The sequence below is a fragment of the Haemaphysalis longicornis genome, unplaced genomic scaffold, assembly GCF_048455015.1.
Source record: "Haemaphysalis longicornis isolate Haplotype H1 unplaced genomic scaffold, Haemaphysalis longicornis Haplotype H1 scaffold_4, whole genome shotgun sequence".
Taxonomy (NCBI): Eukaryota; Metazoa; Arthropoda; class Arachnida; order Ixodida; family Ixodidae; genus Haemaphysalis; species Haemaphysalis longicornis.
Window position 1 is genome coordinate 74273909 of NW_027526361.1, and position 72089 is coordinate 74345997.

At 47.4% G+C, this 72089-nt stretch overlaps 1 protein-coding gene across 2 annotated transcripts; it reads left to right on the top strand.

Moving 5' to 3' along the window:
* The first annotated feature begins 17948 nt into the window (after positions 1–17948).
* On the top strand, positions 17949–51116 carry LOC144178926 (membrane metallo-endopeptidase-like 1). 2 transcript variants are annotated; one of them, XM_077707074.1, is made up of 5 exons: positions 17949–18075; positions 40467–40703; positions 42018–42346; positions 49061–49394; positions 50739–51116. In XM_077707074.1, the coding sequence occupies exons 1-5, from the start codon at positions 17959–17961 to the stop codon at positions 50970–50972; spliced, it is 1251 nt and encodes a 416-aa protein (XP_077563200.1). In that variant the 5' UTR covers positions 17949–17958; the 3' UTR covers positions 50973–51116. The 2 variants fall into 2 exon arrangements, with proteins under 2 accessions (XP_077563200.1, XP_077563199.1); XM_077707073.1 differs by lacking the exon at positions 17949–18075 and adding an exon at positions 34275–34691.
* Positions 51117–72089: the final 20973 nt, after the last annotated feature.

Sequence of the window (72089 nt, forward strand, 5' to 3'; positions counted from 1 at the left end):
GCTTTGTCCTGATAAAAATGATACCGATTTCATCGCAAACTTCGAAAAAATAACGGAGATATTAAAGAAAACGTGTGGAGCTGTGGCGACTCGCTAGCCATTTTCAAGCAACTTTTCTATGACGTCACAGAATCTTGTTTGGGCGATTGACGGCGGCCGAAGTAATCAATCGCCAGGGCACATGACTGGACGATTGTAGTGGGGCAGCTAGTTCCGTTTGAACGAATCACTTGAAGGCTAACATGCACCTAACCCACTGAAAATTGTGTTTTTAGTGCTGGCCCATATGACGTCACTCACACCGATAACACGTCATTGTGGCGCGAAATTTGAAAGTTTTAAGTATTTCTTGCGTTTTTGTCGGTTAAAAAACGTCTTTCGTGGCCGGAATGGAGCTGAGTGAGGTACTGAAGCCTAACTCTTTCAAGTTAAACAAAGTTGTATTTTCTCTTTATGGACCCTTTAAGGCATTGCTTTACGTGGCGGGCGGGAGCACCGTCACCTGGTATTTTTCATATTTCGCGGGTTTCTTTATTAGACAAAATAAATGAATGTGCAATTAGTTCGTCGCTGAACATACTGCAGTTAGATGTTTCTCGTGGGTACCTACAAGTTCCTCATGGACACTTTAGTGATTAAGACTGTGCTTCTAGAGTTAATTAATTAAAATTAATTAGGTAAATGTTATCACCCAAAAAATACTGGCCGCAATTCTATTGTAATAAAAACATAAACATTATGAACTAGGTTTTCTTTCAGAAACATCATTACTTTTTTTAAAAACCTTGGTGCATGATGGTTGGGACACCCTGTATATAGGCTACATATTTTTGCACTATTAAAACTGGCGGAATACCTCATACTAAAATTGTGGCGGACCTCATAGCTTAGGAAAATAGAACAGCATTACACACATCTCAGGCCAGGAATAAGGGCGCAAGTGACAGTAGGACGGTATTTATTTTAATAGAAGTAGATCTGGCAGTGGATTTTGCGTTTAAGACACCGCTAAATGCACCAAAGCAGACGAAGGACGTAGGAGACAAAGACGAGCGCCCGTCCTCCTCTTCTAACGCAATACACACTAGGGCGTACCCATACGTTGGATTTTGCGGTAGCAAAACTAAAACGAAACGCATTAAAACGCTGTCAAAGAGAGGCGGGATAAAAATAAACCCTAAAGAAAGGATATCTCCTCTGACCGTTGTGAAAACAATGAAAACAAAACGTCCTCACAGATGCCGTGCACACTGTCAATGCGGGCCAATCGAATCGAATGGGTAAAAGTTCACTTGCATCCATCATGGGTGGAAGAAGAGCGGGAAGAAACAGCGTGAGAGCTGGCAGGAGCGCCAGAAACATTTTGTCTTTCAGCGACATTTGGGGCAAAGCAAGGAGATTCGCAGCCAGTTCTCGCTCCTCCTCATTCATACCCGTCCCGGAAATGACGTCGCTAGAAAAAGACCCATTGACGCGGCGGCGCCCGGAATCAAGCACCGAACTCTGTCCCCGCAACGGGAGGTACACAGCGCTCTGCCCACTGCGCCACGAATTCAAGGGCCTGTACCTCTACAAACGCGCCTTATAACTTCCCCACTACTTTCGTCATTGAGATAGGAGGAGCTGCCGTCTAGGAGAAGTGAAGCGAAGTAGTTCGTCATGACACCAATGAGCGCCGACAGTTGGCGCCTTGATGTGAGCGTCTTCGTGTACGCGGGACGCGGGTGAATTCAGGTACTCTCCGCCACGTATTGCTTTCGGTTTCGGTTTCGGTTCCGTTTAGTTGGCACGGTTTTCAAGGGGTTGTGGTTTCAGTCGGATTTACTCAATGTTCCGGCGCGTGCAATCCAGTGTCTCATGTTGATGCGCTTAACGGTGTCATACCGACGTAATATAAATAGCGATGTGCAAGTTCATATGGATGCACAATAAATGCTCCTGTGAGGGCACATTTCACTTTCGTGTTTTACCGATTCCTATGAAGGAGGCATCAACCACATTTTTTCCTTTATACTGTTACACTGAGTTTTGTGAAACGCTGGAATCAACGAATTGCTCAACAGCTTCGGGGTTATTATGACTTTTGTTGACCTAGGTGGCTCAGCATGCCTATCACTCAAGCGATACCTCCATTGAATGCACAAACCAATTAAAACAAAGATTTCATTCGGTGGCTTACCAGGATAGCGGGATGGCAAAAGACGCATTGAGCAAGGCGTGATATCCATGTCTTGCCTGAGTGTTCGGCACAAAATATCCCAGAAATATACAGCATCCCTGTAACCTACATAGCAGCGATCAATTATCTCTTGCCGTGAAAAGAGGCGGCAGTCTGTCAACCAAGCTAGAAGACCCCGGTCGTTCATCCAAGTTTTAAAACGGAGCGTACGAGAGTGTAATTTAAATAAAAAGGTCCTAACACCTGGTGGAACATATATTTTACCCACTCTATTGAGGCCATCCTGGTATGGAGAATGGAGATATGGGTCACAATATAGAGGCATGGGGAAAAGCCCAGAATCCAGGGCATCGTAAATAGACTCGCGCGAAGCATTAATATTTACGCAAGGTTAAACCAAGCCTGTAAGAAGCGGGACGTGTCAACCACTCTTTTGAGAAAACCACGCGGACTTCGGACTGCTTCCACAGACATTGAAGACACAACATTATCAGGGAAAAAAATCTGCAAGACGTGTTGGCAGTACAACTTCAAAAAACGGTTGTTGAGCATTTCGAAAGTAGAATAAACGAGAAACAAGTGGCCAAACAAAAAGATGGACAAGCCCAAGTTCGTGTCGAACAACCGGAAGGAAAATGTTATCGGGTCACGTAAGCTTACCCCGCCAACACCAAATAAAAGTTGCGAAAACCTAGTGAAACATCTGTATCCTGAGGCGAGACCAATATAACACCTGTAGGACATAGTGAAGACGCATCACAAGAAACGTGTTGCACTCTCGAGCACAAGAAAAGATGAACATCTGCCCTCCACACCAATCATTCACTTGGCACTGTACTATAAGCCTCTCTGACCAGTGCGAGTACGTATTGCGAAACTGTGAGAGGGGAACTCCTAAATACGTCAAGCCACTATTCCCATTGATTCCCGCAAAACAATAGGGTGTCGTTCCCCATTCCCCAACCAGAAGCCACATCTTTTCTTGAAGTTCAGGGCCGCACCTGAAACCTCGAAAAATTCTTGTGTAGTGACAAAAGCATCCTTGGCCCTTGCCTTGTCAGTAAAAAAGAAAGCTACATCATCGGCGTACACTAATATTCTCACCTCAAACGACGAAAGCGTGAACCCTCAAACACTATTGTTCTGTATTATGCGCATATATAATGGTTCCATGTACATGTATAAGCAAAACAGGAGTGTTGATGAAGGGCGCCCTTCCCGAACCGATGAAAGAATGTGGATTGGTTGGGTTAGTCGATTGTTGACTATCAACCTTGCAGAGCTACTGGAATAAGATATTCAAGTACCATTGGTAAGCCACGATCCTGCGTTCAGGTGTTGCAGAGCACGAAACCGGAATCGGCGACTGACACGATCGAGAGTGTTTGCCAAATGTAGTTTTACTAAAGCTTCTTAGGCTGAAGTACTGGAAACACACTCAAGTAAAGGGACCATGCAACCAGACTGCTGCGCCGTCTCGTGTGTGCTTCCCAAACTACGCAGTGGGCAGCCAAGCAGTCAACGCTGGTGTAGTTCTGTTGTGACGGTGACTTCGTGCGTGCGCAAGAAGCTTTATGTTGCGAAATGTCGAACTACTTACTCTAAATAGCCTCTACAAAGTTATGTAGATTTTTAGCACGTTTATTCCTTCCTGACCGGCGAACATGAGGGATATGCAGTTGGTGTCGCGTAGAGGAAGTGCTTGTTTACATTTCGTTCTTTGTCCGTGCGTGGAAGACGGGTGTAAATTGTTCTTTTTTTCACTTGAGGCCGGCGGAACCGAATGGTAGCCGGCGAAGAGGATAAGAATACAGAGTGCACGTTTTGTTGGTGGTAGAAAAACTACGGATCCGAGATCTCCGTCATACGTGCCAGCGGTTTTCCCACCAACCTAACGCAAAACGCCTGGGATAGCTGAAGTCATGTGATCCCGTTATAAACTCCCAGTGTCTTTCCTGCGCTTGGTATTCTAAAGGCGATAGTCTTTCTTTGGCTATTAAACGCAGAAATTTCGGTCTGCTTGTCTGTCTGTCTGTGACTAGATTCGGCCACCCGGCCAAAGCGAAACGATTGATTGATTGATTGATTAATTGATTGATTGATTGATTGATTGATTGATTGATTGATTGATTGATTGTGGGGTTTAACGCGCCGACGCAACGCAGGCGATGAGGCGCGCCGTAGTGGAGGGCTCCGGATTAATTTTGACCACCTGGGGATCTTTATCGTGCGCCGAAATCTCGTACACACGGGCGTTTTTGCTTTTCGCCTCCATCAGAAAAGCGGCCGCCGCGGCCGGGGATCGAACCCGCGACCTCGTGCTCAGCATCGCAACGCCTTAGCCACTGAGCCACCGCGGCGGGTCAAAGTGAAACGAAAGCAGCGCAATAGTCTTATGTACTCACCGCCAAACCTAAGTTCATACTTGTCAACACTGTTCCACAAGAACAAGAAATTACGCAAATATAGGTCAGCAAATCAATACATCAGTGGTATTTGCAGTGTAACTTTATTAAATAATTCATGGATGCTTGGTTTTTGTGATACAAATGAAATACTACATCAACGGCAGAAAACCGTTGCCGGCTGTTGCCAGCGTTACCTCATGACGGCATTGAACAAATGGAATGGCATAGCAGCGAAAGGTTCCACGAGATGGGATCCACGTTTCGCTTGGAACGCTCGTGAAGTAGGGCACCGTGGTTCTATAAACGGTGTAGTAGGGTGCCTCGATTCACGCCCTTCTCCGCCGTACGACAGCGCTGGCATCGAGGGGCCCGACCTGGAGCAGAAGAACGCGGTAAATTTAAATTGACTTGAGCAAATCTTTAGCGTGTTATCTTGAAAGGAACGAGATGGGAGAGGAATAGCTTGAGAGGTGAGCGGGAAAGAGAAGGGAGGCCTTTACTCGGCAGGGGCGTTAGTCCAGTAACGTCTTTCGACGACATTTGAAACAAAAGGAGCAGATACGCGGCCATTTTTTCAGGTGATACTTTTCGTGTATCTTGTTACCCATTCCGGGCAGTAAATGGAAACAGTATTTTGTTGACGGCTACGAATAATAATGCGGCCTTCTTTTCTTGTGCACTGCATGAGTATTTTTTTTTACCCATCGCAGCGCTCTGTCACTTTCTGCAGCTGACAATTTTATGATAAACACCTATACCTGTTGATGTGGGCGTATTTTGTCGAGTATTGGGAACTGCTGCCTCACCTGTTTCCTTTTTTGTAGTTGTGTAGCGCAAGCTACACAACGCTACCTCGGGCAGTCTTCCCGGAGTGACCAGTTTTGTCCTTTAGCACTCGAGATCAAACCACCCCTCTTCCGCAAGCACCCGGCACAGAGCAGTGGTCTGATAACGGGGAGAGCTAGACGATGAGGGAAAGGAGACGTGCGCGGTACCCATTGCGTTGGACGTGGCGGAGGGAGGCCAGGAGGCCGTCGCTGCAGCGATAAGTACGCGCCAACGAGGAAAGCCATGTGCGGCGCAGAACCGCGTGCGATAGAGGAAGACGAACATCCAACTGAGGTCCCTCGTACAGCAGCGATGCTTAAACAACGCCGTGAGGCGAAAAAGAGTAAAAACGCTACTATTGCGTACAGCTTCGCTAACTTCAGGTCTTACGGGTTATTGTGAGCTTCCTTCATTTTGTGCTCTGATATAACTGCGCTGAGTCAGCCGCACGGAGATTTTTTGGATATTTCGCGTTTTTTGTCACTCGCTGAAGCTACGAAATAGTACAATGAGAATTATTTGTTGATCTACAATATGGGCAGCCTAGTTCAACGAACTCACCGCTGAAAGTGATTCACGTAAAACAGAAAGTCACAGCGCTTCTCACCGGTCCTGCTGTTTATCGCATCTTGTTTTGCCCAAGGGCAATGCGCTATGCAGAACACCAAGCACAGCTTGTGTGCACACACCTCACTAAATACACGGACAATCGTAAAGAAGCGTTCATTTCATTTTTATTGCAAAGTGCACGCGGCGGGCGTAGCACGAGGAATACAGGAGCCACATCTTTCAGGATTACTTCCGCGCGCAGTTAACATCTTTCTCGCTGAGAACGCCATTTGTATCAACCAGACAATTTGTTAATGGGACAGACAACCTATTTTCGTTGAGTGTACGTTCTCTAGCTCATATGAAAGCCAGCGTTTCCAGAAGCAATTTGTCAACAAAGTGGCGGAAATAATTTTGGTTTGGCACTAAACTTTCCGCGATCGGAAGGGTGGCGCTTCGTAGTTTAGAAACTTGACACTACAATATGTGTCCCGGTCACGTGACCTGCAAACCGTGCAGCTACTTAAACAGCTGAAACGTTTATTCACTTATTCAAAACCTTTTAACACAAGTATTTCAATAAGTTTAAATAGTATGCGTATTTTTAAACATTCTTTGAAAAATTTAAAGACACGCCACCCACCGCCGCCGCTGCGTTGCTCTCAATGGGATAACTGAACCTCCATGCCAAGTCCAGAGTTAACGGCAGCGTTCAGTAAACAGACCGAGTGAGGGATCTTCCCGCTTGTGTTGTACGCTGTTTGGCAATTCTGCCGGAGTCAGGGGCGTTTATTCTGCCTAAATATTCGTTTTTATTTTCCAAGAACGGCAGTGGCAGCTTTAAAAAAAGGGACACACCCAGGTAGAATCGAACTGCCGACCTCCACAACGTGAAGCCAGCATTCTACCTATCGTTCATTCCGACAGATGGCGCCTTCGTGCAAAAGAGACTAGTGAATAAGAAAACACACAAAGTAATACGAAAGCCTGCTGTTAAGTATTTTTTAGCTGGGGACAAGTTTTTAAATACCGGTTTTCCTCTCGAATACACACAAAAGTATGCCGCCGCGCTACTATGTGTCATGGTTCCCAGCATTATTTTTGGGAGTACACATACGGCTCGTAGTTCTAAAAATTACGATGTAAAACGTTCTAGGCCGTTATCAGCAAAACCCTGTTTTTATTTTCGACTTACAGAATTGCACACTATTATTTGCGTTTTTGGGGCACTTTTGTAATTTGCGGTCACTAAAACGTTTCAATCCAAGCCAATGATGAAACTAAGGCCAGCGCGATGTATAATTACAGTGCCTAGAATATACTCGCATATTCTAGGCACTGTAGTATAATGGCGGTCCATGACGACACAGACGGCCTTGATGTGAACCGCATAGACGCTAGCGCCAGATTCCTCTCTAGTGTATATTGTAAGAAACTCTATGCTCAAAAAGATCCCAGGGTTTATGATCACTTCTATCAGTGCCTTCCCTCTCACTTCCTCTCCTTCATGAACCTCGCATCTTGTTTTATTTCTTAAAATATTTTTCGCTTATTTCATCCGGTATAATTTTTCTACCTTTTGATTTTATGTTGCAGTTTATTTTTTCAGATTACATTTTCCCCTAAACCCCTCGTTTAATTTAATTCGTTATATATAAGCTAAAGCTCGTTAATTCGAACCTTAATTGGGTCATAAAATTGTTCGAATTAGGGGGCCGGCGCTAGGATGAATAGAATTCGCGCCACACCGCGCAGGTAGAACACAAAGAACCTACCTGTGGACTCGTTATCGCGAATTAGGCGCTACTACATGTTTGTGGCAGGTGATTTCGTAAACAATGTTTCATAAATAATAATGGCTTGAGCGGGAGCACTGGCGCCGGTGGCGTGGCGCCCTCTGTAGAAGGGAAATAAGCTGTTGCAGCAGCGTAGCGCGCGCGCCACGTCGCTGTTTTTCGGTTTCATTGTTTTGCATCTCTAGAAAGTTTGGTTTGGTTTGGATCTGCAACACATTGTAATCACTCTGGGCCGACTTCTTCTGCGAGAAGCGATGGAAACCAGGGGATCCCATTTCGAATTAAGCGTTCTGGATATTGAAGCGTTCGAATTATCGGGAGCTCAATTCAAGTCAATTCAACCTTTATTTCCAACAAGAAGTTGCGGGTCCCCCAGGCGAGAAGTGGCCGTAAAGACCACTTGAAAGGTGCCTGAGGCCCCGAACTCGCAATGTAGACAGTTGCAGTGTTCTGTTTCCCTTTTTGTCTCCATTATACACAGTTGCTCGACTTCAAGAGTAGGCTAGGAACAATATACACTGTCATGCGCAGATGAACAATGAAGCATACCGATTGCAGTGACACAGGAGCATAGCGACACAGGAGCAAAAAAAAAGAAAAAAACAGTCGTAAAAATCCAAATATTTTTATACAGACTCCATAGACACGAAAAGGCAAAAATCAAAAAAAAGAAAGAAAAGAAAAAGAGAAAACAAACGACAGTTTTGATCAACATATATAAAAAAGAACGGTTTGTGTTAACAACTTTTTAAAAACAATTCCCTCATTTTCTTTCGAGTGTAGCCACTTAAATTTGTGTTTACAATATCCAATTTGTTTAGCAGGGAAGGGACAGTACATCTTAAGGACTGCAGAGGGTAGTCAGTTCGTCGAAGCGGAACTAGCCACTTGTCACAACCTCGAGTGCGCGAATCACTATGTTGCATTTTTAAATCACCCACGCGTTCCAAAAAAAACTCCGTACCTTTCAATTGAAAAGAAAAGCGAATAAAATAGACGAAATTCTATTGTATTTCCCCTATTGAAATATATAGGGCTGTGCCGGGACCAGGACTTCCGGTTAGTTCTAACTAACCGGAATTTTGAATTAACCGAGTTCGAGTTAACGAGCTTTTACTGTATTTCTTTAATTACTGAGTATATTGTTTCTCTCGGTAAGTGCCCCTTTCCTGGACAATCCCCCTTAGTGGATATGACCATATATAGTCTTCCACCACCACCACCACCACGGGCTCCCAGTTCCGCGAGACGGTCAAAGCGACCACACCAGCGATTCTTCCTCCTCAGCGGCCGCGACCAGCAGAAATTGCGTCATGCAGCCACGCAAGCTAGTTTCGAAGGCCAAGAAATTGGAGCGTGGCAGCTCCGTGTCTACTTCCAGCTCCCGCTCGAGTAAGCATTCGTCGAAATCGGGATCCAACATTCCTTCTCGAGCTTCGAGATCAAGCGAAGGAGGGTCGGTGGCCATAACGCCCGCGCCATCGGGTGCTCCCGGCTCCAAGCCACTGAGGCCGACGGACGAAGCTGCCGCCAAAGGCAGCCACGCGGGCACCTCGGCGGCCCTAACGGCCACACCGTCGGGTGCTCCCGGCACCAACCCACTGAGCCCGATGGACGAAGCTGCTGCCAAAGACAGCCACGCGGGTACATCGGAAGCCCCAACGCCCGCGACGCCGTTTACTCCCGTCGCCATGCCACGGAGGTCAACTGTCGGTGGCGACACTAAACCAGAAATGGCCGGTAGGTCACAATACGCCGCCATAATTCTTGCAAGCTTCTTGTGTGGCCAGAGCACCCTGGCACGGCCTCAAATCCACAGTTAACTCTAATTTTAGAACATTAGACCCTACTCGGATAGATAGTAGCACACGTTTTCTGCCGCAGATGCTCCGTCACCGATTCGCCAAGCGTCAGAGGCAGCGGGGTAATTTGTTTATTCAACCTGTCGAGCGCTACGGTGCAAAGCCCCCGCTGGCCGCTATGTCAAAAAGATTGCGCATTGCACGCACCGGATTGGTCTCGCAGTTATGTAAAGCTGCGCATATTCGTATTAATATTGGCGGTGAGCGCGACCACAGGCGGCGCTGCGAAGCGCGCCTCCGTGATGTCGGCTTAGGGATTCTCGAATTTGTCGTATGCTTCAGTCGTTCTCACTCTCTCTGCTGTTTGTTTGCGCTCGGTTGACTTTTTATGCTTGTCCTCACCAGATTTCGCGTATGCGCAATTTTTTATCACAACAAAGGGCTTTAAGCCGCATACATTAACTTAAGGCGGGATTTAAGCTATAGTTTTTGATACCTCTCTGGAAGAAACATTACCGGTGTCGCCCCATACCTGCGAAGGCGGTCCTGTGCGGAGCGGGAAGAGCCGGAGCTATGCGTCAGCTTTTGTATTCAGCACTCTTTCTAACAAAGGAAACAGCCAGAGTCTAATAACCGGAGACAGCAAAAATGCAGCACCAAAAAAATTCCGTGCCTTCGGGGCTGTCGGCTTTGGCAGAAAGAATTACAATTGGCGGTAATCGCATGTAAGGGAAAACAGTTTCTGCAACCTTGCCGAATGCTACAAAGTATTGTATCGCATCATTTTACATTGTCATACCATGCAAATATGCCGAAATGCATAATGCGGTGCAAAAATTGTAGTTGTAGGTATAGGAAAACCGCATTCAAAAGGAGGATGAGGCAGAGTGGGAGAAGAAAACTTTATTTAACAGTAAAATCGAGGTGGTTAGTGGGGGAGAGGCTGAGTCAGTTCAAAGGAGCATGAGTAATTTTCTTCAATTCTGCGAATGCCGTTCCAAGAAGTCCAGTGTTTGTTCTTTACGCCTGAAGTGGTTGCAAAACAATAAGCAGCTACTGATTACATATATTCATTGGTTTTGATTCTTGTTGTATTGGAAACTGCCACGTATACTATTTATTGCGTTCGTTAGCGAGTATATCAATCCTTCAACGCCGTAATCATGTCATTGCCGCTCGGGTTGAGATTCAGTTCGTTACGATAACGAAGGTGATGACAGCAATTCGGGGCACAAAAGCCGCTTCGAGTACTCTGGAATACGTTGTCCGCACCGTTTCGCGGTGGCGTAGCACAAACCTTCTCATTGCATTTGCATAAGTGTAAACAACGCACGCTGCAGATGTGCACCTTCTTGTACGCAGCTACAACAAAAGCAAATTTCCGAAGAAGGTACTGTATGCCTTACAGCCTGAAGGAAATATCCACACGAACTTTGCGAGCATCCCAAACTTACCCATCCCTCACAATAAGACGTTTTTGACGGTGTAGAAAAATTAATGCGTTTGACACAGAAAAAATATTCATCTGATACAAGTCAATATCTACGAAAGAAATAGAAAACAGCAGTTTTATTTCCTCCTGTGTGATGCGCCTGTAGGGACACGCTGCTCACTGAGTAGCATTAGTCGGTTGAGTCTCCATAAGAGGAACTAAAAAATACTTTATGGAAGCTTATTAATTTTGAATGCTCACTGGGAGAGCTCTGAGCACTGAACCACGCAAATAAGCTAGAAAGAACGGGTTACACAGGATCATATGGCAAATTATTTGATGAAATGTCCTCGTGTACTGCAATAGAGAAAGAGAGACAGAGAGACAGAGAGAGAGAGAGAGAGAGGGGGGGGGACATTTGTAAGAACGTTTACGGGGTTTTTGTAGGAGTGGTTCCCTCTTCACAGGAATCTATGAGCTGTCTTAGCACCGGCTGTCCTCGGTGAACAGGAGGTGGTCCGAAAAGCGGGAGCTGGACAGCACTGTCTCGCACTGCTCTTGAGGATTTCGGATGCGGGGAAGTGGTGGTTGGTTCTTGTTTTTTCTACACTCTAGGATATGTTTTAGTGTACGAGGTTCTCGGCAGTATTTGCATTCTGCTAGATATTGGGTGGGGGACATCCGGTGTAGCCTAATTGGATGGTGGAAGGTGTTGGTTTGTAGGAGTATAAGTGTTGTTTCTTGAGATTTCGTGAGGTTTGCGTGACGTAGCGGGAAAGTCCGTCGAATAAGCTTGTAATGTATTATTTCGTGGTATGTTACAAGAGGTATAGGTTTCTCCACATCCTCCGAGGCCTGGTCGGCAAGTTCTCGGGCCTTTTGGCGGGCAAATTCGTTGCCCTCCATGGAAGCATTAGTAGGCATCCACACAATCCTTACTTTTCTGTCGGGGAATTTGGTTGAGAGCATGCGGTGCGTTGCTGGTGCCACCCAACCCGACCTGAAGCTCCTTCACGCTTCCTGGGAGTCTGTTTCGACCACCGCGGCTCCCGTCTGCGTAAGGACAAGCGTCACAGCTATCTCCTCCGCTTCTTTGGTTGATGCGGTTATTACGGTGGAATTGACAAGGAACTCTGTCTTTGTGGTGACTACCACTGCAAATTTGAGAGGGTATACATACTTGAGATTATTCAAAGGTGTCAGAATCTGTCAAAATAACTGAATTACTGGAAGTACGCTTTTTAATGCACTAAAGCATCAAAACGGGCGATTCTTAGCGCAGGAACTGCTGCCTCTCACAAGCAGACGACAGCGGCGCGAGTGTAGCAGACGACCGCGGCGCGGGTCCCTAAGCCGACGTCAGAGCCAGGGGGCGCCACTCAAACATCTCACCGCCAATATTTTGCGACGTCCAGCCGACAGATGTCTATTGGAAGTACTACTTCTGTTTTAATGTTTTCGGCTTTCTTTGAGAGGATCCTGTTTCGGCTGTTCCTCAGAAGACGAGTTATATTGCCGAATTTGCTCCCCCTAGCGAAGAATGCGCATCGAAAGCTACAAAATTGCGGGACATTACCCACCAAAAATACACGACGTTGATGTATTTTTTTTTGGCGGAGCCGTAACTGTTTTAAGTGACACTTGTGTTTTGATTAGACACCCATTTTGTACGCGCCTGCATTGTCAGAAACTGGAACGGCACTCAACATCTCTCGCAAATGGAATGAGCTCTGCGTGCAGCATTCCCCGTTTATACGTTATATTGATTAAGCTTGGAAGTTTCCTCTATTATAATTCGCGCTGGTGAACAAGAAACACATTTAAGGTATGACCATAAAGGGCTGCTGCGACATACAGCTCGTAATGGTGGCTATTATGGGTTAAGTGAAATCAATGTAATACGCGCTGTGATCACCCGTCATGGGAAGTGCTGCAATACACTGCGTATTTTTCTGCCAACAGCAGGCAACCACCTATCTATCTGGTTTATATCAACTGCGCCCTTCATCACAAAGACGCAATTCCAAGCCTTAACTGATCGTTCGAAATAACTAATCGGGAATCTATAAACCATACCTAACATGACTGGTGTTCGTTTAGATCACTCGCTGCTTGTGTCTGCTGTAGAGACAGCAAGGGACATGAACACTGCGACACGCGTAGCCGTTGGATGTGGTTCCTAGCAAACATCTCCAGATACTGCGACGCCAAATTTCCTCACGAAATCGAATGTTCAAACTACTAGTATGTTCAACTAGTATCAAACTACTGTGTTCTAGGAATTTGAACGAAGCTTTTATGCATCGTATGCCGCCGGTGACATAGAGTTTACCTTTATACGTATAGTTGTAAAAATAATGGTACAAGTGTAAATAAATAAGGGATTCCTTGGATAATGCGAGTTGCTTTGTAGGCCTGTGGTTTTTGTGCCCTCGCTGAAAGAAACCTAAAGCTTACCAGCTCATTTCATGTCCAAAAAACAATTCGTTGAAGCATAAATTAAGCAAGCAATTGCTTAAAGGGGCCATGCAAGCATTGTACAAGTTTGTTTTATTCGTAACATTTGGTGTTTTATAGTAGCTCCAGCGCTTGTATGGCAGCAAACAATGCTTTACTCACTAAGAATTAATCAATTGAAGTTAAAATTTTGATTATCCCGCCAAAACGTGTGTTCCTGAAGATCGCTTGCGATGATGTCATAAAAAGAGGTCTTCAAGCGAGCCCGAATGCGGCACTAGGATTTCAGAGGACTACAAAGCCTTGTTTACCGTCAATCCTCCCAGATGGCGCCACCACACCGCAACTGGCCTTTGCCCGTCTTTGTTTTGTTTTTTACTGTATTTGCACCTGGCTTGTTTTTTTATGGTTGAAAGTACTCGTTTTGTGAAACATGCGGCATACTCGACCAACAGGATCGCATTAGACGATGTCGCTTACGCCAATCGGCCGCTGTCGTTTCAGACAACCCAAAAGCGCCATACTGCTGTGCAGCGATAACAAGCCTAGTGTGCGCAGTACCAACAACAGGTCACTCTGGTACTTGTATCTTTACGTGTACTTTCATAACTCCTATGTTTACCCCACCATTCTTACTTCTTTAAAATGAATATATGCATTGCATTTAAGGGAAAATAGCTCGTGCAGCAAGATTATAAGCCCTGCCTAACTTGCGTTTGCTTTTGCCGGTCTCCGCCAATTGCAGAAGTGGCTGGTATGGCATCATAAGTTCTGTTGGGGGAAATGAGCTAGCGGGTCGCATGGACATTCCCTTTTTTCCCAATTATGCAGCTTATTTGAGCGAAATGTGCGTAAAAAGTAGTGTCAGTATGATTCTAACTAGGCAATCCATCGAATGAACCAAACGTGTTTTGTCTGCATGGCCCCTTTAAAGGTAACCACGAAATGAGAAGTAGGAAGTGCCTTGATTTGAGCCTATAGAGACACCTAATGGCATATTCAGTATTTAACCACTGCAGAAAGCGGTTTTGATAACTATTCTAATTGCTAGTTTATAATCTACTTTGGATCCTCAGAAAAATAAAACTTATTGTTGGTCATACAAATTAGAGCTCGAAAGTTTTATTTTCTTCGTGCTCCGCGAGTTATTTTTGCTGCCGTGAGCATTTCTTCGGGCCTTTCACCGTTACGAGTGGCTGCACTACCCGGGAGAACATACCAGTATCTACGTTTGCATGATAACAGAGCCGTATGGCGAACCGACATGAAAATGAACTACCACTGAGGCGGAGCCAATGTAACTCACCAGTAAATGTTTACGACCCTCACTTTTCAGGCGTGAAAAAGAGCGATGAAAATCAGAAAGATATAAATTGGTCTTGTCATGTATCTGTCTAAAGTTCGGAACTTTAAAAGGCAGGAAGTCGTAAGTAATAAGTGCGAGTGCATATTAATAGTGTCTTCTTACGTGCCACGGCTGTTGTTTTTACTGGTTAACCCGCGAGCGTTCCAGCTACTTCCCACTCGAACAGCCACATCCAACAAAAGTTGGGAAGCCAACTAGCCACTGCTCATATTGAAGGGAATTCGAAAGTATTAGTACCTAGTTGGGAATGTCGACATATTACCATCACCTTTTAACTTTGCGTCACCTGCCGCGGTGGCTCAGTGGCTATACCGTTGTGCTGCTGAGAACGAGAACGCGGGTTCAATTCCCGGCAGCGGCTGCCGCTTGTCTGATGGAGGCGAAAAGCAAAAACGCCGGTGTGTTCGATATTTCGGCGCGCGTTAATGTTCGGCACACAGGTGTTCAAAATTAATCCGGAGCCCTCCACTACGGCGCGCCTCATCGCCTTTGTAGCGTCGGCATGTTAGACCCTACAATCAATCAATCAATCAATCAATCAATCAATCAATCAATCAATCAATCAATCAATCAATCAATCAATCAATCAATCAATCAATCAATCAATCAATAGCGTGGTTTGCTCCCTCCATTACTATGACTGATACTCTTGACCGATTGCCTTCTCTGCCCTACATCTAGGCATAGCCTTAAGTAGCTGTAGCACTCACCCTTACGACGGGCCGAGTGATGTCTAACTTGCTGTACGTCAAATCGCGAGTACCGGTTGACGATGCCAGAATTCCAAACGCAGTGCTGTAAACCAAATGGTACCACGGGGATTACCGCACACTCACTCTTGCGCGCCATTTATTGGGGAAGCGCCACACAATTGCGCAAACCGTAGGGCCGCCCCACGATGGCGGTACTCACGTAAGGCCAACGCATGCCCGCGTTTACGTAGCCAAACAAAGAGCGCATTTAGCGGTAACCTTCTTTGCTACTGCTTCAATTGCTACATCTGTGATTCGCCTGCTCAACATTCGAATGCTTCAGTAGATGTCCCCAGCCCACGTTTCTCAGTCGAATGCTGTAACAAGCTTAATACGTTGACACTTAGAAGGTGAAGACATCAAGCTGATGAGGTATTTGGATACGTGTTCGTATCGTATTCCGAGGCCCTGATTTAAGTCCAATCCACACTCAAATTTACTCGGTCTTTTCTAACTAAAGTAAGTTTTTATTCTCTCTCCGCCATGTGCCATATCGGCTACCATTTCTTGTGTATGACGAAATACGCCCCCTGTTTTTGAACCTTTGCCCAAGCCAACGCATTCGCACTAATGTTAACTTCTATGCGCATGAGTACGCCGGATGACGTAATACCCATGATGGGCGCCGGCCGGAGGCTTTCAACTAGGGTTGCTTCCTCTGCTTACACTTCGTCTTTTTTGGCGCCGCTATGAATAGTTTATATGTCCAAATATGTTAAATGTAAGCTTGAAATTCAGCCGTTACCACTTTATCAGATCTTCAAGAATGCGCAATGCTTAAACATGGAAAGAACCCGCCGTGGTGGCTCAGTGGCTATGGCGTTGCGCTGCTGAGCACGAGGTCGCGGGTTCGATTCCCGGCCACGGCGGTCGCTTTTATGATGGAGGCGAAAAGCAAAAACGCCCGTGTGTACGAGATTTCGGCGCACGATAAAGATCCCCAGGTGGTCAAAATTAATCCGGAGCCCTCCACTACGGCGCGCCTCATCGCCTGCGTTGCGTCGGCGCGTTAAACCCTACAATCAATCAAATCAATAAACATGGAAAGAAAACAACTGTGGACAGCGTTCTCGATTCATGTTTTCTCTGACGGGCTCTTTGGTTATAGCGAAAGTGGCGATCCATTGGCTATAGGGGGCACAGCCACGTGTATTCATCGCCGTTGGTCCATGGGTGTGTGCGCATGCATTGATGGGCACAGATGTAACAAAAATGTTTTTGTAGCGTGAGCTACATTGGCCGAGATTGAGCAGTTTCGCGGGGCTCATGGAGAGCCGGGCTGCGCATGCGCGAGGAGCAGTCACGTCATACTGCGCACAGAACGTTGCTCGCTGCCCGGCGTCTCTCACACACCGCACGCGCCCAGCGTCTTTGCAGACCTCAGTTCCGCACGTGGCAACCCGGTCCACTTGATGATCATGCGAGGGGTGGCCTGGTGTAGAACCGATGGCTCGTGCGTCGCGGCTCGTGCGCTGTGGGACCGGCTTTGCTCTGTGGCGATTGGTGACGCTGCACCGGATCCGCGTGACAAATATACATGTGTCACATAATGCGTACACCGTGTGTGTGTCATTGAAGCAGCAGTAAGCATGATAACAAAGCGAATCCTAGACAATCAGGAAAGCTAAGAATAACCAGCGGAACCTTAGATCACGCTACGTTTATCCTGGCATAGCCGAGCTAAGCCACTGCTAATTTCTTTCCACTTGGATAGTTATGGGAATCTAGATGAAGTCCCCGTGTTATTTTGGAGGGAAACATAACCACGCTAGGAATCATTCCCCCTCCTCTACGAAACCCTAATAATAAATTTTGTTGTGGTGTTCGCAATCGAGTTTCGTTGCCTGTTTGAAAACCGAGGAGTGAAAACGAGAATTCAGAATGTCTTGTACATTCTTGTCCCAACAGAAATGCGGACAACACGAATGCATGCCGTCGCTTCTCCGTGGGTAAATGCCCACGCCCGCATGACATACCTGCGCCAAAAAATGACCCCAAGTGATAGGAATAATACCATACCAGTACAGGTGTGGGTCATCTGGTTTAGGCAAGTATACCTACATACGGACAAAGGACACACGCCAAGCTGTGCTTTCGGTTCATTCTCCAGCTACAATAATCGTACGGGAGCTGATGTTTTCAGCTTGTAGCACGTTGGAATTACAGTGAGTAGTTTTTTGGCGGTTGCATTATTTCTAAAGTAACAATCAACAGATTTCAAAAGCAGATGTTTGTCCGACAGCTCGTAAAAGTTGACGCACTATCGTGGTTGTTTCTTTCTTATGCAACTGATTTAAGCTTGGGATTTGCCTTTTGGGTGAAAGACAGTAGCGAAATGGAAAAAAAAAATTATGAGTTGTAACCTTGTCTTCCAGCGGCTGGAAGGCGGATGACTCGAGACCCAACCGATATCTGGGACAGGAATAAAACGGCGCCCACCCTCCCACTGGGTGGCGAAAAAAATCGCACAGAAAGATCACGAAAGTTTGAAGACCACACGACACAGGTAGGTTTGGGTGTCCCTACAGGATACATACTGATGAAAAACCAGATTTTGAAGCCATTTTTGTAGTGGTGTTTTATGTCGCTAGGGATCGCGGGGAAGGTATGCAAAAAATGTACCGCGGTTGTCCGGAGAATTGAGATCAGGTGCTCAAATACTCCTTATGACCAAAACAAAATTGAGCTTTATCCGGAAGGAAAGGTAACACTATTTGTAGGTTCGACAAATCGTCTCACCGACTGAAACAACTGACGCGGTATTGTCTCGCTCGTCCTCCGCGCCGTTGCGGCGAAAGCCAGCAAGGAGTTATCAATCCCGTTTTCGCCCGCTGTTCTTGATGGTGTAACTTCCGTGCTAGAGCGCGTCTAGGTGCCGGTGGCGGTGGTTAGGATGGTAGAAGATAGCCGATCGACGCGCCGACTTGAAACCCCTCGTAAACGCCGTTACGAGATGTCGCGAGTTGTGTCCAGCCGGACGTTCACCACTTCAGAGGCCAGAGCAATAGACTTATCGGACGGGGTTTATTCGGCCCGGATGAAAGGAAGAAATGACGCTGAGGATGATTGCGCCAGGTTGGGGATTGTGGATTGAGGTTAGAAGTTGTGGCTGGGATGTGATGGTGACTAGCCGTGCAAATGACCGCACCAAAACTTGGTAATTCGACAGTAGTGTAGTGCAAGGTGTGGTCCTGGTGTGGTCTGGATCCGGGCGAGCTTTACTCAACGCAGTATGTAGCTACGCCAACCAAGACTTGCCTCTCCTGGTCTTCGTGTCTGCGCTGGGCTTTGTGTCTTCGTTCAGTCCTCGTTTTTTGTGCGCTCAAGTTACAGCTATGAATTGTCACCAACTAGCCCACCTTTCAGTGTTATTGCCTCGCCTGCCAGAAGTGGCATGGGGTGCATATCCACACGAGGATTTCTTCGTTATTACAAGTGCGCATCTTCTGCACGCAAATCACTCTATATCTGCGCTACATCTAAGAACAAAAGGATGCCTAGACGTATAATCAGAACATATGCTTCATGTGTCGCGCTCAGCCTAAGCGCGAACAGTCAAGGGAAGCGTCACCAAGGATCCTTTCTGGACAGACGGGTTCCCGTCAAACTGTTGATTTCATTTCGCACAATATGCTCGGTGCGCTACACCCGGATGGCAAAGGAGCCATCCCGGTGATTTAAAAGCAACACGAGAAGAGGCCGTCATTGTACGGTTTTAGTCGCTGCACATGAACAGCTTCGGACCCACGACGTCGGCGTCTCGTATGGATGTACACGTATGCCAACATCATAAAAACTGGGATTAGCGCTTTAAAGAACAGGACACACGTAAGAGAAAAAATAGACAGGACTGGCGCTATTTTTTCTCTTACGTGTGTCCTGTTCTTTAAAGCGCTAATCCCAGTTTTTATGATCATGAACCAACTAGCCCAGCAACATGTTTTAGTATGCCAACATAGTTCCCAGTTGATACTTGTTGCAGAAATCGGTAAGGGTTGTGGTATCTTGAGAGAAATTTTGACGAAAGTTCGGTGTGGGGCACGGTACCAAAAGCAAAGCGGGTGACCCTTTTTCGGAAAGTTAGAGATGCGATGAAAGCAGGCAAAGGACGGTCGTGACCAGCGTCTCCCGTAAGGTTACACCAGATGACGCTGGCCTCCCCACACCACCCCCGAGGGGCCGACAGAGGAATTCACTCACAGATACCGCAGAAGCCCCAGTCACGGTGGTTATACGTTCTCTGCGCTTGGAGCTGGTGGCGTCTTCATTATGGAGATTGAGACATTGTACGATTCTCGTTGCGTTAAGTATTACTCTACTTACTCTCCACTGCTCACCGTTTTTAAAAGAGAGCAACTACGCAAGCCCTGTAACACTCTCAAAAAATGATACACGCTAGTTTATTTCAACCAAGCTGTGCCCAGTGATGAAAGCTTCGCGGTACATCGGTCCCCACCTCTACGTGGGACCCTCTAATTTTCTGTTCCGAGCTTAAGACCGTCTCGTGGTCAAAGGTGTGCCTTGACGTAATCTCCCAGAAGCGAGTTGGGCCTAGGGAGCTTTTGCGTATAGCGAGAGATATTCGGTAGCGGGTGCAACGGCCACTGCATCAACTCTTGCTTATTGCCTGTTGCCGTCACCGGTAGGCGTTAACGGTGACGTCAATAGAGCTGTGCTTTTAATGTGCTAAAAATTGTTAATAGCCATGGAGTCGCGTATTATTACCCTTTCTTCCCTGTATGCTGCGGTTAGTCCTAGATCCAGCCCCTGCACAGTTACTATCGTTGGCGGGAGAGGTCTCAGTGCGGCTTTACTCGTATTAGACATGCGTTGCGGTAAAGACTAACTCACTCGCCCGAGAAAAGAGGTCGGAGTTTCGTCGAAAGCTCATTTGCCATTCCTATGTCGTCCCAGCAGCTCCACTACATCCCCGGATCCAGTGTGAAAAATTAAATTGGGATAACGTCCGATCGTTCACTCACTAGGTTAGAAAACTGCAGAGCCCACACGGTTTGCTACCGCTCGCTTCAGTAGGACGTGTCGTCCAACGTACCGTCCCCATATCGACGTAATCCAACAGCCTTACCTGAAGCATGCCAAAACTTTCTGTGAAAAAATTGGCTAGAGCGTGTCAGTTGAATTTTGCTTGGCGTAGATTAAAAATATTCGGCCACCTTCACAACTTAGATGCCAAGGCGAAGGAAACAGCGAAGCTGGTTGCCTGCGTTGAACACCGCGACGCGCACTCCCCACACATGCTCGTCGGCTCCTTGCCTACTCGCCACTTCCCCACGGACTTCTTGGTCTAGCGTTTCCTCCTCTCCAGTTTGCTGCGCCGAGTTTTGTGTGACTCAAGGCACGGCTGGAATTAAATCTTACGCCATGTTCAGAATACCGATGTAACAGCCATATTGTGCGCTATGTACGTAAAAAGCGGCGTTTTAAGCAGTTCGGTTGGCTGAGACGTCAAATGACGTCATTATTCAAATATATTACGACAGTTGCGACAACAGTCGGAACCCGGCCTTAGACACCTGTGCTTTTAAAAGTCTTATGGCCTTCATATATTTAAAGAACACTGCTTATATTGCCCACAAAAGTAGTTTTCCAGCATTAACTTCGTGTATAACTGTGAAGCAGACGTCAGGAGAAATTTATGTAAATATTGACCTCTGTTAAGGCGCCTCTCCGCAGTGCGCACTTCAATGACGCCTACTCGCCAACAAGAATTGAATTCATCGGTTGCAAGGACACAAACACAAAGCAGCGCTAAATAAACCCAGCAGCACAAGACCCAACGATGCAACCAGCGACATAACTAATCGAGAAGTGTTGCTCGCTCGCATTCTAACTTGAAGAGAGGAAGCTTGGAAGGCCAAGTATTTCTCGGATAGCAAGGCTATAACCGTGGTGGATTTTCAGCTATCTGCTTAAAGTTGTTTTAGAGGTTCATCTAGTGTGTTTGCAACTTATGTTTTTGAAAGAAGGCTCATTGCAGGGTTTTACTGGGAGCTTGAGGACAGAGTGTCCGTTTTCATTAGTACTTGCCACTCTCCCTTACGACTGCAGGCCAAAAAACTACCTTTCAGGTATATACTTACAAGCACACAAGCTCACACGCGCGTGCGTGCGTGCGTGCGTGCTTGTGCATCTGCGTGTGTGTGGGTGTGTATGGGGGGGAGGGTGTGTGTGCGCGTCTGCGTGTGTGTGGAGGGGTGTGGGTGTGTGTGCGCGTCTGCGCGCGCGTGTGTGTGTGTGTGTGTGTGTTTGTGTGTGTGTGTGTGTGTGTGTGTGTGTGTGTGTGTGTGTGTGTGTGTGTGTGTGTGTGTGTGTGTGTGTGTGTGTGAATGGGTGGGTGGATGGTTGGGTGGGTGGGTGCGGGTGTGTGTGTGGGTGCGCGTGTGCGTCTGCGTGTGTGTCTGTGTATGTGTGTGTGTGCGGGTGTGTGCGCGTCTGCGTCTGCGTGTGTGTGTATGTGTGTGTGTGTGCGTGCGTGTGCGTGTTCGTCTGCGTGTGTGCGTGTGGGTGTGTGTGGGTGTGTGCGCGTGTGGGTGTGTGTGCGTGTTTGTGCGTGGGTGTGTCTGTGTGTGTCTCCGTGTGTGGGGGGTGTGTGTGTGTGCGTGCGTGCGTGCGTGCTTGTGCGTGGGGGAGGGTGTCTGTGTGTGTGTATGTGTGTGCGTCTGCATGTGCGTGCGTGTGTGTATGTGCGTGTGCGTCTGCGTGTGTGTGGGGGTGTGTAGGTGTGTGTGTGTGTGCGTCTGCGTGTGTGTGTGTGTGTGTGTGTGTGTGTGTATGTGTGTGTATGTGTGTGTGTGTGTGTGTGTGTGCGTGCGTGCGTGCGTGCGCGCGTGTGTTAAATGGTGGAGCGTCGAAACTAAAAAATTTGGTAACTGGAGCAATGGGTGCGAACATAGCCTAGAACACCCATTTTGCGGGTACGGTAAAGGGACCCTGCAACACTTTTTTCAACTTTTTTTGCAAACTTAAATGTTTGCAGAACGTAGTCAACCAACACATCCAGTGCTTAGATCATGGGGTCGCAAAGTCTATTAGCCAAAAATTACTGGTTTATGCCAATCAGATAACTTAGAAACTTGGTCAACAAATTCTCTCTTTCCCAGTCTTGTGGTTCTTCTATCACTTGAATCACGTCATTACAGTGGTGTAGCGGCTATTGGCTGGCTTTCCCTCAGTTCCAGCAATGAATGCATTCGATAGCCCCTCTAAAAAGAAATCCACAAAAGAAAAGCAGAAACGAAAGGCGTATCTGCTGCGACGAGCTAATCAAGCAGTTCCGCTCTGTGCTGGCGTTAACTGCAGCTTTCACAGTGATCCCAGACGCGAAAGAATCAGTGAGAGCGTTTATCGTAAGTGTTCCAGAGTCACTGTAGGAAACGAGGGTTTTAACAAGTTTTGTGCGCATGCTCACCTAGGCCGCCATCTACTCATGCCGAAAAAAAATTGTACCACCTCACCGCTTACAATACAACTCAAGCACAGAACGTGTCCACCTCATAAACTGATACACTGTGGGTACCGCTGTCTCGCGCTGCCTAAATTCTAATCCGGCCCTGCCTCTGACAAACCAAAACATAGCACCGGCGTGTCGATAGTTAAAAACTCACTTCCCCCTTTTTTCATAATCTCAGTACCAAGTTTGTGTGTTCTCTCTTTTTTTATTTTCTCCTAATACATGCATGGATGTCTGGATACATATTGGCTAGTAATACATCAATTAAAAACTTATCAGAAAGAAATCAGTCGTTATGCTACGTACAATCGCATGTTTGAAGGAAATGAAGTGGTACTTTGTCAACAAAAAGCACGGGTAGGAATAGAAAAGACGCATTCAGGATAAATTACAGTGCTATGAACAAAGGCTTGGTTCTAAGCAGACAAACGAAACTATGAATAAGAGAGACGTGTCTTGTTTACATTGCAATAAAACACATACAGCAGACCACAGGTCAGGAATGAAGTACATCGTCAGTCCTAAAAAGCTACTGGTACGATTTCGTCCCCAATACAGCACCAGTGAACATCGTGTACAAGGCGTTAAAAGTCGATACAATTTTCAATTTTTTCGTACCTTTTGTTCATCGATGTGTTGGATAATGTTCGATGCGAAAAAAAAGTCTTTCAAAGCGTGATCTACCCTGGTTTATCGTAAAACTGATGAGGGAAGATCATTCCAAACATTAACTCCGACGTATTTGAGGCGTTGTTGTCCGTATGTGTTATGAGAGAGGTATGAAAACTCTGCCCTCGGAGGCAGAACAGCTACTTGTTTCAAAATGCTGTCGGGCTTTGGTCAGAGAAAAACAAAAAGGTTTCTTCCTCAACCTGTATAAATGGGGCTTCCAGTTTAACGTATCGTCCAGCAATTCAGCTAGATATGAAACCGCACCGACATTTTCTATTGCTTTGTCATTGACATTGAGCCTGCCCATTGTGTAAGCTACAGATTTGTAGAGGGATCTAAAAACTACATATTTGGTTTTGTCATTGTTCGAAGTAAGCCTATTTGTCGTGAGCCGCTCCCTGATTTTTAAAAATCTGTGCTCCATTACGTAAGGACGGGGTGGTGAAAAGCAGCGCTTCGTCAATTGCGTACATTACAGCACTACTTTAGGAAGGCAGTTAGTTAAATCAGTGATATATAACGTAACAAAAGAATTGTGGTTGATTCTTCTGTCGTAGGAATCGCTAAAACACGAAAGTGAAATGTGCAGCGAAATCTGCAGCTAAGCATGATTTGCTGGTCGGCGGCTGTCTTGTGGGTGTGCTTGGCGGGCGACGTCCTGCTGGTGGGGGTCGCCTCGGCAAAAGTGTGCAGGCGTGATTTCCGTGAGGAATATGAAGTCAGTGAAATCGTGGTGTATCCCGGCATAAAACACTTTCGTGTTAAAATATAAACCCGAAAACGAACAACCCTAAGTATGGCGTACTTTATGGTTCTAATGGTGGCTTCCCCGCAAGAAGACCCCATGTGCAGGGTTGCAGCCTTTACAGGCAGCTTACTTCGTTGTACTGGCGTCATTTCCGCGACGGATATGACGTCACTCAAATGTTTGTGCATTCAGGAATAAAACACTTTCGTATTAAAAAACATGGTCACGAAATGGAGCCCTGCTGCACTCCCGTACAGACTGGTCTCAAATTCGAAACATGCTTGTAGATAACTACAGTTTGGTATTTTTCTATTAATTTCTCTTTCTTTCCTTCCCTGATGTGTGCTTTTCCCTGGATGGCCCAAAGCGTCTGGGCTGGCTGTTCGGGTCTTTCGGGCTCAAGACGGCGTTCCTCGTCGTTTTGGGGCTATTGTTGATCATGCTAGTCGTCGGTCTGGTGCTGTTCTTGGTGAAGGCAATGCACAGTCCGGACACGACGGAAAAGAACAAAGCCCACCCTGTCTGCTCCACGGAAGGCTGCAAACGCCACGCACAACTCCTGACCCTTGGCGAAGCGAGAAACGAAAGCGCATGCGATGACTTCGCCCAGTACGTGTGCTCGAAATGGCAGAACCCTTACCGTGAAGTCAGCAACAACGTCCGCGGACAGGTATTGGTACTGTTTCTGCCTTCTAGTTAATCCTGGGAGGATGTACAGAAGGAACACGGCAGGAATGTTTTGTACCAAAGATGTAGTGCGTTGCTAGTTTGCCTTGTGTTAAAAACTGCACTGCTTAAAAAAGTTCTGTACAAAGGGTTTTGACCTCCTTGCGTACACAAAGCCATTGAGAACCGAGCATACCATTTCGAACCGTTCGGGGATACACTTTTCCTTTAAGTTCATTTACGACTACGGGAAAGACCCCAGTAGTTTCAGAAACATGTTCTGTGCTCGCCAATAGGGCACTTTTAATTTAAAACCGACCGGATGAATGAATTTAATTTTCGACCACACTAACCATTACCGTTCTCCAAGAGACCGCTGTAACTGCCTTGGAGGTAGGATGAAGAAGGCATTCATTTAGTAGTCATGCTGTGATTTCAAAATGAATGTAGAACACCCGGGTAATTTTTTTCCACACCGTCATTCATTACGCGTATTCCGCTGTGATAAGCTGTTCTGAAACATAATTTTGAGACGAGAAACAATCAACTAGAGGTAAACCAGAGCTGCACCGGGTAACCCGGGAATCAAAAGTGAGCTTAGTGGACAACACTGCATGAAACGTTTTTTCATGCATATCGTTGACTCTCTTTAGTTCGTTTCGCTCAGTTGAGGCTACGAAGCACGGGGTGAAGTGCTCCCTTCTATCTAGGCGCGGTAGTTTTTTTGTATGTTACAATCGTTGTTTGCCCCTTGAGGCGAAAATCTTGGCCCTGTGGTCAGCCCACTACTGGACAGAAACAAATTTTTACGTGCGCGCATGGAAAAGAAGGAATCAAACTCACTACACAATTGACCACTGCCACTTATATGTAGGAACCCACGTGAAGCGAAGCTACAATTGCACCCCGCTCCAAATTCGTAGCTCACGAGGTGTTTTTCGAATGATTTCTGTGCAAACGATAGGCCATGCTCTCGCAATGCCACGCGAGTTTGTTGTGATTGTTGTTTGGGGTAGCAGTGCTCAAATCGCTGCTCGTCTGCCACTCCCTAAAATTAGGGCTCTATTCGGTGCCTGTCTTCGTGCGAGCGTAACGCGCTTTACCCACTTCGGACATTTAGCGCACGTTCACACGCATAGTACAATACACCAATTCATTGAACGCAGTTTGAACTACAGAATTTCAGCTTTGAAATTTCAGCTTCAAAAACTGCCCAGAAGGCATTTTTTACCGGAGGGGACAGGAAGTTAGTTGATACATAACATACCCTCTGTTAATTCTTCTGAGCAGGTACACATGTATGCGTGTATGTATATCTGTAGGTATATATAACTGTATCTATGCGTGTGTACATGGTTGTGTGTTTATATAGCATGTCTGCATATTGCGTCAAACTTTATATAAAGACCAACGTGTGGAATGAGAGAGCTTGTTTTCTAGTTTTCATATTTTGGTTCTTCCAATTGCACGTCTTTTAGTGTGCTTGACATCGTATATTTTTTATTTCATGTAGGCAAAGCGCAAGCGCACGATGTTTCTGCCCTGTTTGCCGATATTTGTATTTGTTCGTATTTTTCCTCTGTGTGGAGAAGGAAAGTGATCAAGCTGTTTCTTTAGCTTTTTTTTCAGTCTCCTCCATTACTTTTGGATGGAACATGAAATAACTATTATTATTATTATTATTATTATTGCCTGCCCCCCCTTCGACACCTGAGCTCAACGTGACGATGGCGACCCCTTCCACGCAGCGAGTGGACCTTTCATCCTTTGCCACTGTTGTGGCGAAGATAAACGCAGCGTCTACGCTTTCAGCGAACGAGCAGCTGACCCCAGCCTCTTCCGAGGCTTGCCTTTTGTTAAATGATGCATCCGGCAAGCCACCTTCCAACGACTCGGCCCAGTCAAACAAACGCAGAGGGAGTGCAGTGTGTGTGGGTGCTTCAGATGAGTGTAGCATCTCCGTCGTTCGTCCATCTAAGCGTCCGAGACACATCTTCGTGTCTAAACTGTCACCGTGCACCACTTCAGCCCAACTGACGGAGCATCTTTCGACGGTACATGTCATACCTCTGGCTTGTCAGCGGCTGAAGACCAAGTACAGTTCATATTCTTCCTTCTGCATTACGGTCGATGAGGACTCCTTCGAGTGTTTGAGCGATCCTTTGTTCTGGCCGAAGGGCTGCCTTTTCAAACCTTTCCGCGGAAAGCTGCATCCCGAAATGTTCTGTTCCACTGATGTCCCACACGATGAAAAGAACTAACAACAGGGTGGACATTTACTATCAAAATGCGCGCGGCCTTCGCACTAAAGCGTCCGAATTTTTTGCTAATGTACTTTCCTCAAATTTTCCAATTATTGTAATTTCTGAATCCTGGCTCTGTAGCGACATTAGCTCAAATGATTATTTCCCTCCAAATTACCACGTTTTCCGCAAAGATAGGAATTTTACTGGGGCTAAACAAAAGGGAGGGGGCGTATTAGTTGAGGTCGATTGTGGTCTTCTGTGTAAGAGGCGTCAAGACCTTGAGGGCGACAATGAGTGTGTCTGGCTGGACATCCGACTGACTGGGGGCGAGAGGCTCTTAATAGGGGCGTTTTATATTCCCCCCGATGTTCCTATTTCTTCGTTCAATGAGCTACTTACTTCTGTAGAAGAAGTTTGCGCTTCACACCAAAATCACCATTTTATCATTCTAGGGGATTTCAATGCACCTGGTGTACAATGGGACAGTCTAACTAACCAGCATTACAATTATTACGTACAGCAAAAATCTCGCATTGTTTTAGACTTCCTAGATTTCACATCCATGGCACAACTGAATAACATCAAAAACTGCTCCGAAAATATCTTAGACCTCTGCTTCTCAAACATACAGAACGCGCGAGTATCAATGGTGGATATCTCTCTTGTCAAACCCGACAAGCTTCATCCTCCATTTTCAGTTTCGGCTCCCGTTTCGATTCGGCATTGTGGTACCTCACTAAAGTATAATGAACTCTCTCCCTTCTGTTATGCACGTGGGGATTACATTGGCTTGTATAGCTTTTTTTCTTCGTTTGATTGGTCGGAAATTCAAGAACTTCCTGATTGCAATGCACAGGTCGAACGGTTCACCGAAATTGTCAAAAGCGGTATGGACCAATTTATTCCCAAGTATAAACAAAACCACTCCAAGCACCCACATTGGTTTTCGAAAGAACTTCGTACGACTCTTAAATTAAAAGACCGCTGCCACAGAAAGTATAAGAAAACCGGGAGTGACGAATGGAAACAGAACTTCTGCTCTTACCGTAAATTATGTAAAAACCTTTATGAGCGGGACCAGCGCTCCTATCTCGATTCTGTAGAGAGTAGTGCGAATTCTCAGCCTGAAACATTTTGGAGATACATCCGGTCCCGTAAGAACAACTCACATGATCTTATCAATCTTGTAGATTCCTCTGGGGAAGAAGTTCATAATGTCGCCAACCACTTTGCTCAGCACTTCAGTGCCACATGCGGCCAGCGTGACGTCTCTGAAATGAACATATTGTTAAATCGCGTACAAGGCTCTAGCTTAGTGCTTTTGGACGAGCAGTTGGTTTTGGAGAGCCTAAAGCGCATGAAACCGTCATTGTCGTGTGGAGCTGACGTAATACCTCCAGCTATTCTCAAAACATACGGCAGCATTTTTGTACCTGTTTTGACGGTGATATTTAACCAGTGTCTAAAAACAAACGTGTTCCCTCTCGCGTGGAAAATTTCTCGAGTGCGTCCTATTTTCAAGTCAGGCTCCAAATCGGATGCAACAAACTACAGAGCAGTTTTTCTCCTTTGTGCTTGTTCCAAGCTGTTTGAGACAGCGCTGTACAAATTACTGTCAAGTTCTGTACAGAATTTTCTTGTAAGTAAACAGCACGGCTTTATATCAGGAAGGTCGACAACAACTAATCTCTCCTGCTTTATGGAGCAGGCCTCGGCAGCCATTTCTGAGAGGGGCCAGCTCGACGTTGTCTACTGTGATCTGAGCAAAGCATTTGACGTTGTCTGCCACACGCTGTTACTTAAAAAGCTTTTACAGGTAGGAATTGATACACCACTAGTGGCATTGTTGGGTAGTTATCTAGATAACCGGTTCAGTTTCGTTAGCGTTAACGGGCAGACGTCTGCTCTGTACAGATCAACAAGCGGTGTGCCTCAAGGCTCAGTGTTGGGGCCTCTCTTGTTCTCCATTTTTGTTAACGATGTGTCAGCCGCAATTAAGATGTCTTCTTTCCTTCTTTACGCTGACGACATTAAAATATTCAGACGGATTGAGTCCATTAATGACTGCATTGCCCTGGAGCAAGATATATCCTCATTTTCCAAGTGGTGCTCAGACAATAGATTAAATCTTAACTCTACAAAAACAAAGGTCATGTCTTATAGCAGGAAAACGAACCGCACTTTATTTTGCTACAGTATTAACGGCGGTTACTTGTCTAGAATCGAAGAGATCAGAGACCTCGGCGTGCTTTTCGACAGTGCCTTAACTTTCTCACCTCATGTCACTCAACTTACTAGGCGGGCGCTACGCTCTCTTGGGGCTGTATGCAGGTTTTCTCGATAATTCCGGTTTCCTTCTTCCTTCTTAAAACTATTCAGAACGCTTTGTATTCCGCAACTAGAATATGCTTCTGTCGTTTGGAATGGAACCTGTAGTTTCAAATGTCAACTTATAGAGCGTGTACAAACCGAATTTTCTTCAATATTTAGGCATCGTTTTCCTTCGGAGCCTATCCCTATAACTGTTTCTCTAAGTTCCCGGTGGACCCACTCAGACCTTCTTTTCATGTACAAATTGCTTCATGGTATTATTTTATGCCCGGAACTACTTGAATCAATCAGTTTTCGCGTTCCACAAAAAGCTACAAGGCTCGCCCACCCTTTTAAAGCAGCTGGAGCTCTCAGCACACGTTCTCCTCTTCAAAGGATGCAGCATCTGCATAATGTTCACTCCGAGAAGCTCGATATCTTTCAGCGTCCTCTTCGGGAGTTTTTGGCCGGGTTGTCAGCTCTGACACACTAGGTTCATCTTGGCAGTGCTATTTTTCTTCACTTATCGTCCTGACGTGTGCATTGACTTCACCGAGCTTGTTCTTGTTCCTGGTTATTCGTGTATTGTGCTGATACTGCGACTGTAATTATCGTAGAATTTTTCTTTTTCTGCCGTTTTTATCATTCAAAGTTGCCATGTTCACTTCATGCGTCCATTTGAAACTGAAAATGTACGCTTCCCAAATCTTGTAAAAACTTTCTTCTTTTCACTCACCCTTCCGTATAGTTACGCTTATTGTTAGATGTCTTCTTGCAACTGACCAGACATTACAGTTTCTATTGATTGTGTAATGTTGCCTAAAATTACACTATGGTATTTTTATTCTTCTTTGAAGTTGTAGTCTCTTCTTATTTTTTGCTCACTCACTGTTCTTTTGCCAGCTGTTGATGCATTTCATTGCTGTCTTATACCTTGTCTGTGCGCCAGCACGACTTGATTGTGTAAAGTCGGTTGGATTGCACTATTTTATTTCTAATCTTCTTTGCCGTTTTTGTAGGTCTTTCTTTCTTTTTTTTTTTGCTCACTGAGTGTTTATTAGCAAATTGTTGATGTACTACAGTGCTGCATTTTCCCCTCTGAGTGCTCCAGCGCGAAGGCCTCCGCTGTTCCTGGGCACTATAATAAACATTGATTGATTGATTGATTGATTGATTGATTGATTGATTGATTGATTGATTGATTGATTGATTGTTATTATTATTATTTTAACTAACACACTTACTGATGCCCTTTTTTTCATCACTGTCTCTTAGGCAATCATAGAGTGGGTCATGAACAGGGTTCATATCCCTGATCAGAAAACAGCAACCCATGACTTCGACACATTCGCCACACAGTACCTGAAACGTTGTTCGCACGAAAGACCATCAAACGATACGCCCGCTTTACACGCACTGCGGGACTTCCTGAGCAGCGGGCAGCTGTCCTTCCTCAAACCATCGCCGCCAACAAGTACGACCTACGCCGACGTCGTGAAGGCCGTCGTAATCCTCACGGGAAAGTGGCTCGTGCCTCTCTGGTTTCGCCTGGACGTGCTGCCCAATCGCCGCGAGAACAATGCGAGGGTCTTTGTCATCACGCCAGAGAGGCTCGTCTTGTCCTGGTGGCAGATACACAGAAAGATCATTGCGTCCAACAATTACAGCAACTACGTCGGCCTCTTCCGCCGTGCACTCTACGACGGAAGTAGCCTCGCCACTGCCGACTATCTGAAGTTCCTTGACAGAAGCGTCACTGTGCAGGCAAGTGAAGGAATTATCGACGTCTAGTTGCGTTTTAAGATTGTGCTCCAGGCAGCTAGTTGACTGTATGGCTGATTTTTTTAAAAATTACGATCTTTCCAATACGTGCGCTGTACGCTGCAATTTCAAACCAAAAATACGCTTGTGAGGCGGTTGCTGTACTATAGAGCGGAAAATGGGAGCAGCAACCACCATGGACTGTGGCGCTATTACTATTCCGTATGAAAGTACCGAAGCAATGTCCGAAAAGTGTGTCCTTGGAGTTTTATGGTCTTTGTTAAAAAAAGATCCTTTGCTTGCATAGACGCATGCACACGCAGGTGAAAAAAAAAAAATTGGCGGAATTCAAAGCTAATTACGCCCGCCACGCCATACAGCATGCACGCGCGTACCCTTTGAACGACCGCCGTTCCCGAAGCAGTAGCTGTCACTCGCAGCCCGGCCAAACTTTCACCTATTTCTGTAACTTCGCTGCTGCATCTCTTCTCTTTTACCCATCTTTATCTCTTGTTCCTTCCGTTCCTTGCTGGATTTGAAAAAAACTCCAACCTCCCACGTCAGTTTTGCAAGGGGACAGTTTAAAACCGGGTGAAGTTTAAACCAGTAGTCCCGTATCAAACTTGGAATAAATTTTGTGGTTTTTAAACGCAGTTTACGCATCATATTGTAGGCGTCACATAAGGACGAGCTCATTGAATGAACAGTACCGAAAGGGCGAAGCCACCAGTCATGACTGCATGCGCAACAATGGGGAAAATTGAGCGTCTATTTTTTTGTGGAAAAAAGTGTTCAAGTCTTGTTATTGAGGTATATGAACCGAACCCACAACCGTAGCAATTAAGTAATGCGGCTTGTGTATTAAAGACGATAGTCTTTCTTGGGCTACTTAGACACCGAAATTTTGGTCTCTCTGTCTGTCTGTCTGTGACTCGATTCAGCCACCAGGACAAAGTGAATGAGAAACTGCGCAATAGTGTTATATACCCGCAACCGAATCTAAACGTCCGGTGTTAATGTTCATACTTGTCAGCATTGCTGAACAAGAACAACACATTACACAAATGTAAGTCAGAACTTCGATGCATGAGTGATATTTTCAGTGTTCCTTTGAAAACCACGTATGCTTGGTTTTTGCGATAGCAAATAAAATAGTTTATTAACTGCAGAAAACCGTCGCCTCCTGTTGCCAGGGCTACCTGGCGGCATTTAAACAAACAAACGGCAACGGCAACGGAAGTTCCACTAGATAGGTTTGTCGTTCCACTTGGAGCGCTCGTGGAGTAGGACAACGTGGTTCTGTAAACGTTTTTAGTAAAGTGCCTCGATTCACACGTGTCTCCGCCGTACGGCATCGCTGGCATCGAGGCACTCGCCTTGGGGCAGCAGAACACGGTAAATTTAAATTAACCCTAGCAAAGCTCTAGCGTGTTATCTTGGGAGGACCGAGACGGGAGAAGAACAGCATGAGAGGTCAACGGGAAGGAGAAGGGAGGCATTTAATTGGCAGGGGCGCCAGTCGACTACCGTCTTTCGTCGGCATTTGCAACGAAAGGAGCCGATACGCGGCCAATTGTTTTGTATGGGAAACTACATACCGTGTTTAGCAATTGTAGGCAGCACTGCGCTGACAACACCAACCTGCCTCACCAGCGTGTGAGATCCCGACTGCTCTACAAGCTTAGGAGGGAGTGAGGGGGGGGGGGGAACTAGAGCAGAAAGCCATTTGATACTTTTACCATTGATGTTTCATTCCCATGATATATGGATACCACTGGTAGAAATAAAACGCTATTTTACCTATTTTTCGCGTACTGGAATGGTTTCATTACAGCGATGCCCTTTGCTCAAGGTCCTGAGAAAAATTGCTTGGATCTATGGGGTCGCGTAGATGAAGAATTGCATGCGCTCGCTGCAGAGCTCCTAAAACATGCTCCGTAGCTCTCACTATAATAATAGGATCTTTGGAAAAAAACGTACTGAGGTTGGCTACTACGATGACTCCGTCAATATGCCAAGTGTCATTTAACGGCCATGATTAGTTTGTTCACACTTCCGATGTAAACGTCACAGAATTCCCATCTGCAGTCAAAAACTTGGCGTTTACGGGGTGAGCATGAGTGCGGAAAACAGCTGTTACTCTTGTTTTATCAAAACCATCTCGAAACAAGCGAAAGTACTATTGACCGCTGAGTAACTCCATAATTACGACGAGTTTGCTTCATTTGTCATTATTGTTAAGTTCACAATAAAGTTGTAAATGTTGCAGTATTCCCATCCGCTGGTAATACGCAGCCATCTAAGGAGTATGGGTACAGAAAGCGGCTGTCTCTTGTTTTACGTATTTTCTATCGAAACAACGTATAATTGAATTATTTTACAATTAATTCCATGGACGTTATGTGCGTTTGTGTATTTGAACAATATAGCAAGGCACGATACCTAACTGAAAGGCCATTTTCCCTCTAATACCATTTGGCCGCGAGGGCATATTGAATGAATGAATGAATGAATGAATGAATGAATGAATGAATGAATGAATGAATGAATGAATGAATGAATGAATGAATGAATGAATGAATGAATAAATAAATAAATAAATAAATAAATAAATAAATAAATAAATAAATAAATAAATAAATAAATAAATAAATAAATAAATAAATAAATAAATATTAAAAAAGACAAATAAATAAATAAATAAAATATGATATTTCGCCAATACGGCTGCTCTGGTCTTTCATCCTCACAGTGCCGGAAGATTTCGGAATTTTGCAGAAATATTCATAGAAAAACATGCAATGAACTACACCAACCTGAACGCTTTCTGCGTTTTTCTTGCAATAAGTAAATAATGATTTGCCCAAAATATACTTTATCCTATTAGTAACAAATTACGCCTAACCATTGTCATGGTTCAAACTTTTTTATCATTTCCGGACACAATGATTCATAAATTATTCAAATTAGCTTATATTGCACAGAATTTTTGTACACAAGAGAATGCTTTCACGACGTTTTGCGCTGAGCTGCTTTTGTCACGCGGTCACTATGTGTTGGCAATCAAATGTGGACCGGGTGCAACGCAGGAATTTGTCATCAAGCACCTGACTGCGGGTGCCATGGTGTCAATCCCGAAACCAGTGCACGGCATGTTGACCGACCTCAAAGAGTACGTGCCGCAGGTCTCGGGCTCTGACTGGGCCGCTGCTCTGCGAGAGGCCTTCGAGGCCAGCTATCTGGAAGGGGTACGCAAATTATATTCGCCGAGCATAGCGTGAAACGCGATGCAGATAAAGAAAATTCCCGCATTTCCACGAAGTGAATCAAAACGAGTGGGAGAAGCACTGGGGATCGTTCTTACCATAAATCACCCGTGGCATTGCCCGCTTGCATATGTAATTTATTTATTTACTCTTGTACCCACAGCGCCTTTCAGGCATTACAGCGGGGACAACGCGTGTATACAGTATACACAATTCGATACAATTCAATTTAATCCAATTTAATCCAATCCAATCTAATCCATTTCAATCCAATCCGAATCAATTCAATCCAATCCTGCAACCTTTTAGCTTGGCTTACATCACAGCATTGTCCCTGTCAGTTTTTGTTAACATTTAGTCCTTTGTTTCTCTGTTCAGCTAGTTTCTTCTAAACTTAATATGCACCAACTAGCCCAGCAACAAACTCTCCTGTATTACATCATAGAGTTTCATACTATATATACTAGAGGGAAATCTGGCGCTGCATTCGCGGGCCGGCGTGGGCGGCGCTATTGCAGCTAGCGACGTTCCTCGCCTCCTTGGCTTGGTTAGCCACATGGCTTCTTTTTCGTCTTGAAGCCAAAAGGGGTAACATTGTTTTTTTGTTCATCTTCCATGAAGCTTCTAAATAATCCCTGACAAATAAATCTTTCCGGAGCTTTAATTTTATGATAACAGAACAAATTCGATTAATTTTCTGCAGTAATATTGTTGCATTTTTGCAGCCAAAGCCAACTTTTCAGCCTGTTCGTGAGCCATGCCAAGGACAACTGGAACGTGCCAGCCCGGTACATGACGGCACGCTCGCTGAAGCGCGGCTCCCCTAGGCAGTGGCGCCAGATTTCCCTCTAGTATATATTAGTATGAAACTCTATGGCTTACACACACATATTCGGGTTTATAACGCCGTGTACACTGACGCCAAAGCACGGAAAAGCGAAGTCCTAAGGTGCTTCGCACCTAAAAATCATGCACCCCTTCGTCTAACGACGACGATGGTTGAAGGCGAAGCTTTCTCGGCATGTATTTTTTGGTTGTCGAATCCCACACTGCGAATAGGTGCTACTCTGGACGTACGCGCCACTTTTCAAGAATACCCGCAGCTACTCTGGGGTATGCACTACGTAGGCCTAACATGTAGGCTTAGGGTGTACGGCGCGAATCGCTACCTGCTGCTTGGAGTTCGCTTCGACCATGTCGACAAGGAGCCATCGGGCAGACGCCGGTTTCAAAACGCGCGGAACCCAGGAACGATTCCGGCAACCGGAAACGGTTTTTATTTTTTTTAACTTACCCACGATAAGTCAATACAAACGTCAGAGAAAGTTGGCTTTCCCGCAGAGCGCATTGGCGTACAACGGCATCGGTGGGGACACTTAGGTTTCGCTTTAAAATTATCAAGCAAAATGGGGAACCATGGGAATATTTCATGTACTGAGCTTTTCCCGCGGAGATGTTTAGTTACATAAAGGAATTGTGGGAAGCATTGTCATGTACTTTTTTTTTAAGTGAGCGTTTTTAATGGTGGTTTTATGCGTGTACTGTTACCCTTCGTATGGCTGTCGCGGGTGCCACGGAATGTTTTCGACCGAGCTGATATGTGAATTTCGTTCCCGTTCCTGCTCGCGGCTTCGCTTGTCGAAAGCTGCCTGCGCCTCGGGAGAAGGCATGACTGGTAGCCAACCCACGCGGCCGGTGCTCACCATCGCCACGTTGACGCCACCCCTGCCCGTCGCTATCGCTAAATCTCTGCTTCACCGAGTAGCTCCCTGTGAGAGCGCTTTTCAGCCAGACAAACTCAGCCAATCTCTCTCCTCTCACTTCCAAATCCTCTCGAACCTGTTTTCTTTTTACACATGCTTATTGGGTGGCGCCGGGTGATTTTTCTGCGAACACCGAACCACTGGCGATATAAACGCCTAGCCATATTACGCTTCGGTCTAAAGAACGTTCTTTCGCACTTTGCAAGCTTCGGTTAATGAGTCCAAGCACTTCTTTTTTAGAATGGAATGAAGCCCTCGGCCACGCGTAGCCGCTGGTAACAAGTTATCAGTTAACGATCTGCGCTTATAATTTTTGTGGCCTCTTTTTAAGTCGAGTACATGGCTTGTGGAGTCTGCGGCAATTGGTAATAGCTTTATCAAACGTCGGCGCATTGACTTCGGACCCATTTCTGTGCAAGCGAACATATCTATGACAGAAACTCGTACAGTTGTTGTGTCTTCTTGAAAAGATGGTGGGTACATTTCTCTCCCGTGGCAAAAAGAGTTGGCTACTCTACCACACCTCAGGTCGAATCGTGCACTCCTTGTGTCGTCTTCACCGCTGACTTCAGCGTTTACGCATTCCGGCGGACATTAGCTCTGATCATCAGAATGCTAACTTGTGAGCTTTCGTCTAAGGGAAAACTTTCTGCCATATGCAATGTTGCATAGGAACTATGTCACTGACGCAAGCAAAACAGCGCGAGTATTAAGGAGTAACATTGGGTGCATTAATGAATAGTAGCATTTTAATAACGACCTGGTAGAATAAATGTTGTTGGAAGACAAAGACAAATAAGTAACGTAAACAAATAAGACCAATAAGTAATATAGGTAAAGATCCATCGAAGGGGTATTAGCAACGCTATGCCCCGGAAGTTATTTAGTTAAAAACTCATGTTCCGTAATTGGCAACACTGGAAATATTCTGAGGCAACGTGGCAAACTTCCTTGCTTCAAAAAAAAAATGTCGTTGATCCCTTTTCATGGGAATCGGTAAAACACGAAAGTGAGATGTGCCGTCACACGATAAGTTGAATGTTTATTCTGCATTAATATGAACTCGCATATCGCTATTTATTTCGTCGGTATGGCACCGTCAGGCTTATCAGCATTAGAACGCTGGATTGCACGCTCCGGAGCACTGCGTAAACCCCAATGAAACCACACGCGCTCGCAAACCATACGAGCGAAACCGAACGGGTTGCCAGCGGATCGTTTGGTGAACTCACGATCCGCTGCAGCGAAAGAACATGATTTGCGGGGCTGTCTTGTTTGTGGGTGTGCTTGGCGAGCGACAACCTGCTGCCGCATCGCATTCGCAAATTTGCCACCACTGCGTCCCCGCTCCGTGGAGTGTACGGAAGACGGTTGCGTTGCGACGAGCTCGTCTGGCGCCAACTGTCGGCGCCCATTAGCATCGTGATGCACTACTTCGCTTCACCTCTCTCAGACGGCAGCACCATTAAAATAGAAGAGGTTGTAGGAAAGATATATGGCGCGTTTAGTATGGCGCGCGGCTGCCCGCGCTTCAGCTCGTAGCGGAGTCGGTAAAGCGCCTGGCACCTTCCGTTTCGGCGACGGAGTATCCGGCTCGAATCCTGGCGCAGCCGCATTTTTCTAGCGATATCATTTCAGTGATGGATATGACGTCAGTCAGATCTTGGTGGATCCCGGGATAAAGCACTTTCGTGTTAATATTCTTTCATTTGTACTGAAACCTTTTCAGCCATGCTACACACGGAACCACAGGCTATAGTAAGAAGTCCCTTATTTCCTCAAAAAAATCGTGGCTGGCTGGATAGATCGGTCCATCACCGGATCCCCGTGCATGTGCATGTTTAAATTTGAACATAGAAGGGTGTGAATTAAGCAGTTTGTGCAATATAACAACTGCAATGTCCAAGTCCTAAGGCGCTTAGTTGGGCGAGTTGATTATTAAGGGAATCATCGTGCTAGCGAACATTAAATAGAGACAAAGGTGATATTGGCGGGCATTTTTATGTGGCTTTGTGATATGAGCAAGTGCGACGAGAGCGATGCCAATCTATTTTGTTTGTGTTCGCTGATTTTTCACCCTTTCCACGTTTCACGTACATATACCTTTTTTCGTGTTTCTGTTGCATAAACTGAGTTGAAGTGCTAGTATGTGTTTCGTCGCCTCTTTACCTTTGTATCTCGTTCATGTTCGGTAGTACGATGATTTCCTTAGTCCTAATCCTGATGTACAGTCACACCATGCTCGATAGAGCAGTTCTGAGCAAAAGTAATGAAAACGGCATTACCACATTCCTCATACTGAATCGAAGGTGGGCCGGAAATCCTGTTGCTGCGGCAAAACTCCGGTGGGAGAGACTTCGGTTAACGGCGTTTTCCGGGCTGATTATAGCAACGTTTCTTGGCATGCATGGCCCAGGGGCTCCTGGGCGGTAGCTTATTTACGATATTACCAGAGGTGCAACCCAGCACAGCATTGGGACTTTTATGCGCGACGCTTTGTTCGGGACAGTTTCGCAACTTTCGCCGTAAGGGGATAACATCAACTGGTTACTGGTGGTGGTGCAAAGATGCGGATTTCACCGAAGGTGCCTTTTCTGACAGGTCTCCCATAACTGGTCAAGGTTTACAGGGGGTAAAAAAGGCATTGAATGCAAGGAAGCTACAAATTTGCATCCCTTTGTCTTCATGTGGGCGGTGAACTAGCATTCTTGTTCAAGATTTCGATCAGAAATATGTGAAGTGGTTGACGTACTTCATAATCGTTTGCCGGTTGAACACAAACGGATCTGTCAGTACAGTACGCCTGAGACGGCTTACAGGAACAGTTTGTATGCACCACCGGTTGAAAAATGACGGTTTTTCCTTACATGGGTGCTAGTTTCTAACAGATTTAGCACAAATGAGCTTTCAAGGGCAAAAACGGTGTGCAAAAATATTTGAGTATGGCCACGTGAACTGACGTTGCAGCAAAAGTAATTGGCGGGAGTCGCATGGGCGATGTGTGAACTACGACCTAACAAAGGAAAAAAATATCCCTGATTCCGTCTACCTTTCTTTAAACACGAAATCGTTTTACGCTGGGATCCACAAAGATCTGACTGACGTGATATCCGCCACGGAACCGACATCGCCAGAAAAATTCGGCTGCGCCATGGATTCGAGCCGGGTACTATGTCGGCGCAACGGGAGGTGCCAGGCGCTTTACCGACTCTGCTACCAGCTGAAGCCCTGATCTCACGCGCATATAGTCATACGAAACCCGCCATATATCTTTCCTACAACCTCTTCGATTTCAATGGTGCTGCCGTCTGAGAGAGGTGAAGCGAAGTAGTGCATCACGATGCTAATGAGCGCCGACAGTTGGCGCCAGCTGAGCTCGTCGCAACGCAATCGTCTGCCGTACAGATCCAGTGGTCGCAGATTTGTGAAAGCGACGTGGCAGCAGGTTGTCAATCGCCAAGCACACCCACAAACAAGACAGCCTCGCAAATCATGTTCTTTCGCAAGGGGATCTTGAGTTCATCAAACGTTCCGCTGGCAACCCGTTCGGTTTCGTTCGCATGGTTTGCGAGCGCGTGTGGTTTCATTCGGGTTTACGCAGTGCTCCCGCGCGTGCAGTCCAGCGTCTAATGCTGATAAGTCTGACGGTGCCATACCGAAGAAATATAACTGGCGATATGCGAGTTCATATTAATGCAGTATAAACATTCAACTGATCTTGTGAAGGCACATCTCACTTTCGTGTTTTACCGATCGATGAATGAGGATCTACGCCATTTTTAAAAAAAATTCGCTTGAAAATAGCCCAGTGTTATTTTAATTTTACGCTTTCCGCAAGGATGTCACTGCGACGTTCGAGCAGTCAAGCGAAAATGATAAACAAATGATTAAAATATTTCTTGGCTTCAAAGACAGCGTTACGGCTGCTGGCTTCTCGAAAATGTATTAATTTTTTTTCAGAATGCCCTAATCAAGCGTGGTTTTTTTATTACAGCCTCCCTTTGAGGTGACTGACGCCGTGTACGTGAGCAACGAGGAAATCCTGCGATCCATCAACGAAGTGTTCACCGCGTCCTTTCATCCTCCGCCATTGGATCTCCTCTACCAGACAACCTGGTGGTTCCACCAGCAGATCACAACCTTCACAGTCAACGAGCTCTACAGCGTGGCTAACAAAGGGTTTACCGCAAGCGGGACAATGCTGTACTCGCAATTATTGTGCAACATTGAGGTGAGTGCCGAACCGGTGACAGCGATTTGTGCGCAATTATATTTGTTTACACGAATAGCGCAGGACATGACATAAATCACTGCTTTCGTAAAAATGAGTCTTTGTGAAAGTCAGGTGCCCCAAGAGGTTTTGGCCCCTGCTAAAGTAGTATAGGCTTCCAAATTATTGTCGATCTCGTTTTTGAATGCTTAAAGAATTTCCCCTTCGTGTCAGGGGCCTGTTGCTAAAGTGCAGTAATCGCCTCAAGGAATTCTACCCAGTCGTTCGGCGCTTGTTTATAGGTTTATTGCGGGCGCCTAGGAGAACGCGACTGTTACATTGTAATACCACTCGTTCGAAAACACCTAGTAATTAAGGCAGCTCCACAGCAGGAAACTGTATGCCGCAGTAGTCATGAACCGTTCGGCCTTCCTGTCCCTTCAAACCGCAGCAAATTGCACGAACTAAATTACGAGGAATAATTGAGAGGCCTCACACTTTCACACAATGAGGTTGACCTGCAACCGTTTATCTCAACTTTTATCGCCTAACGCTTTGCTCACTGCGAACTTCCTACACCCGTGACACGAATCTGCAAGGGGAGGGCATATACATGCCCACTCTTGGATCATTTTCTTTGCGCACCTCAACTCGCCGCAATCGTTTCTCAAAACACTTCCCAGTCGCTGCGGCACTATGCTTGAAATTTTGTAGTGGTGAAGCACCTCAAGGCCGAGGCTTGTCCGGCGTCATGCGTCTGTGCTCACGGCACAGCACCGTCTAAATCACATCTGTGAACAAAAGGTTAACAAAAGGTTAACAAGAACGAAATTAAAGGTTCACAAAAGGTTAGAGAGAGAGAGAGAGAGAGAGAGAGAGAGAGAGAGAGAGACGCACAGCACCGTGTAAATCGAAACATCTGTGAACAAAAGGTTCACAAAAGGTTAACAAGAACAAAATGAAAGATTCACAAAACGTTAGAGAGAGAGAGAGAGAGAGCGCTCATGGAGAGCCGTGCTGCGCAAGCGCGAGGTGGATTGGATTGGATTAAATTGAATTCGGTTTAGTTTGGATTGGATTTAATGGGCATTTAATTGGATTGGATTGGATTCGAAATCGTTTTAGCAGCACTAAGCACTCTCACGGGTGATTTACGGTAAGAACGATCCCCAGTGCTTCGCTCACTCGTCATGATTCACTTAGTGGAGATGCGTGAATTTTTTTTTCACTTGCTTGTAGTCTGCCACGACAAGGCAGTCTTGTTCTTATTTGAAAAAAAAAAAAAAACGTAGCGGACTGTCACCACTATATGCACTCTCTCGCCTTCTGTCTTAGGTGGCCCTAACCTACCCCATGCCGCTGGCAGCCACGGACTTTGCCGGTCGCTCCAGCGACGAGAAGTCCGCCATCACGCGTATTCTCAGCTCCGTTCAGTCCATGGCGAAGGACAAGCTCGAGAACCAGACAGGTCTCGCGAAAGGGCTGTCGGATAGCCTGCTCTCCTTTCTGAAGGTCACGAGGGCAGTCATTTGGCCCTCAGAGTCGGCGCCTGGAGGAATGAAGGAGGCGATACGGCGACTGCATGGAAATACCGTGAACGACAACCGTGGCTTCTTCGGACAGTGGCACTCCAGCCGCGAGGAACTGCAGCGCTCCCTCACGAGGTTTGTAAAAAGAATCGTGAGCCATTTAACTCTGTGAAGGTGCATGGCCAGCGGAGCGTTTTAGCCCACGATATACAGGCGACAGGGTTTGGGTGAAAACGTATGAACAATGTTTATTTCTCTCGAGCGTTGACGATGGTCGTACATGGAAGAATGCACATACATACACAGAAACGCTTTAATTTAGACTCTACTAATACGGAAAATTTAGTTATTTAATCTTTTAATTATTTCTAAATACTGTAGTCCAATTGATCCATCGCAGGAGTGGATATGTACATTGAATGCAAAACCACTTTTCCTCATAAATCCACACAGATACTACTCAGCACATTTAAACTCACAAATGTTTCGCGTAAATTAGACGCTGCAGTGGATAATAAACACAACGCTAGAAATACCGAATGAAATTATACAAATATGTACTCGACACAATCAATTTAAATTATACAGTAATTGCTCTGAAGACCATCACCTAATTTCAACTGGTAGTAAATTCCATTTTTCAATTGTTCGGGGGAAGAAGCTGTACTTAAGGAGAATATATGTTCTTGGTTGGACTGGTGTACGGGTAAGTGTGTGGCTATTTCTAGTAGACAAATAGTTGCTCTCTAATAGGTAGCGTGGAGTATTCGCGAGAATATGCAAAATTTTGAGACATTCGCGATAACGGCGTTCGGAGATGGGTAGTAATTATGGCATATCAAGGTAAAATGACTGCGAAATACTCCAGTTAGAACGGCGTTAAATGACACGGATTGCTTTCTGATGAACTGGTTCGAGCGTGTTCATTGCAGATACTTTAAAGGATTGTCGTGGTACAGGCGTATTCGAGAATGGGTTGGATTAGCGATTTAAAAATTAGCAATTTTGTTTCAAGCGCAGCTTCGCTTAATGTACTATTTAGCAGCCTAATTTTTGTATAGTGCATTGTCGCTTGTGTAGTCCATGTGCTTCCATAATACTATAAAATTATGCCTATTGATAAGTTATATGCTTGAATATCAATGTTGCGGCGATGAGACGTATAAGCTCGAGTTCTGAATCAGGTTTTTATCTTGCAAATGGCGCACACTACGAGGATTTATTCAATCATGTATCGCAGGATAATGCCGAACGAGAATGTAGTTCAGAGGAGATAGACATCCAACCAGTAACGCCAGAAGAAGTAATGAAGAATTTGAAAGAAATGAAAGGGGGCAAAGCACCTGGGGAAGATGAAATAACAGCAGACCTCTTGAAGGATGGCGGGCAAATTGTGACTAGTAAAACTGTCAAACCTGTACACGCAATGCCTAATGAGTGCGAGTGTACCGGAATCTTAGAAGAATGCGATCAAAATACTAATCCATAAGAAAGGTGACATGAAGAACTTAAAACATTACAGGCCGATCAGCTTACTGTCAGCGGTCTACAAGGTACTTACCAACGTAATCACTAACAGAATTTCTGCCCCCTTAGATTTCAGTCAACTTGAAGAACAAACAGGGTTCCGTAAAGCCTATTCAACAAGGGACCATATCCACACGATCAATCAAGTGGTAGAGAAGTGCGCGGAGTATACTGAACCCCTATATATAGCCTTCATAGATTATGAGAAAACATTTGACTCGGTCCAAACCTCAGCAGTCGTTCAGGCATTAAACCAGGGTGTAGACGAGCATTATGAATGAATACTAGAGGATATTTACAATCGTTCCACAGCTACCATCATCCTCCATAAGGAGAGCAGTAAAACACCTATAAGGAAGGGCGTCAGGCAAGGAGACAATCTTTCCAATGTTATTGACAGCAGGTTTACAAGAAGTATTCAGAACATTGGATTGGGAACAGGTGGGAGTAAGGGTTAATGGAGAATACCTCAGTAACCTCAGATTTGCTGATGACGTTGCCTTGCTAAGTAACTCGGGGGACGAATTACAAAGCATGCTTGCCGCACTAGACAAGCAGAGTAGAACCGTGGGCCTGAAAATTAATATGCAGAAAACTAAAGGAATGATCAATAACTTTGGGACCGCACAGCGGTTTGAGACAGGTGGCGAGGCAGTGGAAGTGGTAAGCGAATATATCTACTTAGGCCACGTTGTGACCCCTGATCCCAACCATGAGGCAGAGATACTTAGAAGGATAAGAATGGGGTAAGAATGAGAAGGCCTGCATTCGGCAGGCCTTCTCAGACAATGAATGGCAGCCTACCATTGTCTCTCAAGAAGAAAGTCTATGACAGCTGCATCTTACCGGTACTCACATACGGGGACAAAAATTGGAGGGTCACTAAGAGGGTTCAACCTAAATTGAGGACGACTCAGCGAGCAATGGAATGGAAGATGATAGGTGTAATGTTAAGGGACAGGAAGAGAGCGTAGTGGGTCAGGGAACAAATGCGTGTTAAGGACAGATTAGTAAAAAATTCCCCCGCATTTCCCCGAGGGGGAGAATGTGAAAGTGCGAATGCACGGTTGTCGGCCCGCTTGCGGCGCTTGCGCTCGGCCCCCGCAGCCCACCGCCTCGCCGCCTTCTCTTCCATCTCTTCCATCGGGTTTGTAGTATCACGTGTACAACACGCAGTTATCAAGCCGCTATAACGCCGCTGAGTCGCCAACGCACGCCGCTGACGACGTAGTTTGAATGCGTTAAAGATATAAGGCGCGTTACTGACTATATCAGTGTCGCGTCCGTGGCTTATTCGGTAGAGCGTCAGGCTGCGGCCCGCAAAGTCCTCGGATCGAAACCTGGCGCCGGATGCTGTTTCTTTTTTAAATATAGAGGAGCACTGCGGACGCCGCCGCCGCCGGCGGTGGATGGTTTGGGGTCGCTTATAAAGTGCATTCGCACTTAAAATTAAGAAGAAATGGACGTGGTCAGGGCATTTAATGCGAAGGCAAGATAACCGTTCGTCATTAAGGGTAACAGAGTGGATCCCTAGAGAAGGCAAGCGTAGCAGGGGGCGGAAGAAACTTAGATGGGCAGACGAGATCAATAAGTTTGCTGGGATAAATTGGTCGTAGTTAGCACAGGACCGGAATAATTGGAGATTAATGGGTGAGGCCTTTGCCCTGCAGTGGGTGTAGATAGGCTGGCGATGACGATGGCGATGATGATGATTATTATTATTATGCTATCGTAGCGCTAGACTTGTGTTAGCAGCGCTTCACCGACATAAAGAATGTACCCAATCGGTCTTAGGTACCTCAGGCCATTACACAACATGAACCTACTCCCAGTGGGCGCGGGGGGGGAGTAAGCAATAACGAGGAAAGCTGTCCACTATTAACAAACCTATTCAGGATGCATTTCCATGTGAGACGCACGAGCTTTAGGTTCAAATGATTCTTTGAATGGCGTCCCTGTGAAACGTGTGCAAATGGTACACACTTCGGGACCATCGTTTTCCGGCGCCTTATGCTATAAAACGCCTCGCGCTTCAAACAAACGTAAGGCATAGGAAGTTTTCGTTCTCGGACAGGAAAAGTATTGCCGCAGCTTGCACAAGCTGTGCAACTCTGGAGAAACAGCAGAGCTGGCGGCCCCTCTCCCTTCGTCAGATACCCGGCTGTTCAATCATCATCATCATCATCATCATCATCATCATCATCATCATCATCATCCACTCACGTCCATTCTTTGCCTCCGAATTTCCTTATTCCCTATTTCTACAAAGCAATTGGTCTTTGTGTTTCGAGACGCACTTCTGTGTGTCAACTCTGTCACTGTGGTACTCTACCGATTCTCATTTCGCCTAATTACGTGGCCAGGCCGAGTCCGTTTCGTTTTCTTTATTTGAACTGTGATACCTCCTCTAGTTGGTTCTCTGATCCAGGAAGCTCGTTTCCTGCCTAAGTGTAACTCCGATTATTATTCTTTCTATCGTTCGTTGAGTCGACCTAAGTTTACTTTCAAGTTGTTTAGCAAGACGCCCAATTTACGCCCCATTTCTCATCACCTCACATTTACTTCCCAACTTGCCGATGAGATTTCTCCATTACCAGCACGACCGGATGATTTAGTCCGCATGCTTTCACATTGATCCCAAAGTGGACCGCGTTAGCACGCAATAGCACACGCAGCCAAGTCCAAAGCCAACACCCGCGCTACGAACACAAAGAAAATGCTGTGCGCCCTGGTTGCGGTGATAGTGCAGCAGAGATAGAGTATCCAGTCACGCCCCATGCAATGGTGTTCCTCAGTGTAAATAACGAAGGCGGAGTACCGCATGCATGATATGATTAAGCTCTGACGATTGTTAGCATCTGGCGTTCCCGAATGGCGGTGCACCGTGAGAATGTCAATGCGCAAACCGAGGGCGCATATTTCAGGGGAAAATTGAATTATTAGTCTGAAGTGTACAAAATGAAAAATACTGATGCTGAAATCTTGTCAGTACTTCAGAAATTGACGTCATTTGACGTTTGTAGTAACCCACCGCGGTAGCTCAGTGGCTAAGGGCGTTGTGCTGCTGAGCCCAAGGATGCGGGTTCGATTCCCGGCCGCGGCGGCCGCTTTTCTGATGGAAGCGAAAAGCAAACACGCCCGTGTGTACGAGGTTTCGGTGGCCGTTAAAGATCTCCAGGTGGTTGAAATTATGCTGGAGCCATCCACTACGGCGCACCTCATCGCCTGCGTTGCGTCGGCGCGTTAAACCCTACAATCAACCACTGACGTTTGTAGTAGCTTCTGCCAACGAAACGTGGTTAGCACTTTTTTATTACATCGCTGACTTGTAAGAATATAAAGAACAAGGCAATAAAGGGGAAAAAAGCGATGATAGCTTAATCGGATTGATTCCGGTGCTCTTACGCGAGGGACCGAGGTTCGATTCCGACCCCGGGAAGCGTTTTTTTTTTTAATTGGCTGCACATGTTATTGTTCCGCGCCACTGATAACCCCGTACCCCTCGGGCATTTGAGGTAGCCCATTGGTTGTGTTTGCGGTTGCACGGCGTTAAGTTCCCGACCTCCCTTACCACTACTTTCGTTGACGCTTCGAGGTTTTCGGGTACGCCGGACGGATTTGTGGCGGCCTAAACAGAATAAATGTCGGCATAAAGTAAATGGACACTGCCTATATTAGCTTCGCGTAAATCTTATTAGAACCTCGATATTACATAACTGATTATAACAGTTAAAGTCCGTCGTCGAGTATAAATACCCCTGTGTGCACATAACTAACAATCTGTCCTGGTCTCGACATATTGATATAACATCTTAAGCTAACCGCGTGTTTGAATACTTGAAGCGAAAATTTTACTTAGCACCTTCTTCTCTCAAAAAGCAGTTACGTTAGGTACGTGCGCCCCACACTAGAGTATGCTTCGTCCACTTGGGGTGCTGGCTATACGACTGTAACCAACTTGCCGCTGTACCAAACCCTGCTGTGATATTTATACTGTCTAACTATCATCGAACGGCCAGTGTAAATTATACAAAATTCAGTCTGAACCTAGTTCCCCTCGCTACACGTAGGAAGCTGTCCCGTCTGTGCCTATTTCAGAAAGTGTATCATAATAACCATGTATTCAAATCACGCTGGATACAACCCGCATGTTTCATATCTGAATGCATTGACCATCGTCACAAAGTTCACATCCCGCACAAAAACACTCACATGATCTTTCTTTTTGGCCGAAAACTTGCTGTGAGTGGAACCACCTGGCTGCTTCATTAGCTTGCATTACTAACCCTGACCGTTCCCGGGAAGTATTGTCAAATTCAAATTTGTTATAAGTTCTTATTTTGTTTTGTTTTGTCTAACACTTTGTAGTAAGCAGCTTGTTTTTTCTTGTGTTTTATGTTTCTTTTTTAGTGTGCTCTATGCTTGCTTCACTCCGTTATTTCTGCGTAGAGATAGGTTGTTCTTTTACGGGGAATAAAGTACCTTTACTGTTGCGTTTGATTGCGTTTGAGTCTGATTGCGTTTATGGCTGCGATTACTGCGCTTACTGTACCATTTTTTTTTCTTTCAAACATTATTGTATTTTTTTTTTTTGTACAGATGCCCCAAACTGAGCACGGGTTCGAACTTCTGAAGGCATTTCTCGGACATGTGCTTAGCCAGCAACATCTTAGTCACTTTACAAGAAAGTCAGTTTAGAATAAAATTGAACCGAAAATATCGTAATTATGCTGGAAGCCGCATAAAATAGAAATCGTATCAATTTCACCAAGCCCCGCTCCGTTCACGTTTGGGGGCATATGTACAATCGTTGAACTCTTTTCGCGCGCTTTTGGCTTCTCTTTTGCTCTTCTGTGTAAGCCCCTCCCGTCTGCAATGCTGTATGCCCTTAGGTTACAATAAATGTAAAAAATGGTTCGAGGCTGTGCCACTAAAAAAGGGGGGTTCGTGCGACATTCGAAGGGGGATTGGGAAAGTAGTAACTATTTTTTTTAATCGAGACGACGTAAATTAGGCACAGTCAGTTGCCCGAACATCCCACTACATCACGGAACCTCCCCCCTTCCATGGAAATAATGGTGGTGTTACAAAGTAAACAACAAAATCTAAACGGTTACCTGGAACGCTTCTGTAACGTCATGCCCCGCAACGTCATACCCTGGCAGTGGCATTACAATCACCTGAGGAAGTCTTAAATATGCGTAGCAATGTGTTCGCTCATAGATTCGTATTATCCGCGGGAAAGAAATGCTGTAATATTCATGAGTATTGTCCGTACGATCAAGCTGTCATCGAGCGTGGTGTTCACAACTAATGACGCAGTGGCGATCACGTGCTCGCCGCGGAAGTGTACCGCTTGGACCTGGAAACGCTGTCACACTACACTCGGCCGCTCGACGTCATATCTGTGGGGCTCCCGGCGCTGGCGTCGCCGTTCTACTACCCGGACGGGACAGCGGCGATGCTGTATGGCGGGCTGGGCTTCCGCTACGCTCACAGACTCTTCCTCGCCATGTACGAGAACAGGGCGGCGAGTGGCGACAGTAACGTGACCAAGAGCCTGGTCGAGGTACCCTCTTGCCCTCGGCAGGCGCACAGCCAAAGCCTCTTCCCCAGCCTGCCAGCACTGGAAGTGGCTTACTCTGCCTATACTCAGGTACGGATGTGGACGATTTTAACTCGTAGCGTTGAGGACCCAGTGTCGCGGAAAAGGCGGTGCCATCGGCGGCATTGACTCAGTGAAAAATCCAGAGTAGCATTTTTGGGCTCCCACTTAAACCCCTAACGGATGGCGTACCAGCAGGAGTAGATGGCAATGGTAAACATTTACTCTATATGCAAATTCGCGCACCCACAGGACGGAATAAACGAAATAATTTACCTTCATTTTGGCCGCCCGAGCGTTATTTAGACAGCTTGCGCAAATTGCATTCAGATATGATTCTAAATTCCCGTAGTACATTATTCTGTGCTGCTGTAAAGGGGACAATGTTGGCCTGCTGTGCCCTGTCGAGTCATGACAACGCCGACTTTTGTAGGATACCGAATAGGCTACGCGAAACAAAATGCCACAACACAATTTATTTCGTCAGTTTCCGCAACAAAATGCACGTAGATATTGCCTGGTCAACGCTGTACGTTAATGCCGCAGTCTGCTACCATATTAAGATACATACACCGTATTTTAGCCTTTTCGTTTTTCTGCTGTAAACAATACCTCTTGGCTATGTACTAATAACAAAAAACGAGCAAAAACCGGGAAGCAGTCCGCAGACAAATAGAGGACTAGTACTTTCAACCAATTTCGGTTTCCCTCACCGGCCACACAGATTACGTTTTAGGGAGATGTTGGAAGGTATTACGTCCTACTGTTCTGGCCGCAAAACTGCAAGTTGTGACATCAATCAATAGCCCTCACCGTCACAGGCGTTTTGCGCGTCTTCTGCGGAGGTCTCACGGGGTCTGCATTCGCCTGCTCGTGCTTCCGGGGGGCGACCGGTACGCGGGAAATTTAAAAAAAAGTACTTGAGACAGTTAGTGTAATTAAACGTTATTTATAAAGTTTAGTTTTTAATTGAGACACATTTAAGATCGTTTATGTTCACGATGTTTCTCCTCACAGCGTTAATTTTTTTACAATTTTACCGAAGTTTACGATGCCATTGAGAGACCCGGCTGGGCGAAACGAAAGCACCTGCAACACCACCTCAGGAGAGCGTTTCTCGTCCCGGAAAGGGCTATCCAGCGTCACCCATAAGCGACTGGTTCCCAGGGTATGGAGGGTCTTTATCACACTGAAGGCGATTTTTGTGGCGCTCTCAATATGAGGTAGCTCGCTGCGGATCCAATTAAAATTGGTTTTTTGGGGTGTTTCCTGGCGCGTCTGGCTCTAAACATTACCTGCGGGCACCTTCGTGAACTGCTGAAGCGAATTATCATTTTTAGGTTTTGAGTTTCGTGGGGAGCCCCCCTTTAAGAATGCCCTGCCTTCCGCTTGCAGCACATGAACGGCACCCTAGACGCGAGGATTCACGGCGCTGAGAATGTCACCGCGGATCAACTCTTCTTCCTCACCGTGTGCCACACTCTCTGCGCTGTCGGTTTGGAGACGCGGATACCCAACGCGTGCAACGACGCCGTGCGCAACTTCCCGCCCTTTGCGAGCGCCTTCAACTGCCCCGACAAGTCCCCCATGAACCCGGAGACAAAATGCACCATTTTTCCTGCGCGGTAACTGTTGTGGCGCACCGCTAAATCGAGTCCGGTTATTTTTTCTGTCTCATTATGCGAAACAAGACGAAACGACGCGCCTAAAATTGGCGCCTTAAGGTATGCGCATTCTCGAGTGCCGCATGATTTTCTTGTAGCAAGTGTCGTAGCGAAGTTGCACCGTTTGTGACATAATGTACATAAATGCCTTTATTTTTGCGCCTGTGTTGTTGTGTAGTTTTTTTTTCTGAGACGCAGAATCATTTCCAACGCCCAACTCAACCTTGGGAAGGGTCAAATTTGTAATGGTTAAAAGCCTGCACCTCGACGTGCGCTAGTAAGGAAAGTATTCGCTTGATGTACGCGCGCACCAACAGTCTTTCCGAGTCTATTAAAGCTGACTAGGATAAACCATTGCTTTCGATATCCGCTATTTGGTATCAATTTGTTCATATATTTGCTTCAAAACGCTATTGATTCTAGGTGCTTTGCTAGAGTGCCGGTAAAGAGTAGTGTGTTCCTGTGGGGACACATATCGCAACCGTGCAAGGCCAGGCTAAGGCTAGCGGCGTGTAACTGCGTGTAAAAGCAGCTCTCCTTCCGGTAAGAATTGTACGAAATGTCTAATGAACCAGCCTGGCTATTAACTACGGCACGCAATATAGGAAACGTTTACTCGTAAGCCGTAATTAAAAGCTCCTGTACCCACACCAGAATATTATTCTCTAGGTTATGCCACTGATGGTGTATCACTTCACTTCATGCACCTAGTCCATGCCCTCAGTCCCTCATGTACTTATATATAATGGTTTAGGCGCAAACCGTGGATGCAAATTCACTCAACCACTCAGTCAACTATGCCAGAACGAGGGAGCTGTAAACAACAGCCATGTTCTTTAGTGTAAGCGCCAAATAGTATGTTGCCGAATATTCAGAAATGCCAACCTACTGCTCAATTCAACTACTTCTATCCTGTTTCAAATTGCACCACTGGGTCTGCAAAATATTTCGGTGGCCTGTTCACTTTTGGCAGGGAATGGCAGCATGGTTTCATTTAATCTACGTTCTTGTAAGCCAAGGCGTACTTGATCACAAATAACGTTCCACTAAGTTTGTTTACTACAGTTGGTGCGACATAAGAAAGGGTGTGTCACCCGCCAAGTACCGAGGAACTGTATTTTCAACCGACATTTTTTTACACAAGTATACGATTTAACCTATTTTTCGTGTGTGTGTACGTTGTTGTTGTTGTTGTTGTTGTTGTTGGAAAACGTTTATTCAGAAAAAGGGAGAGGGGAGGGGAAGAGAAAGAGGAGCGGTGGGTGGCCATCCTATTCCGGTAGGCCGCGCAGGGTCGCCGCCGCCTTCGCCCGAAAGAGCAGGGCTTCCTGGTCCTCGAGCTGGCAACTGCGCAACGCGCTCACCCATCGCTCTACAGAAGGGGGATCGGGTGGTTGGGTGTTCAGTGGGCACATCCAGACAAGGTGCAGGGTCGTGTTGGGAGTGTCGCAGCGTGAGCAGTTGGGTGCATAGCAGGTGGGGGAGACGCGGTGGAGGGCGACGTGGTTGTCGTATGTGTGAGTTTGAAGTCTTCGCCAGATGCGGGCGTCGGGAACGGAGAGCGGAGGGTGAGGACGGGGATACGTGCGTCGGGAGGCCCTGTAGTGGTACAGGATGTCGGTGTAGGTTTGTTCGAGAGGGGTCAGAGCAGGGGGACCATGGTCTAGGTTGGGGCGGCAGGCCTCGTCCGGGAGGGCCCGTGTGAGAAGAGCGCGGGCCGTGGCGTGAGCCACTTCGTTCCCAGGGAGGGATGTGTGGCTTGGTGTCCACAGGATGGGGGTTAACGGTAGAGTGCGGCGTTGGGACAAGATGTGGAGTGCCAGGGTGGAAACTCTGCCTTGAGCGTAGCGGCGGCAGGCGGCTTAAAGGAGCCGTGAAGAGAAAACACAAGTTTGGTTCATTCAAAAGATTGTGTCGTTAGAATCATACTGACACCACTTTTAACGTAAACTTCGCTCAAATAAGCTACATAATTAGGAAAAACGGGAATGGTCATGCGACCCACCAGCTCATTTCCCGCAACAGAACCTGTGATGTCACATGGGCTAAGCTCTGCGATTGGCGGAGGCTGGCAGAAGCAGACGCAAATTAGGTAGAGCTTACAAACTAGACGAACGAGCGATTTGCGCTTAAATTTAGGGCACATTCTTTACAAAGCAATAAGAATGATTGGACAAACAGTGGAAGTTACGAAAGCACATGTAAACATAGAAGTACTGATGCGTTCTGCTGTTCGTACTGCGCACTGCGCACTGCATGCTTTGGTTTAGCTGCACAGCATACGGGGATTGGGGTTGTCTCAGACGACACTGGCCGATTGACGCAAGCAACGGTGTCTTACGTGACCCCATTTGTCGAGCGAGCACTGTTTCAGGGAACGACTATTTTCTCCCAGAACAAAAACAAGCCAGGTTTAAATGCGGGCAAAAACAAACCAAACGCTTGCCACGGTATGGTGGCGCCATCTAGGTTACAGAACGTAAAGAAACGCGGGAACAAACCAACACCGCTGTACAGGGTGGAGACAACCTTTGAACGGTCCCGTGCCGCCGCAATTGGGCCAACGGGCTCAACGCGTTATTCTTTTCGTTTCCCACGAGACCTAGCAACGCGAAACACAATATGATTCAAACTTCTTCAGTAAACCGCGTTGCGGCGATAATTTTAGCGCGGTTTTGACACAATGACTTGCTTCGGCGGCGAGCGAGCAACCGAACATGGCGGCGCCAGCGTTACGTGTCTCTACCCTGTACGGCGGATGCGTGAATGAAGGTACTCTAGGCTGCAGAGCGGTCGGTTCCCGTGATGTCACTCGGGACCACGAAAACGCACGATTGAGCGGGAAAATCAAAATTTTAACCTAAATTGTTTAATTTCTCAGTGAATAAATTTAAGCACCGTTTGTATCCGGACAAGCGCTGGGGGCACTATAAAACACGAAATCTTTCGAATAAAACCAACTTGTATTTTCTCCTCATGGCTCCTTTAAGAGTCCGTGAGCACCGTGACAGTTGAAGTCGTAGCGTGAGAGATGGCGAGGGCTATAGCGGCTTCTTCTGCCGTGCTCATTGATGCTGTCTGCAGGCTGGAAGCAACGATGGTGGTGGCATCGGAGCGCACTACGGCAGCTACGTGTGCTCGTTGTCGGGTGTAGGGAGTGGCGTCGGTGTAAAGGGCAGTTGAATCACTGCCGTACTTTCGCAGGAGGCGGCGGGTCCGATGCTGTCGTCGTCCAATGCTGTACGTGGGGTGCATATGGCGTGGGATGGGAAGCATCCGTATGTTCACGCGTTGAGCAGTGGGTATTCGTTGGGGGGTATCGGGAGTCTGCTCTAGATGTCGACCGAGCTTATGCAGCAGGTGTCGGACCGTTGGGGTGAGCTGCAGTCGTTGCAACTGGTTGTTTATGTGGGCCTCCATCAATTCGGTGAGAGTGTTATGGAGACCGAGTTGCAGTAGCCGTTCGGTCGAGGTGTACACGGGCAAGCCAAGCGCTGTCTTGTATGATTTCCGAATTAGAATGTCAATTTTGGCCTGTTCTCGCGGTTTGAGGGCGAGGTATGAAGCTCCGTATGTGGCCCGACTGGTTAGCATTGCTTGGAGAATGCGGCAGGTGTTGGCTTCTTTGAGACCGTGTCTTCTCGAACAGGTTCGTCGAATCAGGTGCGTTAGTTGTGACACAGTAGTTTGTAGTCTGGGGAGATATGCAGCTCCGGAGCCGTCGTTGTGGTAGTGAACCCCCAAAATGCGCAGGGTCTTGACAGTGGGCATCAGTTGGCTGCCGATGTATATTGTGGGGTCGGGTGTCGGGTTCGGTGGTCGTCCTCGGGTCCTGTTGCGGAGAACCAGGAGGGCAGATTTTGATGGGCAGTCCTTGCCCGCTGTGGTGTGCGGTTGTGAGCAGAGTTTGCACGTTGGTTGGCACGCATGTTCCGTGGCTGGCGAGGGTTGGCCACAGTCTGAACACTTGGAGTCCTCAGGTTGGGGACACACGTCCATGCGATGCCCAAGTTCACCACACACGCGGCAAACTTGCACACACCGGCGAAATGGTCGGCAACGGAGGAGGACGCAGCCCACCTTTACGTAGAAGGGCACGTGGTTACCTTGGAAAGTCAGAAGCACCGATCGGGTCTGACCCATAAATCGTGCATGGATGAGAGCCGGCTAGTTTCCTAGGAGATAGTCATGGAGGTTTGAGTCGGTAATGGTGGCTTCCAGACCGTGGATGACACCCCGGCAGGTGCCGGGCGTAGGCTTCTATAAATGGAAAATTCGCGAAGTCCTGTTGAGATCTGAAGTGTTTGTATGTTGCTGAGTTTTTTTAAAAATACTGCTACAAGTGAACCCATCGGGAAGAATAGCAATGTAGTGTTGGATTGCCATATGGTTGCCTGTTTTTGCTCCCTCGCCCCTTTGTTTTTTGCAATGCCGGATCTATTTCCGGCGAAACGTTGTTGGCCACGCCTGATATAGTTGGCTTGGTTATTTCAACCCCATCTTGCTACGTATACGGTAATACTTCGTTTTTCTGCAAATCCCAAGTACCAACTAGCCTCCTTTGCCCCGTTTTGGGCGCGCTGCCACCTGACTTTCGTGGCTGAGGTCACACCACTCGAAACTGTACCTTGCGACTGTGACAGCCAGTTGTGCGCCAACAAGCTAGAAAGCAAACAAGCCGGGATATAAATACAGGACATTTTCCGGGATAGCTCCAGCCGATTGTACGCTGTATCGAGAGGCTATGTGCACCGGACACTCCACCTTGCCGGGCGACTGCAGCGCCAGCCACGGCAGGCGAACACAACTCTGGGTCGGTTTGGCCGCGCCGACCGCCTTCATCGCCCTCGGACGTGCCTTCGCAAAGGCGTCTGCTTAACTGCATTAGCACGCATGCCTACAAAATCTAGTAACGATGGCATAAAGAAATGTTGTAGCAGGTAGAAGCCTCCAAATAAGACGGCCCTGACGGAATAATATCGGCTGCCTGCCGAGCCGAGCAGGACGGCACACTGTGGAGGTTCTTTTGAAGGCTTAGCATTTCCTCGCAGACTCTTCTTTCTCTTTTTCTTTTGCAGATACGAAGCCATAGTTACTGCATTGGTTACTGCATTTTAAAAACCGAGTAAGTGATCGGATTACGTGCTGCTGTGAAATAGGAGCAGGTGGTTTTATAAGGTTGGTTAGCAGTTTGTAAATACGCTTAAGTGTGCACTGAGCAGTATATTAGTTCACAACAACGACGCTCAAGCGCAGTTATGACATGGTAGTTTATTACCCAACGGTTCCACTGTGTGGTATAGTCAATTTACGCGGCTACCGCCGTATTTCATACACACCACATGTTGTGTACTGTTTAGGCGTTGATGCTCCAGAATAGTTCTTCAGCTATTGGATATCAAATCATGTACGTTTCTTCCAAAACAAGCTATGAAAGAGAGTTGCTAATCCACTGAACGGGCAAGAAAAATACACATCTGCTCCAACAAAACATAAGCAAAACGCCGGACGAAAGGTCCGCATTCCAACTAATTTTTTTTTTGTTTAGAATAAAGCTGTTGTTGCAAATTGAAGCTAATAAAAGCTATGCGATTACTATCGAATAGAGTTATCACGCCAGAGCCATTAGTGTAGAGCGAGGAATATCGGGAAATTTGAATATTCTAAAATAATTCCAATATGCTTATTGGGTATCCTACTCACCCCTCCGCCGTCCCCTTTTCCGCTTTCCGACCTCCTCATGCAAGTGAAATTTCTTTGGTGGCCTTCTCGCGACAAGTTTTTTTTTTTGCGCTGTGTTTTTATACAACCGGTGTGCTGGGTTTCACAAAGAAACCCGTAACGTTTATTTATGTTGGGGCCAACATAGACAAGTAGATATGTATTTTCCTCTATCCGTAAGGCTGGAGACGGTAATATTGGCCGAGCGGTTCTCTGGTAGAAGCGAGCAAAGAGACATGAAAAGATGATGACACGTTGTGACTGATAGACACCGTTGTAATATTTCGATTGTTGTGATCGAAATCATGATTTCAAAACCAATATAAAATTTTCAGCTCTCGAGACGTCGTGTTCGATGGCGCGTTCCATTCATTAAAGGGGTCCTGCAGCACTTATCATAGACTGCTCGGAATGTATTTTGGAGTAAAGTCTATTATTGTTCCAGCAATCTTTTCCCGCAAGAATTATGAAACTCAGTTCACTATCACCGAAACTACGCGCTATGAGAAATCGCGCATAATTGTTCTCTCTCAACTCAACCGAGGACAACGCGACGAAAGCTGCGTGCCCTCCCGGAGAGGGGCGCGGCTTGCGGCGTTCTCTTCCGCGGGCTTGATTATATCACAGGCCGGGGAGTTTTCTCCTTTTCTCCGCAACGTGGAGGGGTATATTTCCAATCTGGTGCCACAAAATGCAGCCATGGCTGCCTTTTCGCAAGCGCGCCTTCGGGCTGGTAGAGCATTTGTGAAGCAATAAACGCTTGTTTTCGAGTGGTATGGTTTAAAGGGAAGTATTGAGCTCATCGCTCGAACTCCGCGTGCACTCAAAGTACAAAAGAAACGGTAAAAGTGTGCGTAAAAATTCAGGCATAGAAGAGGTTGGTACACAGCGCCGATGACGGTGGATCGTCAGGAAATGCGTGAAATAAACCGCGAAGTTGACCAGTGTCAGCCTATCGGACAGCCCTGGCCTCAATGACGTCATTTAGGCCATGCCAGGGGTGCATAATGAGGAGAATTGAAGAGAGCGCGGTTGGTTTTTCCGCGTCTTTCACAGCGATTCGCGCGCGCATGGCTTCACGTGGACGTGTAATATTTTGAACAGCTTTCCTGGCAATGTAAGCTAAACGTCGCGCAGGTTTCCTTGTACTGCTCGAAGAGTGTTGCAGGGTCCCTTTAACGTCACCACTACCCATACACAGAAACAAGTGTGAATTTCATACTGTAGCATATGCCAAGTACTTCATTCAAATCAAATGTAACACACATGGTGCTCAGTAAGTAGCTCTGCAGTCAACAACGTATTTCGACAAGTGTACGCACATGGATCGGCTAACACGCGGAAACATGGCACAACGCCTGATATCGTATTTGCAAACGAAAGGGCCGCTTTAGGGGACTCGAAAACAAAGCACTGTTTCTTTTTAACCAAAACAAGTTGTGCGGGCCAATCTGAAGACGCGTGAGCTATCCCGCACATGCGTCTCCCTTCTGGGCGACACGCCAATTTGTTTCGACCTTCCATTTCATACGCGAGTTCATCCGAGCGAGCTGTGTTGTTCTTCAATTCAATTCTTCCAGCCATGTTGTCATGTTATCATTTTATTCGGAGTGGTTTTATGCCCTTTTGGCTCTGATTTTATTGCTCCATCTTTGATTTCAGGTGCGACACGTATTTATTGTGGAAGACGTACACAGTCTATAAGTAGTATCTTATCTGGTGCATACTGTTTGGTTACGCCGTTTTATTGAATTGTTTTGTTTTGTTTGTTGTATTTGACTTGTGATTCTTGTTACGCCTTATTGGGAGGTGCAACTGGTGATAGGAAAGAGGGTAACACCGGCGGGAGTTATATACGTGTGTTGCTCTTTCATGCAAAATAAAGTTGGAAGCTGCGCTCATCTTGTCCTCCCTTCTCTTTGTCCTCGTCTTTTGCGCAAGCTTATTCCTTCGTACGAGAAAATTCGTCTTCGTCCTCAAACAAAATAGTTCACAGAATGTGATTTTCGCGTGACGTTTGAGCCCGAACAGAGCGGCGGTTCGCTCAGGAAAACGTTTTAAAGTGTTCCAATTATTGTGGTACCACCTTGTACATTCGCGGACATCGTTGTTCTTCCAGAGTCGCGTTCCGTGTGCACCGCTTTAACAACTGAAAAAAAGATTCCTCCATTCTCCGGTCATTCTGTTCATTCGATCCTCAGCAGCTTGGCGAGATTCTGTTATCCCCGTAATCAGAAAGCTAGCTTATCTTACGCCTTAAGCAAGCCTTTCGTAAGTGTCCCAAAAGGACCAGAATGACAAAAAGCCGCCGCGACTTTCGGAAACCTTCCTAGAGGCGCCTTTATCGAAGGCGCCCTTTTCGGAGCACGCTAGGCTCCTGCGAACCAGGCAAGCGCGCGAGGCGCCAATGCGCGCGCAGCGTGTAAGCGGGCCTTGAACCTTTCGCCAATAGGGATGATGACGACGACGACGACGACCATGCTACTGCTGAGGATGATGATGATGATTTGTAGTGGTGTCCACGTTGTAGCGGGCAATGAAGAGTCATCTTACCAAAAAACATATTTTTGTTTTATACTCTTCGTTTAATATTAGCGCCGCTCTTAAAGCAGGCACGAAATACTTAGTTTTTCCGTTGCAAGTGTTAGCTGTCCTAGGCAATATTCCACTCTCTTCTTTCGGTCCACCAGCATTCTAATCTTCTTTTCGTCGCCTCGACAGGCTTGAAGTTAAATCCCTCTGTGCTATCCTTACATCGTAGGGCCTCTGGAAGTCGAACATTCCCCTCGCGTAGATTTGGATGGATACGCTCACATTCAAATACTATGTGTCACATAGTTTCTGTTTTTTTTTTTTCTGCAGCCAGGCATACCAGGGAAGGACCACGGAAGGACATTCCCATGGCACCCGTAGAGAACGTGAGGCTTAACACTGCGTCCGAATATTGATCGCCGCTTGCACTGCTACCGCGCATGACTATCTATTGCGTGAATTTTCACCACAGTATCATCCCCCCTTTATCGCATGCGTAACTTGGTTTGCCCGATTGGTTCCATTCAGGCAGGCGGCGACAAATTGTAGCTGCCCCTGCTGGCGTCAGTCTACGCGTGGAGGCAGCGCCATAGTGCCGGCGCTGGCCGCATCGCGCACGCGCCAGGCCGCCGGGCCGGTGTGCGGGTGTGTGCACTTCCGCGTCAGGGCGGAAGGCGTGTGTGGGGATCGTTTTAGGGGCGAAGCACCTTAGGACCTCGCTCTGTCCGGGGTTTGACGTCCGTGTACACAGTGTTGCGCATGCGCGAGGAGCATTGGATTGGATTAAATTGGATTGCAACGGATTGGATTCCAATGGACTGGATTAGATTGCAATGGATTGGATTGGATTAGGATGTGGATCGGATTGAATTGAAATGGATTGGATTGGATTAGATTGAAGTGTATCAGATTTAATCGCATTGAAATTGTATGTATACCGTACACACGCGTTGCCACTAATTTACATGCGCGAGTGGGCAATGCCACGGGTGATTTACGGTAAGAACGAATCCCAGTGCTTCACTCACTCGTCACGATTCACTTCGTGAAGATGCGTGAATTTTTTGCTTGCAGAAAGCGTTTCATTTTTATAGATTTATCGATTTCTCGCAAACGATGCGTGAAATATGACACTTCAGATGAGCTATCGTCACAATTTGCAATGTTGGTCGGGAAAAAGGCCCACTTAAGGTAGGTTCAGAGGTGCCTTAGGTATTGCTTACTTTTCAGACGGATAAGTTCGCAAGAGGCGCCTTTTCAGCACAATTTTAGGTCTTCAATCACGTTAATGCGCCGAAAAGGGTCAGAAAAAAAATTCTACTCAAGTTATGTTTGTGAATTCGGGGTCAGCGAGGGTACCTGGGCCCGCATTGATTATTTTCAATGCATATTTATGATGAAAGGCAGCGCAAAAAACACAGGGACCAAAGAAGAAAGGATGACGCACAGCGCTGAACTTCCAACTTTCTTTATCATGTTTAATCATCTTCAATCAACTGGCAGCGCAATTATGCAGTTTGGCTCGTGGTAGTCCTGTCGTCGTGAGCTGCACACCTGGCAGTTTTCTGGGGGGGAAGAGGTTGAGACGCCTTCACATTTCACAAAATGATCGGCAAGATTCCCTTGGTTCATGCTCTGACTGTATTCACCTCTCTCTTATAGAAGCCTAAATTCGGCGAATCGCGTAAATGCGAGGTGGTAATCGCGAAATTTTGATGCGGAATTTCCCCATCAATATTTTATCTACACACTTCTGGTCAGGCTTTACCTCCTCAGTGTTCTTTGTGCAAGAATGGCCCTGGTCTGCGCTAGTTGGTGTATCTTCGATTGGAATCAGCTTGAATAAAAAGGAACGCAAAGGAAGAGGGAGATACACCACACACTGCTGACTAACAACTGAAATTTTACTGAAGAAAACATAGACTTCTGCAAGGGTCTGGAAAGTATAGAACACTTTCGTTTAAATTGCCGCATCCTTTCGTCGATGCTATGCGATGTACGCAACTTTAATACACGTTAAATCGGCTTAATTTCCCGTTATCTTCCACCGTTCTTATTTGCCTGGGTGCTTCTCTCCTAGGAGTTTCCTATAGGTATGTTGTCATCCCATTTCAATCCTTTGTTGCGTCGACAGGCCGGCTTTCCTGCTAGACATCCATTTCTTAAAATTCATGATTTGTTTTTCATGACTACTCTGTTATATTCTAAGGTCTTCTTTGTGTATTTTATTTTCTCTTTATTACTTCCCTCTCAGAAATAGGCCGGATCACAGCTTAATCGTCAGAGCAGCTTCTTGGCCAATCACCCACGTATATATGCGCCATGATTCAAGGTTACCAAACAGCTATCCAACAACCCTCTTCAATGTTAACGGTCTGCCCAAGAGATCCAAAACCACGTAGTGCTCAAGCACAATCCCACGGCGCTCCAGGCCAACCGGATCGGCAAGACGCGGTCCGTGGTGATTGCCTTTGCGGAGACGAAGGTGCCAAACTACGTACGCTATGGAAACCTGCTCGTGGAGTGGGCCCTACACCATAAGCAGATAGATGTGTGCTGCACGTGCGGGCGGCTCGGCCACAGGATGGACGTCTGCCCTAGCCCCCAGTAGCGCAACTTCCGGGGCTGTAGTACCGCCAATCCGGACTCTGAACAATCGTGGGTGCCGCAGTGCAGCCGGTGCGGCCGAAAGCACCTCACCACCGACCGGGCCTGCAAGGCGCGCTTCAACACGCCGTATGTTGTGCGCCGCCGGCGGTGGGAACGCCGACGAGCCGAAGACAACGACTCAAGTCAAGAGAAAAGAGGCCCTACAGGGCAGCTTCGCCGTAGCACATCGTCGCGGAGCCAATCGCGAACGCCGGCCGCAAGGGCGGCCACCACAGCCGGCCCCAAGGGGAACCACCACTGGGAGACGGTCAAGCAGGGGAGCAGCGGCAAACGAGTCTCGAGCGGAAAACGCCAGAGGTCCCGGTCCCGAGCACCGAGGTCTAGGTCCCGGGACCGTTCCAGCCAGCGGCAACGAGGGAAAAGCACCGACAAGCTGGTGGGCAGAGCAAACGGGTCTCCCGTCGCTCTCGGGAACAACACAGTGTTCCCTCCCTTTACCCAGCCCCAACCTACCGGTCAGGGCGCTGTAGCCAAGTCAGGTGACAGCCAATGTATAGAGCTCAAGAAAATAATCGAATGGGAAAAAGCCCAAAATCAAGGAGCAGAACGCACAAATACGCGCTCTCATGAACAAGATAGAGGCGCTGACGAGCTGTGGCTCCGGAAACCGTGAGGTGTCGGACGGCGCGAGCGAGAAGCGGAAAGTGCCGCGGCGAGAGTCGCCATCCGTCCGCCTAGAGCGGGTGGAGACGGCTACCGCCGAGCACGCGAGTAGCCAAGAAGCCATGCACGCGAAGAGCAACGCGGAGAGCGCAGCTGAGGCCAGCGCGTCGCAGCAGCCACAGAAACAACAAGCCTCGCAGGACAGCGAGAGAACCGCTGTATTAGAGAACGTACTGGAGGCAATTAAGCAAATTCAAGACGGCCTTAGGCAAATGCAAGAGTGAGTGGAGGCGCTGTCGGTCCGGCACCAACGCCTGGCGGCCAGGGTCTCCACTCTCTCCCAACCGACCACGAGCAAGACAGCTGCGCTCCGCCAGAAGCGGGCAAATCGAGTCAAGGAATTCATCACGAAGGGGCGAGGACACGTGCCATCGGCAAACGATGGTGGCTCAGAATCCGAACAAGAATAGAAACATGGCTCCTCGAGTACAGGAGAGCACACTCATTTACCAATGGAACTGTAGGGATAGCAGGCAAAAAGACGCCGAACTGTTTATACACATAGAAGGGCTAGATCAGAAGCCAGACGTGGTGGCGCTACAGGAGACGAACGGACGACCCCGACTGCCAGGGTACGTTACATACACGGACCCGACGGAGAAGGACATGGCGATTTTGGTGCGCAATAGCATCGTGGCCACGCAGCAGGTAACGCCACAGCACGGCTGCGAGCACACGCTGATCGAAATTCACACGAGGGCAATTGGAAACGGGAAGAATCTATTCGTCATGAGCCCATACTGCAGACCGTCGCAGCGCCAGTACGACTTTGACAAAACGGTGGGGCAGGCAAGTAAGTTGGCGGGGAATAGGCTGCTCCTGATCCTCGGCGACTTCAACGCCCCCCACACGCTATGGGGATGCATGTACGAATCCAAACAAGGAAAAGGTCTAGCCAGAATCATGGAAGGGGCAGATTTCGAGTCACTGAACGAGTCCGGGGTGGCCACGAGAAGAGGGAACAGCGTGAACCATGACACGACGCCCGATCTCACGTGGTTGAAGGGTAACCTGAACGCGACATGGCGGGACGAAGGCATGGACCTCGGATCTGACCATACCATCATCGGCATGGAAATCAAGGGACCGCGGTTCCGGGCTGCGCTCGGCAGAGCCCGAATCACGGACTGGGACAAGCTCCGCTTGTACACAGACGAGGAACCCTTGACGTGGAAAACGAAGGGGATCCCAAAGAATACAAGCAGACGTACGCGGAACGGGCGCGCGATCAGAAGACGGCGCTCGCCAAATTTACGCAAAAGGTCACAACGATGGTGCAGACGCCCTTTGTCGACGTGAGGCTGGCCCACATGTGGGAGGCTCGGCACTCGCTCACAAGGCGGTGAAAGCGACCGCGAAGAAACAGGCAGCTAGCTTGGAGTATTGCAGTCCTCAACAGAGAGATTGCTGAGTGAGCCGCCAAGCTCAGCAGATAGAACTGGGTGAGTATGTGCGACGGACTGCAGGGCAAGCTGTCTACGCGCAAGACCTGGGGCCTCCTGAGGCACCTGATCGACCCGCTGGGCAGCAAGACCGCAACGCATCACAACCTCACTAAGGTTCAAAATACCTACGACGGAGGCGGCCGCAAGCTCGTCGCAGACCTGACGGCGCTTTACCTCAAGACCGAAAGGGGTAAGCTCCAGATCCCCGAGACGTACGACGACCCGGTGAACGACAAACTCTACCAGCCGTTCACACTGGCGGAACTCTGGAATGCCATCGATGAGAGCAACAGATGCAGTGCTCCTGGGGGAGGCATGATCACTTACAAGTGCTCGGCAGTATGAGCGACGGGCGGACAAGAGGCTCCTGGGCCACATCAAGAGGACCTGGTAGGCCTCGCTGCTGCCCATACGGAATGGAAAGAGGCCCAAGTGCGATTCATCCCCAAGCCGAGCAAATCCCTCACGATCGAGAACATGCGACCCATCTTCCTCACGTCGTGCGTGGAGAAGGTAATGGAGCACCACGCGCTCCGTAGACTCCAAACTTACCTAGAAGAGACCAACCAAATGCCCGAAACGATGTACGGCTTCCGGCAGCACCTTGAAACGCACGACGGCCTGGTGCAACTGCAGGAGCTCGTGATGAAGAAAGCCACGCGGAGTTCGCCGCACGGGATACTGGCCCTCGACTTGAAGGGATGATTTGACAACGTGTCCCACGCGAGCGTTCTCGGTAACCTCAAGAAGACGGGATGTGGCCAACGCCCATTCGGCTATGTCAAGGATTTCGTGAGCAAGCGCACGGCGGTCATACAGATTGGAGGGGAGAAGTCGGACCCGATAGAATTGGGAGACTGTGGGTTCCATCCTGTCGTCCCTGCAATTCAACCTGGCCCTCCTTCCGCTGCCAAATCTACTCAAACAGATCGACGGCGTGGCCCACGCTTTCTACGCTGACGACATCACGGTGTGGACAAGTCGCGCGGGGTCCAAAGCCTGGACGGAAGAGGTCCTGCAGAGGGCGGCAACGACCGTCCACGAATACACCAAGACCAGCGGGTTGTGCTGCGCACCCCAAAAATAGGAGCTCATCGTGCAGCCCAGAACACACCAGAACGATCCCGAGCCGAAAGTGGTCGTTACCATCGACGGCGTAGACATCAAGCCCACGCAGCAGGTGCGCATCCTTGGTCTCTTGCTACAACCAGACGGCAAGGCGGCAGCGGCCATTGTTAAGATCAAGACGACCTCCGAACAGGTCAGCGGAATGATCCGACGCGTTGCGAACCGGAACAGAGGACTTAAAGTACACGACGCCTTCCGCCTGGTCACGGCGTTCATCGTGTCTCGCATCACCTACTCGGCCCCGTTTCTCCAGCTAACGAAGCGAAATGAACATGATAGACACCATCGTCAGGAAAGCCACCAAGACGGCTATGGGCCTGCCCCAGTACTCGTCTACGCATAAGCTGCTGTAAATGGGGGTACACAATACGGTAGACGAGCTCATAGAGGCTCATCGGTCTAACCAGAGAGTGCGACTGAGCCAGACTTAGCACGGCCGAGCAGCCCTCCGAAAGATTGGTTGGCCCATCGAACCACAGACACCCAAGCATCCTCTACCTCCACCGGGGAGGGAACCAATCAAGACCAAGCCCCTGCCGCGCAACATGCACGCAGGCAGGAACGACGAGAGGCGTGACGCGCGGGCGCAGGCACTCGCCCGACAGCTGGAAGCAGACACCCGGGTCCTCTACGTGGACGCCTCACTTCCCCAGCACAGCAGCAAAGCAGTGGCGGCCATCACTACCATCGACAAGCTGGTGACCAGCGCGTCGGTACGGACGACAGATGCCAGCCAAGCAGAAGAGGTGTCCATCGCTCTCGCCCTCACGCACGGAGACGTGCAGACGATCGTCACGGACTCCAAGACGACTTACGGCAACTACCGCAAGGGGATCGTCTCCCACGCGGCCCTAGCAATTCTCGCAAAGCGCAGCCCACCGGGACGAGACATAGAGCTCGAGTGGGTTCCGGCACACTCGACAGTGGAAGGCAGCGCCCTCACCGACCACTACGCCCGAGAACTAGCAGACCGGGCAGAGGACGAGTAGGAGTTACCGCACCCCATTACGAGCTACCGCGAGATTACCAGGCTGTACAGGAGCGCCAGGTGCAGGCTTCGCGGGGTGCACCGGCAACTCGAACGCAAACAGCAGACGATCGTGCGCCGCGAACAAGCGGTGTCACTGGCGCACCCAGCTTTATTGCACAAGATGTTCCCAGCAGAACACGAACCCATCTGCCCGTTCTGCAAAAGTCTCAAGGCACCCTGCCGCACATACTGGCGGAGTGTACTCAGCTAAAGAATCCCCTACCTTCCCTACCCCTCACCCTTCCCGCCCATACCCGAGCGATGGAAGATCTTGATGTCCAGCCCCGATCTGTCGATGCAGCAAGAGCTCGCGCCCAGGGCCCAGGAGCTATTGGACTCGTACGGGACTCGTCAATAGGGTTCCACCCCGTCGGACGCCGGCGAGCGTCACCTGAAATGGCCTGAACAAAAGCTATTTCTCTCTCTCTCTCTAAATCATAGGGCAAATTTTAGGCACGGAATTAGTGTGTAGGTGAGAGTAGCAGCACTTTTTAAATGAAAGTTTATCCAGAATTAGGTTTTGTGGAAGCAGAAATAAACAAACATTAAAAACAGCGTCAAAGAGAGCCGAGATGAAAGTAAACCCTAAAAAAGGCTGTCTCTTCAAACTGTTCCACATACAATGGAAACGAAACGGCCCCACAGATGACCCACTAGCACTGTGAACACGGGATAACCTAATCGCATTGGGCAAACTTCATTTGTATGCATTATGAGTGGAGTGAGAGCGGAGAGCAACAGCGTCAGATTTGGCATGGGCGCAGATGGCTACGTCTTTTGACGAGACTTTCCGCTTATCAAGCAAATATCTGACCAAATTTTACATCTTCTTCCTTAATTTTTACCAACATACTTATTTCTTTGCCCCATCATACCGTTGCCGCCGTAGGAAGCATGAGGCTACGAACTGAGGCCTTCAGATAGCCTGTTCTTCCAGCAAAACTGGTGCTGTCTGTGCCTGTTTATATCAACCACGGAGCCTTTTATGGCGAAAGCCTTCAGTGCCCCATTCTGTGAAAAATTGCCGCTGTTGTTGTTGCTGTTGTTGTTGCTGTTGTTGTTGTTGTTGTTGTCGTAGTCGTCGTCGTTTTCGTTGTGGTTGTCATTGTTGTCGTTGTTGTTGTCGTTTTCGTCCTTGTCTTCGTCGTCCTCGTCGTTTTCGTTGTGGTTGTCATTGTTGTCGTTGTTGCTGTCGTTGTCATCGTCATCGTCTTAGTTTTCGTTGTGATTGTCTTGTTTTTGTATTGTTGTCATCGTCATTTTCATTGTTGTTGTTGTCGTTGTTGTTGTCGTCGTTGTCGTCGTAGTCGTAGTCGTAGTCATAGTCATAGTCATTTTCGTTGTGGTTGTCATTTTTGTCGTTGTTGTTGTTGTGGTTGTCATTTTTGTTGTTCTTGTTGTTTTTGTTGTTGCTGCTGCTGTTGCTGTGGTTGTTGTCGTCGTCGTCGTCATTTTCGTTGTGGTTGTCATTGTTGTCGTCGTCATCGTCGTCGTTGTTGTTGCAGTTGTCTTTCGGCAAAGGAAATGGTCACCGCTGTAAGAGTACATAAAATATACACGCGTGTGATCCGATGGGGTTTTAAGTATGATGTGCAGCACAGTGCTGTAGGAACTGTACTATTTCCACTTCTGTTTTCTTCGGTCGCGGGCTCGATTCCCGGCCGCGGCGGCCGCTTTTCCGATGGAGGCGAAAAGCAAAAACGCCCGTGTGTACGAGATTTCGGCGCACGTAAAAGATCCCCAGGTGGTCAAAATTAATCCAGAGCCCTCCACTACGGCGCGCCTCATCGCCTGCGTTGCGTCGGCGCGTTAAACCCTACAATCAATCAATCACTTCTGTTTTCTTCATCGGTGCTATCTGCGCACATACTCAGCGCATAGGAAAAGTTGCTCTTGTTGTTCGTACCGTCGCGGCCCATACGCACTTGATGGATTGGGCAGAATCAGGAGCTTTGAAGGGCAATGTGTCCGATCCACAAAATTCAGAAAATTAAGAATTGGAAACTTAAATACGCACTTGATGGATTGGGCAGAATCAGGAGCTTTGAAGGGCAATGTGTCCGATCCACAAAATTCAGAAAATTAAGAATTGGAAACGTAAAAGTCGAAGAATACAGCGAGGCGCGTTATTCCTAAAAGTGATTCCACAGGAGTAGAGCAGGTTCACCCCATCTACGCAGAGCGTTGATCGCAAGGAAGCTGTGGAGTGTGCCAGTCCGCTTGGTTACGTAATTCGCGCCATAAGACGAAGAGACGAAAGCAAAAAAAAAGAGACGGATACACGGTGTAGCAGAAAATAAGCAGGTCATAGTAGCTCGAAGCAGGAGACACAAAACGAACGCAAAAACAAAAAGCGATGTCAATGTTGCAGCAAAGAAGATGTTAATAAGTACCCCAGGCTCTGGCCGTCAAAGCGCGCAAGCAGACTTAAATGCCCTGAGGATTTTCCTGAGGTCCCTCGCGAAGTCGTGCGCTTAATGTCCTGCTCATGTTATGCTGCTCGCAAATTTGGATACTCCTTTTACTCAACACCGCGGTAAATAATAGACAAATGGCAGCACTCCAACACGCACCCATCTTTTTTTCACGTGCTTTCTGAGAGCACGGGACAGAGAGAGAGCTCTTTATTAGATGAAAGCAGAGAGGTGTGCTCGCATATTCCCGCCTACATGCTAGTCTGCGGGGGTGGAGAAAAGAAATTAAATGCCCTAAAAGAAGTAGGGCGGAAGAGAGCAGGAAAAAATTAACATGAAGCTTTGCGTGGGTGACGTCAGCACAATCTCGTAGGTGACGAAATGAAGTTCTAGTTTGTCTCTGCGACGCCGATTTTGTGTAAATAATCAAATAATTGATTCATTGATTCTTGGGTTTAACGCGCCGACGCAACGCAGGCGACGAGGCGTGCCGTAGTGGAGGGCTCCGGATTAATTTTGACCACCTGGGGATCTTCCGCGTGCACCGAAATATCGTGCACACGGAAGTTTTCGCTTTTCGCCTCCATCAAACAAGCGGCCACCGCGGCCGGAAATCGAACCCGCGACTTTGTGCTCAGCAGCGCGACGCCTTAGCCACTGAGCCGCCGCGGAAGGTAAATAATCAAATAAGGCAACCAACACTTTTCGCTGAGATAGAGGGCCAAAATCGAAGAACTGCTTTTAAAGATATAGATCAGTAGTTGAGGCACTCGATCATTTGTGCGAGGGGACTTTTTTCCTACCTGTATGCCGGACACTCTTGCAAGATGGGCACAACTGTTCCCGGCAATCCGCAGTTGTCACAATAGGGATTTGCGGTTAGACCGAGGCGATGGCGATAGTAGGTCGTGAGTGGTGCGTTAAGACACAACCGGTTGCAAAGAGATTCAAGCCTACAAAGAAACCGCTTTGCTTCTTTCGGAAAGATTGCTTCATCGGTACGCAAGCGAAACAACCAACGAGAAAGCTGACGCCCAGCCTTTCTGAAAAAGAGGCGAAACACGCCTCTGCGAGAACAAAGAACATCATCATCGTCATCCCTGCGTAGGAAACCTACGAACGAGCTACCACTGCGTAAAGAAGAAGCAAGCGCGCGTACGTGCGAGCCCGGCCCCCCAGTTCTGCGAGGCCTTCGAAGCGACCACACCAGCTATACTCCCTCCTCAGCGGTCGCGACCAGTAGAAACAGCGTCATGCAGTCACGCAGGCGAATTTCAAAGGGCAAGAAGGAACGTGCCAGCTCCACCAGCACTCGCTCAAGTCAGGGTTCGTCAAAATCGGGATCCAACGTTCCTTCTCGAGGCTCGAGATCAAGCCTAGGAGGGTCGGTGGCCATAACGCCAGCGCGTTCGGGTGCTCCCGGCTCCAGGCCACTGACGCCGACGGACAAAGCTGCTGCCAACATCCCTTCTCGAGGCTCGAGATCAAGCGAAGGAGGGTCGGTGGCCACAACGCCCGCGCCGTCGGGTGCTCCCGGCTCGAGGCCACTGAGGCCGACGGACAAAGCTGCTGCCAAAGGCGGCCACTCGGGCACATCGACGGCCCCCGCAGCCGCGACGCCGTATACTCCCAGCACCATGCCACCGACGCCTAGTGATGGTGGCGCCGCTAAACCAGGAATGGACGGTAGGTCACAATGCACTGCCACAATTCTTACAAGCTTGATGAGAGGCCATTACGCCTTAGCATAGCCTCATATCTATAGTTAGCCCTAAGATTTCAATAATTGACGTGACTCGCGTCGTAATACTACCGCTCGTACGCTGCCGCAGATGCCCGTACCCGATTCCCCGAGCGCCACAGCTGGCGGCTACCTTTGTTAATTTAGCGTATCGAGCGCCACGGTGTAAAAGCCTTCTCTTGCCGCTATGTGGAACAGGTTGAGCATTGCACGTACCCCTTTAGTGTTGCCGTTATGTGACGTTGCGCAGATTCGTATTAATATTTTGTAACGTCCAGCCATCGGCATGTCTCTCTGACGTACTACTTTTGCTTCTGCCTGTTGCTTTTTAGGGGGAACTGTTTTGGTAATACCTCCGAGGACGTGTGATACCGCCTAAATTATTTCCTTGTAGCCCTAAGTACGCATTGAAAAGCTGTAAAGGTGTGGGATATTGCTTGGGTATGGTGTTTATCGGGGACATTACTGATCAATCTATAGACTAGATGATGGTGTTTGTTATTGGTGCAGCGCAGTTTTAAGTGATATTTGTCTAGCGATTAGGCACCTCTTTGATTCGCGTTTGGGTGTCAGAAACTCTAACAGTATTGTACGTGTCTCGCAAATGAAATTAGTTGCGTGCGGCGTTCCCGTTTAGGCACGATATTCAGTATGAAAGTTTCTTCTCCTGCACTTAGCGCTGGTGAACAAGAAGTACATTTGAGGTTGAACAACGAAGGGGTGCTGCGACATACCGGTAGTAATGGTGGCAATCATAGGTTGAATGTTATCAATAAAAAGCTTAGGGTGCTGCTCTTCCATTGCCGTGTTCTTACGTGTGCGCTGCGTATTTTTCAGCGGACAGCAGCCAACCAACAATCAATTCGGTGACTCTCACCTATTCCACACATCAAAACTGCACACAATTCTCGGTTTCCACAGGTGGCACTAGTAAAGTAATCGCACATTTAAACCTCCTACCTGACGTGGCCTGCTCTTGTTTAGGCTCGTTGGCTGTGTCTGCTGTCGTGATATAAGAGGGCACCAATGGTGCCGCACGCATAAGCGCTCATGTTACCCGTTACGTGTGATATTCCTGCAAAACATGTTCAGTAAGGACCACGCTATCCGAACGAAACCGTTTGCTTCTCTCTAGACTACTGTACGCACGGGCTAGTGAGCTTCAGAAATTTAAACATTATGCTCCCTGTGCCGTGAGCGCCTTGAAAGGACCACTGAACACCGCTTTTGAAGATAACGGTAGGGGTTCAATTCAATAAGTGTTCGCACAGATGAGGCGAATCCTTCACCTCTAGGGTGTCCCGTGCGGAAAGCAACACAAATCCTACCGTTGCATTCCACGTTGGAAAACTGGTGCGTAGATGTGTAATAAAGTCATTAGTTCCGTAAAGGCTCAGTGGCTAAGGCGTTGCGCTGCTGAGCACGAGGTCGCAGGTTCGATTCCCGGCCGCGGCGGCCGCTTTTATGATGGAGGCGAAAAGCGAAAACGCCCGTGTGTACGAGATTTCGGCGCACGTTAAAGATCCCCAGGTGGTCAAAATTAATCCGGAGCCCTCCACTACGGCGCGCCTCATCGCCTGCGTTGCGTCGGCGCGTTAAACCCTACAATCAATCAATCAAGTTCCGTAAAGGTGACCACCCAGTGCAAAGCACAAAGTGGATGGGTTGACCATAGAGGATCGTAACGCTAAATTCCGTGTAGCATTAATCGTGCAGAAAGCGGTAATGTTTGAAATTG

Excerpts from the sequence above, each read along its gene's own strand:
- LOC144178926 (XM_077707073.1), top strand. The coding sequence starts at position 34,356 with ATGGTTCAAACTTTTTTATCATTTCCGGACACAATGATTCATAAATTA. Across the intron at positions 42,347-49,060 it reads CTGCAGCGCTCCCTCACGAG|TGGCGATCACGTGCTCGCCG; the intron begins GTTTGTAAAAAG and ends CTAATGACGCAG. Across the intron at positions 49,395-50,738 it reads CTTACTCTGCCTATACTCAG|CACATGAACGGCACCCTAGA; the intron begins GTACGGATGTGG and ends TTCCGCTTGCAG.